This window comes from Cibotium barometz, chromosome 25 (genome assembly GCF_041138505.1).
Source record: "Cibotium barometz isolate CiBa-2024 chromosome 25, ASM4113850v1, whole genome shotgun sequence".
Lineage (NCBI taxonomy): Eukaryota > Viridiplantae > Streptophyta > Polypodiopsida > Cyatheales > Cibotiaceae > Cibotium > Cibotium barometz.
Window position 1 is genome coordinate 47,511,072 of NC_141070.1, and position 72,089 is coordinate 47,583,160.

Consider the following 72,089-nt stretch of genomic DNA (forward strand, 5'->3'; position numbering starts at 1 on the left):
AGTATGGCTCATCGAGTCTCCTTAAAGTATCCAAAGTTCAACGGTAAGAAAAAAGAAGATCTAGATACCCATGTCGCCAATTTTGAAAATATGTGGCGCACTAATAGTATGCCACCCATTGTTCCCATAGTTACCAAGTGGAATGCTTTCAGCGACACTTTTGATGGGCAAAGCCACCAATTGACATGCTCAATATGGTCCCAATAATTTTTTTAACCTTTGAGGCCTTTCCGGATGTTAAAATATATGGATCTAGGGCAGCTCATAGTAGCAAGTGATCAAGGCCATGATAAAAGACTGTGAAAATGCTAATACGAGACTAAGATAGATATTAATCAATGACACAATGATTAAGACACAAACTCAATAATCTCATTCAAATAATCAAGTTCCATACACCACATTTATAGCCTTAGGAAGGGCACCAATTCATGCTTTGTGTGCACCCAACCATGCTTTGTGTGCATCCAACCATGTGTCCATAAATGTTCACATTACATGTGCAACCAGTGTCACCTTTTGACCATTGACTTCACCTTTTACAAAAGTGACCATACAAATCAACCTTTAATATTAAACCCTTAGTCTATTCCTTTTTCTAATGTGCATGCTTCTTTTCTTGTTCATGTGACTCACTCCCTACCTTTCTTGTGCTCCATTGTACCACATTTCTCAACACCCCCCCTTGGTGCCAAATCTTTAGGCTACTCAAGGTGGTTGGATGCGAGGTTTTATAACATATATTTTTTTCACCCCCCCTTGATGGTGACTTGACCTATCTTTGAGGCCTAGAGGTCATCTCTAAGAGTGAGGTTCCCCCCTTGATAAAGACTTGACCTATCTTTGAGGTCTAGAGATCTCGTCTAAGAGTAGGGTTACAAATTTTGACTATTTCTTCTACCTTGGCTACATCATCGGTGCCAAAGGGTGGGACAAACACTTTTTAATGGCTTTTACTATGTTGGCTTAGGTAGTGAGGAATTTTTTGCGTGCTCATTTGGCCGCGTAAAAGAGTTACATATAGAAAATGTCAATGATCATAATAATGATTGTTATCTTACGGAAGCCCATTTTGGTAAAATCCATGCTTAGCCTAGTGGATCCCGTAAAGACATATTTTTCAAATTCCATGTGAACTGCCACTTAAGGAGGGCTCTTTTACACCAAGAAAAAGAGATAACCTTATCTCTTTAATTTTTTTAAAAATAAATTTTATTTTTAAGAAAAAAAACCTTATCTCCTTTTATTCGTGCTACTGTTGGCTAGCTCAACTTAGCATCAAAAAGGGCGATGTGATTGCTGTTAAGTAAGCATAAGTTGTGGTGAGTCGTCAAAGGTCATTAATACCATTGTAATGATTATGTATTTGAAGGGGAGTGGTGACTGCAAATGCACATTTAGCTGGATTGAGACTCAGACGGGCGGTCTGACACCTTTCTAAACAATGTTAAAAACAGAAGATGCTCCACCATTTTGCTGAAGACACTAAAATCATTGAAGAATGCTTTCATAAATGTGACCAAGTAATCATAGAAAATTTCTTGAACCATTCATTGAAATGTTGTTGGAGCATTCTTCAGACCAAATGTCATCACATTGGAAGCAAATTCTCCCCATTTTGTAACAAAAGCTACCTTTTCTCGATCATCTAGAGCCATCACGACTTGATTCTATCCACTAAAGCCATTCAAGAAAGAATACATTTCATGGCCTGCGAGGACGACAACATCTAACACTGAATCTGTGAACTGAAGTAGAAAAGGATTTGTCTATGTTGTAGCATTGAGCTTTCGATAATCCACATAGACGTGGAGCTTTCCATTCTTTTTTGGTATAATCACTATTGGTGACAGCCAACAAGTCACCTTATCCACTGGATATATGAACCTTACTTTCAAGAGTTTATCGATTTCCTCCTTAACCTGCTTTGCATAAATTCGGGTTCATCCGGTACCGTTGTTGCTTGACGGGAGCGGCATCCTCCTTAAGATTGATATGATGTTGATAAAATTGAGGATCAACTCCCATCATATCTTTATAACTCTAAGAAAATACATCCACATATGATGTTAATAATTTCTAGAGTTTTTGTTTAAATTCCACATATGATGTTAATAATTTCTAGAGTTTTTGTTTAAATTCTACATCAAGCTTACATCTTTGGATCCTCTGCATCACCGAGATTCATATCTTCCAACTCATTTGCTGTGACCCTACTATTGTGCTTCATCTCTCTCTCTCATGATTTTCTTCTACCTGGATGAGATCTTGAACTTCATCTAATACACTCGCATCATCAAAGATAGTGCTCTAGGATGTTGAAGACTAGACCATATCCGAAGCTGGACTATAATGGAAAACAATTTTATGCACATCCACTTCAAACATCGATAACAAATCTAGATTCTAGTAAAGGATTGCTTCCTCTTCATCTGCATCAAATTCTTCTAGCTAGTTCAATCCTTTAGCACAAACTGGGTGCACGGATTGTTGTAACATATCACGGGATGCCACTTGTACACACAGACTTTCTTCTTTCGGTTCTAGATTGTAATTTGATCAGTTGCCCAATATTGTTTAATCTTTGCTTGCCTCAACCATGACGTACCCAACATCATGGGGTAAGATCTGGTAACTCCTTCCATCTTCAACACAATGAAAGCTACTAGGAAGTCACATCCTGCTATCTAGATTTCAGAGTTTTGGATTAACCCAAGCGGCTTCACTCTTCGCTGATTTGCCATTTAGATAAGAAATGGATCCGGTCCCAATTCTTGCTCTAGGTGCCCAGTTCTTGGCAGGTTTTACCCGTAATAATATTTACTCCAGATCCACCATTCCAGATCCGCCATCAAGAACCACATCTTTGATGGTCTTCCCTTATACATGAACTGTCACTTTTGGAACTGCCTCGTCCCAATCCATAGCTGGCTAAAATTTGAAAGCAGATTGATCCTCTTTGTCTTTTGGAGTACGGACTACTGTGGTGGTTGGAACCTCAACAAGACAATATTCTCCCACAAGCTTCTAGACTAACTGTGTTCGGTAATTGGATACCAGAGGTAGCAATTGATCCACTGTTATATCTAGCTTCATACTCTTCAGATCTTCTCGGAGATCATACTAAAAAATGGCCATCCGAATTGTTTCTTCTTTTTCTAGACTACTAGATAGTATCATTTTGCTTTGACAGACTTATCATCTTTGGGGTTTGCTCCCCCATTCAGCTAAAGCTTTCCGCTTCCTTTGACTCCTCTTCAGTGGAGTATCGTCAAACTTGACAATTGTCCCACACCATCCTATGCAAAATGGCACTTTTCGACCTCCTTTGTCCAACTGGACTTCTTTCATGCTTCTGGTGCATACTAGCACTTTTTGGCCTTCTTCGTCCTTCGTTAGTTCCTTTCTCTCGGAGATCGGATTCTTCCCATGCCATCCGCAATTGCTTCTTACTTTGACCTTCATTAGGCTTTCCAAAAGAAGGAATTACAATCGTACTTGCCTTACTGTGCTTCAGTGAGACGGCAAAGTTGGACTTGCCACAACACTGACGGAACCTGTTGATCGTTCTGAACTGCCCCTTGTGCTTCTTACACTTTTGGTTACCTATTCTCGAACATGCTTTTGGTCCGCCCGATCCGCGGATTTGTCCTTTGCCCTTAGCAAAGCATTCTTTTCTTTTGTCTCACTGACTCTTGTGAACATGTCATCGCCAATATAGCCATTTGTGGACTATCTTCCATCAGAATAGGCCCAATCAGGACCATATTAATTACCAGAGCTTGAGACGTAGACCCCTTCGCTTGATTTTGTTATAACTCCCTGTGTGATGGCTCTTCTAGACTTGACATTTAGGCTTACGGGGCGGTGACCTAGGGCTTTACAATTGTAATAATGAAAATTACCTCCGAGTACTCCTTCGAATCTACTATGCCCATAGGAACAATATAGTGGTGTAATAGCATTTGCTGGATTGATGGGCGCCACTTGCTGGATGGAAACAATGGGTTTCTCTGGACCTGTGGCTCATGGTGGGGATGATAAACACGACTATTGTATTAGAAAGCTTCTGTGCTATGTGTGTTGGTTGTGCATATTGCACAATATGGGTCATCTTGCACTCCTCTTCCTTAGTATGCCCTTCATTGGATCACTTAGTACACCAAACTCTAGGATAAAATTTGGATCCAGTCCCACCCGCACTTCTAGTGAACTTTGCTAATACCACGAATAGTCGTTCATTAAATTTCTTATCTGGCTTCTGGGGCTCCGCTGCTTTCGGTTCTAGTGCTTGGAATCTGCATCCAAATCCGAATCCGAGTCCGCATTCCAAGTGTCCTCCATGTCTTGGTCATCATCCGCCCGAGGAGTTTGAGTTGTGCTTATGCTTTCCCTTCTTTAGAAGTACAACTTGTCAAACTAGGCTCAGCACGTCGGGCGGCTTCCACCAATGCATCAAAACCCCCAACCATAAGATCTATTGAAGCGATAGTTGGCATTAGCTTCTTGCGCAATCCTTAAATAAACCATTCCCCCATCAAAGCTTCAGTAAGCCGATCCCTAGGGTCCACCCAACTCCGAAGAGTATAGAAATGGGCCGCATAATCCTTCATGGGCAATCGCTTCTGTTCCAACCAATAGAGCTTATCCAACACCTAAGAAGAGGTCTTATCTTTCCAAAAATGATGAAGGAAATCATCCCGTGTTGAGAAATGTGGTGCCATGGAGCACAAGAAAGGTAGGGAGTGAGTCACATGAACAAGAAAAGAAGCATGCACATTAGAAAAAAGAATAGACTAAGGGTCTAATATCAAAGGTTGATTTGTATGGTCACTTGTAAAAGGTGAAATCAATTGTCAGAAGGTGACACATGGAAAGCACAAGGTTGCACATGTAGTGCGAGCATTTATGGACACATGGTTGGGTGCACAAAAAGCATGGATTGAAGCCCTTCCTAAGGCTATAAATATGGGTGTATGGAACTTGATTATGTGAGTGAGATTATTGAGTTTGTGTCTTAATCATTTTATCATTAATTAATCTCTATCTTAATCTTGTATTAGCATAAGGCCGGCCCAAGCATGTAATGTAGCCCCAATTGTAATAGCAACAAGTGTAGCATCACAAGAAATTACCACCATCTCCAACTTGCAAGAAGAAGCGATAGCGCAAACTGGAGGAAAAGCTACTGTTGTTAAGCCAATTCATGAAATTAAAGTTTGAGGAAATACATGCAAGCGCTATGTAATGATCGCCATTACTAGTTCATGTCTTCCTCCTTCACGCTTATTCATGGCTTTAAGTGTCCCTCTCTGTAGTTTATTGAATCCATGTCACATGAGACCAAAACGTTTAAATTCCAAGAAGGTGGAAGTAATTAAAGCTTTATTGGCACCCCACAATATCAAGGAATTACAAAGATTTCTGGGTCATATTAAATGGCATAACATATTCTTATGGTTTCTGGCAGATGTGGCTACTCTATCTTCTCACAAAGAAAGTTGTTTCGTAGTCCTGTTAGCAAGCTTTTCGGTATTTACAATTGATGTTGGCAGTGGCACTAATTGTTCAACCACCCATTCCATATCTTTGTTCATGTCTCTGATGTAGCAATTGGAAGTGTACTTATGCAAGAATCTAAGGATGGATGGTTTCGACCAGTTTATTATGCTAGCCAGATGTTATCTAGAGTTGAAAAGAGTTATTCTACTACAGATCAAGAAGCACTTGGAATAATTTATTCAATGAAGAAGTTTCGGCATTTGCTTTTGGGAAATAATTTAATTTTCATGTAGATCATCAAGCTTTGGTGTTTTTGGTCAATAAGCCCAATTTATCATGGAAAGTAGCAAGGTGGATGCTAATATTGCAAGAATTTGAATTTCCTATTCGTCCTACACCAGGAAATCAACACGCGTAGCCAATTTTCTATCCTGCATTAACATTGGGGAAGCTTTGGAAGGTGCATCCGATCAGTCACATCGAATTCAGATTTGTTCCGGATTATTGTGGTATAATGAAATGCTTATGTTCTTAATATAAGGAAAATTTTCAGAAAATATGTCGAGATCTTTGGAAGCATTTAGCTCTCCGAAGTACAACCTTTTTGGTAATGGCGAGTTAATTGTACAAAACGGGCATTGATCAAATAATCCGCCGGTGTATACAAGCATATGAGCAACAAGCTGTATTGATGGAAGCACACCAAGATGTAAGTGGCGGCCATTTTTTTGGAGAAGTAACAGGCCAAAAAATATTTCAAGATGGATTATAGTGGCCTACAATGATTAAAGATACATGGAAATTTGCTTGAGATTGTGATGTTTGTCAACGATTGGGCCAGCCGAGTGCATTGGACTAGATGCCCCACAATCCAATGCTCCTGATGGAACCTTTTCAGAAATGGAGTCTGGATTTTGTCGGACCATTTAAACCACCAGCTCAGCAAACCGGCAATAAATATATTTTGGTAGCCACAGATTATTGTACCAAATGAGTGGAAACCAAAGCATTAAGAGATAATAAAGTTAGTTCTATAGAAAAAATTATTTATGAAATGATTATGACGAGATTTAGGTGCCCAATTGAATTAGTCAATGATTAGGGTGAACACTTTCTGAATGAAGCAATGAAAAGATTAACTCAACAACATATAATTATTCATAAGAAGTCCACATCATATTATCTATAAGCTAATGGTCAAGCTGAATCTTCCAATAAAATCTTATTGAGAATCTTGAAGAAAGTGGTCAATGAAAACCAGATAGATTGGGATCAAAAGCTATATTTTGTACTTTGGGCATTTCAGACAATTGACGAGTTAGTAAACAAGACAAACGCCATTTTCCATGGTCTACGGAATGGAGGTGGTAGTTCCAATGGAGTTTGTGGTACCCAGCTTAAGAGTGGCAGTGTTTGCTAGATTATCTTCTAAAGAAACTAAAGCAAACTCATTGGAACGTTTATTGGCTTTGGAAGAAAAGCAGTTTGCATAGTGTTTGGACATCTAATGTCATCCAGCTAAAGGAAGCTGTGGATCGATCGAAATACAAAATTCTAATTTTTTGATGTTAATGATCTGGTTTTATTGTTTAATTCCAAGATGGATCTACATCTGGGTAAATTAAAGTTGTGGTGGACGAGCCCATACCGAATATTTTCCAAACTCGGCACTGACACATTCGAATTAGTGATATTGGATGGTGTGAAACTTTCAAAGCCTGTAAATGGTTTCCAGTTAAAGCCCTATTTTGAACGATTACCTGAATTGGTGTCTGTCCCAGTGTACATTGTTTCTATCATACATGCATCTACCACATGTCGCAGTCCACGTTGCAGTCATGCATTGGTTTGTGCATTACCAAATTGGGCCATTATTACCATAAAATAGGGTGACCTTTCTTTAACCATTCTTAACTCACGTCGTTGCCTAGTTCTTTCGAATAGTGTGCAACTTCATAATTGTCATTATCATGAAATCGTGAGAGTAAATCCTTTTTCCATTTGGATTATCATTACCATGTTTTAACATTCTTATTGTCTACTTTTCATCCTTCGATTACAAGCTTATTGCAATTCTTAATGTCATACTGAACTACAAATAGAGCTTGGCTAGAGAAGGTGCGACTACTAGAGTATGCGTCTTTACCATGGAACCAGCAACACTCGGTCCTGAACTATTAAAGAAGATGTTGGAATTGTAGAAGAATGCTTTAATTAAAACTACAAAGGGAAACATAGCATTTACCATTGAATATGTCTCCCAGGTATTCGCTCTGCCATTGGAAGGGGTAGTCGGGTTTACATATGTTTTAGGCTATGTGTGTGTGTGTGTGGCCTAAAATATACATATATATATAATGCAATATATAAATATTGACATGTAATAAAAAGTCTTCTTCTTAGTGGGAGAGGTCAGTTGATACAATCACTTAAGTATTGTGGTTCCATCATAGGAGCCACCTTGGCGCATACAACTAGGGAATACTTAATGGGAATATGGACGCAAGTCCATAGATTGAGAGTGCCTACTGGAAAAATTGTAAGAGAGGATATGGAAACTTCTTCCAAGGCTATTATTTCTAGTAATGCTCGAATTCAACATGATGTAAGAGATATATATGGTCCTCTATGTGGGTAAATGCAAAGAGATCTAGTATGTGTAGTAAAGATTGCAAAGAATAGGTCAATGCATTGAAAGAGCGGGTCTCTATTTTACGTGATGAAGTGACAAATCTCAAAGTCAACTTGAGTAGGATGAAAGCAATTATGAATAGAATAACTAATACATTGGACCACTTTATGCCTCCTCGTTGTTGACTTGCTGTATATACCACTTTTGGGGGGATTTTAGGTTACCTAAGTATAATAATCAAGGCCACAATGAGACACTACGAACTTCTAAACAACAGAGAGTAGTAGTTAATCAAGATCAAAATAGTAATCAAATATCTAGGTTTACATAGGAAAGGATGTCATGTATTAGAAGAGGAGTAAGTGCACGCAAGGATCATGTATCAATCAGGCCTAGAATGTGACACTATGTAGTTCTATAGAGAGAGTAGTAATAGTTGATCCACATCAAAGTAATTTCACTCATTTGGAAGGAAATAGAGATTCTCATTGCTTAATTTGTAGGGAGCACGATTCATAGGTCAGAGGTGATGTGCCAGGGTCAAGAGTCCCGTGTCTTTCTATTGCTCATCAATATCTTACAAGAGATAACATAAAGCCAGCAACATATCCATTATTTTTTGGTGCATGTAGTGTTCACTCATTTGGAGGTTTGGATTATATTTATAGTTTTTGCCATGCTTAGTTATGGAAAGAAGAGATAAAGATACACCATCAACAAGTTGTTGGGGAAGCATTGTTGTGGAGCTGAGAAGGTATCTTTGTTGGCCTTAGAGAATCCCCCCCTGAGGCTATAAAAGCTCTTTTGCTTGATAATGATGCCAAAAGCAGGTTATTTAAAAAAAGTATATATGAGCTTACAATAATGCATTAGCTTCTATTTTGTTCGGTGCTCATGTTGATAAAGATTTGGTAGAAATATAGGTGTATATAATTTTTGAATCCATAGTAGTTTGTATCATCGTGTTAGAACATTGTTTCCCAACTAAACACGAGAAGACAATCCACGGTATGCACAACTATATATATGTGCATGACACAGAACATGCATTACATGGTATACCTGGATTGGATCCTAATGTGTTGCAAGAAATGATGCATGAATGTAATCCATATGCTAATGTGTTTTGGTCTATGGGGGAATTTTGGCAAAGTAATCCACATGTAGAGTTAAGGATAGTAATCTGTCTAAACATTGTACTTTAAGGCAATATTTGATGCTAACTGCTATAGCGAGGTCATCGCTGGCTATTATGCCAGGGCAAGGGGATGATTTTGATCTTGGGTTTTGAGATATATAAATATGTTCCTGTAATGGAGCGGTGAAAAAAATAAGTAGCTTGCATTGGTCATATATGCCACTCATGTATGTTCTCCTATTTCCATGAGGAGAGGATGGGTGGTAATGCTGATTTACGCATGTATGCAACAACTAAACTCATAAATATGTCACTTAGAGGCAATATTATGCATATCAAATACAAATTACACTTGATACCATTGCATGCCTTTTGCGCAGGGAAGACTATTACAGTATTACATTGTCTCCACGATTTTCGCCTATGAAATATCTATATCTTGATAGAGCAACGTAAGGATGGATGATCGCAGTGATGTAGTGGATGAAGCTTGTAAATACTTGGATGCACGTTATGTATCAACATCAGAGGCATGCTAGAGAATCTATGAATATGATCCACATGAGGAGAAGCCAAATATCCAGAGATTGCAAGTTCATCTACCATTGTAAAATAACGTGATGTTTCGAGACAATGATGACTTGCAAGATGTAGTTGAGGAGGATAACAATAAGAAAACTACTCTTATAGAGTGGTTTCATGTTAATGCAAACAATCTAATGTGTAGTGACTTCCCTTGCAATTAGGTTTGGAACAAATGCACAAAGAAGTGGACTATGAGAAAGGCAGGTAATACCATTGGTCGCATGTACAATGTTTCTCCATCTGCTATAGTTAAGAAGTATTTTTTACGTATCTTGCTTACTATAAGTCTTTTGATGACTTGCATACTGTTGACGATCGACTTTATTTGACTTTCGAGGCTGCTTGCATAGCTAGAGGTCTATTGTAAAGTGATGAAGTGTGGTTTACATGTATGTAAGAGGCCACATTTCATCAAAGTGCCAGACAATCGAGACAATTTTTTGCAACAATTTTGGTCTTTTGTGAGCCTGTATTTCTCGAGCATTTATGGGAAACATTCTCATCAGATCTTTCAGCAGATATATTCCATGATTTACAAGGTACAATGCAAATTATTAATGTCTATTAAACTATGGCAAAAAACAAGGCTTTTCTACAAGTAGAGTGCATTCTTCAGTAGCATGGGCGAAGGTTGTCCGAGTTTAAAGGAATGCCTTTGATTGATAAATCAGGTAAGGCAAGAGTTATGAATGGGTTGTTGCAAGAAGAGATAATGTTTGATTAAATGCAACAAGTAGAAATGGCTAATGAGATGCAAACGACTCTCAACAATTGTTCAATGGGCTGCCTTTAAATCAGATTCTTGATGCAATTGAGAGGAATGTTGGTGATGTGTTCTTTCTTGATGGTCATGGAGGATCTAGAAAGACCTTCCTCTAAAATTTCTTGCTTTGTAGAGTACATGCAGATGGCCATGTTGCTCTTGCATATTCTTCATCTGGTATAGTTACCTTGTTGTTAGCTAATGGGCGTACAACTCACTCTCGATTCAAGATACCATTAGACCTAAATGCCACTAGCACTTGCAATATAAAGGTCAACAGTAAACTTTTAAAGGTCTTGAGATTGGCTAGATTGATAATTTGGGATGAGGCACTGATGACACATTGATATGCCTTCAAAGCATTAGATAGAATGCTACAAGACATAATGTCTAATGACAAGACAAGAGAGGAAATTGTCAATTCAACATTGTGTCATTCAAAAATATGGAGAGAGACCAAAGTGTTAAAGCTTATGGAGAACATGCATGTTCTTCAGAACACAAAGTGACTCAAGAGAGTGAGAATTTGCAAGATGGATCCTATACATTGGTAATGGGACTGTACATAGCAAAATCGAAGAAGGTGTTGTGTCAATCCCTCCTAGAATGCTTCTTCAAATAGGGTCTACATCTCATTGAATGGGTGTACATGCGGCTTTTGAGAACTGGAGACTATGCAAGTTTTTTTAAAGAGTGTGCTATCCTTGCACCTCAAAATGTTGACATTGATACTATTAATGACATTGCTCTAAGTGCAATGCCTACAGAGAATAAGGAATACTTGAGTGTAGATTCTTTGTCGTATGTAACAGAACATCTTAATGGCTTGAATCTAGGCGGTGGTTATCTTGCTCATCGATTGGTTTTGATGAAAAATGCTCTTATTATTTTGTTACGAAATTTGGATCCAAGAAAAGGATTATGCAATGGGATGAGATTAATATGTAAGCACTTCCATTCTACGGTTATAGAAGCAAAAATAATTATAGGTACAAATATTGGGGACAAGGTTTTCATCCCTAGAATGACTTTCATACCAAGTACTTTGCAGCTTCCTTTTGATATGAGATGAAGGCAATTTCCCGTAAAGCTTGCATTTGCCATGACCTTCAATAAATCACATGGACAAACATTAGTAGTTCTAGGGTTATACTTGGTGACACCTGTATTCAGCCATGGACAATTATATGTGGCTTTCTCACGAGTGAGATCGGTAGATGCTGTGAAAGTATTTATTTCGAACACTGCATTTAAAACTAACATGAGTACTTCGGCATTGTTTGCACCACGAATGTGGTGTTCAAGGAGGTCTTGCAATTGGCTTCGAGATGAATGTAGAGGTGATTTGGCAAGTTTTTTTTCTTTAATGAAAGGTAAATTTTTAGGTCATTTACTTAACTGTTTATGTGATTCAAAATAATTTTGGTATTTCCTTTATGCTTACAATTTTTAAGATTTTTTGGCTCTACATAGACATTGATACATGTGTGCTTCATATAGGATTAGAATGAGGAGTTGTTTTGTGTTGACTCCTCTGACTTCTTTTATGTTTCTCGCTGAGACCTGTGCTCAGGTGGAAAAAACATAATTGAAAAGTGCTAAGGGTGTTGCTTATGTGTCTTCAATAACAACACTAAAATCCTTTACCTAAGAAATTATGCAAATCCCTTTCTACGGAGAGCTCTTGTCCCTACTCATTTATTGGTTGAGCTCTTAGACATTGTAAAATTTGTGAGTTAATATTCTAAGCTTTTTTTGCTGATTATTCTTTGTGAAGGAGATCGTGTTCTTTGGTACACACATGAGTATAAGGGATAGTGTTATGATAATAAGTATATTCTTGATGTATCTATGTTTATTTTGACTTTTTGGAAGCGATGCTTACCCGTCTTGAGTGAGTGTTTTGTTTTAGCTTGATGGGGTTGTAGGCTTTAAGAGTCCATTTTCTATTGATGTGTTCTTTTTGGCTACTCAAATCGTGTTAACTAGGAGCCTATGGTTGTACTAAGAACTATTTATATAGCTTTTTTGAGGTCAATCTGTACTCCTATTGAAGAAGATGTAGCATATATTGACCAAGGTTAGTTGAATATCGTGATTGTATGATTGTAAAGCTCTTTGTGTTTCAAAATCCAAAGTTCTTATGGGTTGTATATATTAACTAGGTACATGTTAAGTCCAGAGTACACGCAATCTATTTTGTTGGCTATCTATGTGATGCAGATTAAGTTTGAGAAAATTTATGTGCTTATAATGCTTTTTATTTTAGCCTCTATATACACATTGGCACGTATGTACTTTAAATATGATTAGGAAGACATGATCCTTTACGTTTGTCACTGACTCTGCTGCTCAAGTTGAAGGTTGAATGTGCTTAGCATTTAGCTTATGTGTTTTTAATAATAACACGAGTTATTTACCTAAGAAAATATGCAGGTCCTTTTCGATGGAGAGCTCCTATCTGTGCTCAGTTATTGGTTGACCTCCTTGAGATGGCAAGTCTTTACGGGTATATATTCTAATCTTTTGTTGCTAATTATTCTTTGTGAAGAAGAGGGTGTTGTTTGGTTCATGCACAAGTGAGTATAAGGAATCTTCTTTTTGTAACATGTTCATTGCTGATTGGATTTATTTATATTGAAACTCTCTGTACGTGATTTGTTTTTTGATAGAGAATACATTCTGCTTGGGTTTTATGAGGTAGATCTTCATTGGGTTGCAGGCACTTGTAGCTCAAGTGGCATCAATGTGTCTTAGGCTATCGAGAGCCTACTGATTGGCAAGCTATTAGGCATGGTCATAATGATGACTATATATAACTTATAGTGTCATTTTATATGAGTTTTTTTAGTGGTCCTTACGTAGGTTATGATGACCTTCGTATGTGAAACATTTTGGTTACCACATTTTCGTATAGTCTCTTATATTTATGAGATTTTTTGGTGACCACTATATGGCTTATAGGGACTTTTGTATGTAAAACATTTTGGGTAGCACATTTTCGCATAGTTTTCAAATATATTGTTTTTTGTGTATAATGTTCATTCATGATTCTAATTATTGTTTTGGTCATTTACAAATATTTCAAGTTGAGAGAGAGAGAGAGAGAGAGAGAGAGAGAGAGAGAGAGAGAGAGAGAGAGAGAGAGAGAGAGAGATGATGATGATGAAATCTACCAGAGAGATTGGATTACTTATTAAATTGGAGTGGATTTGTGCCTATGTCTAACCTATCGTCTTGGGATGAACCCAACAAGTTAGTAGTTTTGCTACACTAGAGTGAAGACATTGCATAATTTGTTTACGACTTGGTGATGAAGTCAAGTTGCGATCATTGATGTTATGATACCTATCATTTGTGTCCCAAAGTGTAAGCTTTGTGGCGGGACATTGGCATTGGATGGTAAGGTTATTATGAGATTGATGAGAAGACGGTAGGGAGATGCGTGGCCTAATATGAAAAGGGAAAATATTCACATTCCAATTCGTGGATGATGGAGGAGCTCTATTTAAGCATTTGAGTAAAATTGTCCTCAAACCGAACCCGTCGAAGACGGGTGCGGCTAGTCATTTGAGCATCTGAGTAAAATTGTCCTCAACCCCTACACGTCAAAGACGGATGAGGCTACTCATTTGCATAATGATTGGATGCAATACAAGGAGGTGCTGTAAATAATGGTTGGTTGTCACATTGCCCGAGGCTCTTCTAGGCAACGTTGTTGATCTCTATGGTGTTGCATTTTCACTCACCAAAAAAAGAAGCTTGGTTTGTAAAGTGTGGTTATCAACCCTGACGATTGAACACTGGAGAGGCAATTCAGGTGTGAAAAGACCATGAGTCGATAGTAGCTAGTGCCCCAAGGTAGGAATCCTTAGGGCCTTTACACACTAATGGAAGCTGAAAAGGTCCTCGAATCTTGATTTTTTTAGGAAGATCTCCTCCGCCCATACTGCAGTCTCCCAAAGGAAGGCCCTTTGTGAAAATGTTTCATGGACAAGCAGCTAAGGGGGAGTGTGGCCTAAGACTCTTTACACACGTCTTAGGGTCGTTACACACAAGGGCGGCGGCCCTTGGCCGTACAGAATAGCCTGTAAACGAGAAGAAGACGCACAGAACTGGGATGAGCCATTGATCCAATTTGCACGACGATGGGATGCTCTCGACGGATCGTCTCCTACCTCAGAGCTCGCCCGCCCAACTCTACCCCTACCACCAACAACGAGTCTCTCCTCTCGCAGTGGTACTGTCGATTGGCCCTCAATTCTGCATTGGGGCACAAGAAAGGGCAGCGTCGATCCGCACGGAAGAACGATGATCATGTCCAGCAGCCTCTTCTCCGACGCCCTTCTTTTCTCGCACCCATCGATGCACGCGGTTTTACCACTGTTGCAGCAGGTGCCGGAGGCTCTACTCGCCTTTTGCCACTGCGCCAAGCGCCATCGCGTAGGGTTTCGACAGATTCCGGCCCCAAACAGGCGAGCTCTGCAACGGCTGCCGTTGGCGGTGCCGTCCTGGACATCCCTAACCCTAGCGACTGCATTGAGGTCTTCGTCGATGGACACCCCGTGCAAATCCCCAAGGGCATGACCGTTTTTCAGGCCTGCGAGGTTGCCGGCATCGACATCCCCAGGTTTTGCTACCATCCTCGCCTCTCCATCGCTGGAAATTGCCGAATGTGCCTCGTTGAAGTGGAGAAAACGCCCAAACCTGTTGCATCATGCGCCATGCCTGCAATGCCAGGTAACAATTTCCTGTAGTTCGCATGTAATCTATTTTTTGTTTGAAAAGGAGGAATTTGTTTTCATTTACAGCTGAGTAAGCGATTCCCAAGCCTGAAGGTGCATGTATTCAAGTTTCTATGTTCGTACAAGGGCTGATACTGCCATCTAAAAGGCGGCGGGGATGGGAGGATCCAGTAACAAGGCAGGAGGCATCGTTTATGAAGATAACGGTTTAAAATATATTGTTCCTAAAATCCACATGTACATTTAAATTCATATGTACATGTACATGATGTTCCTAGAATGCCTATGTATATGATAATTTATATTCACATGATGATTCTAAGATGCATATGTACATGCTGGTCCCCTATATTCATATGCACATGATGATCCTAGAATGCTTATATACATGATGGTCCTGATGATCCTAAACTCATATGTACATGATGATTGTTAAATGCATATGCACAAACTTTATATGTACCTGACGATCCTAGTTCTAATCTATCTTTGTACAGAGAAGGAACAGCTAAGAAGACGAAAGGGAAAGAGGGGGTGGGTTCTGAGTCGAAATGGGAGGTTGGGATGAGGCTACCATGTGCTTGGACAGCCTCGTCAACCCCCTAATGTTGTAGAGGGGCCTGTCCTAACAGGCAGTTATTCAAATTTACAAGCCAGCATCTGGAGAAAATAGGACAGGAGAGTGTGGTGTCATAAGATCAGTTCTAAACCAAGCATTTTCTGCTTGAGGGTCTTCAGTCAAATAGATGAAGCGTGGGACAGTTGCTGGCAATAGTTTGTTTTTGGACTTTGCTGGATTTTCTTTTTCATTTTCCAAGGAAACATTTTGTTACAGGTATGAAAATAAAAACAAATACCCCCATGGTGCTGAAGGCGAGAGAAGGAGTGATGGAATTCCTTCTAGCCAATCATCCGTTGGATTGTCCAATTTGCGATCAGGGAGGAGAATGCGATTTGCAAGATCAGTCGATGGAGTTTGGCGCTGATAGAGGAAGGTTCATTGAGACGAAGCGCACTGTTCTGGACAAAAATTTGGGGCCTCTTGTGAAAACAGTAATGACACGTTGTATACAGTGCACGAGGTCAGTGCCTCAGTTTTGTGACTTGTCAGGTGAAACTTTTGTTGGGTGTTCCTTCATTTTTATCCTCGTTAGAGGCACTAATGCCTCCAGTGAAATTTCTGCAGGTGTGTAAGGTTTGCCACAGAAATAGCTGGAATTCAAGATTTGGGTGTACTTGGCCGTGGTGGCAGTGAAGAAATTGGTACCTATGTTGAAAGGGCAATGTCAAGTGAGCTGTCTGGCAACGTGATTGATATTTGTCCAGTTGGGGCCCTTACATCCAAGCCATTTGCATTCACAGCCCGGAGCTGGGAGTTGAAGAGCACAGAAAGTATAGATGTGTCTGATGCAGTTGGTTCTAACATTAGAATAAATAGCAGAGGCCCGGAAGTCATGCGTATCATTCCACGCCTGAATGAGGTTTGCTCCTTATGTTATAATTTTGGACGTTGGTTGTTCACACACCAGTAAGAGGGCAAAACACACTAGGGGTAATCTTTTACAAAGTAAAGGTGGCTTTGTATTTTGATCTCAGGATCATGCAATTCCATGCAATTGCTGTATATATAAATGCGAAGCCTTATGAATATACATTGAGTCTTAGACATCATTTGTGATTATGGTTGAGTATGCCCTACATCTCCGGAGGTTTGACAGAAACTCAGTACGAAAGGCTGTGTGTGAATATATGCTCTTATGTGTGTGTGTGTGTGTGTGTGTGTGGAGTGCGTGTGGGAGAGCATATCTTGATACAGTGTTCTACACCCACTATTGGGCACTGATGACGTTAGTGGGGATGTCGTAGTATCTAGTCCATACTATGCATAATGGAGTTGATAGTTATATAGTCTTGTGGGTTGACTATCATGAGAATATAACATGCACGTTCATAAAAGGTGAATTCGGGCATGATCCTGGATTCATCTAGGTATATAATTTAGCTTGATTAGTGGACATGCAGATTTCACATTGTGAAGTTTTTGTCCGAGTTACGGCCAGTTGATATTGTGCTAATTCTTTCTATCTTTAGCGGTGCATTTGCCCTATCAACTACTTATTTGCTATACTGATTCTTTCTATTTGCTACTTCCCTTAGTGCTAGGCTTCATTATGGCTGAGTCTGCCCTGCATCTCCGGAGGTTTGAAAGAAACTCAGTTTGAAAGGATTTGTGTGAATATATGCTCTTATGTGTGTGTGTGTGTGTGTGTGTGTGCACTATTGGGCATTGATGACGTTAGTGGGGATGTCGTAGTATCTAGTCCATACTATGCATAATGGAGTTGATAGTTATATAGTCTTGTGGGTTGACTACCATGAGAATATAACATGCACGTGCCTAAAAGGTGAATTTGGGCATGTTCCTGGATTCATCTAGGTATATATATATGTCATTCAAAATTGAACTTTTAAGACTTAGAAGCTCTTCAATGTCTCTCTACTCTAGTGAAGAGTCTCCACTCTCATCAACACATTGGTAGAGGAAAAGGATTGTGTTATGTCTCTCTCTTCCACATTCTTGTGTTCATGAGCTTTATACTCTCTCATGTTTGAAACTTCCTCATTCTTGAGCCCTGTCTCTAGTTTCTTAGTCACCTTTACCTTGGCAGGATCCTCCATTTCTTTCACCTCCTCAAAGGTCATCCTCTGAGTAGGTCTACTAATATCCCGAGAATAGTTGCATATTTTTGTGGACTTGCAATTTTTGTATGTTTTTTTTGATATCAGCAGTTCAAAGTTATGTAAGTCAAGTTCTTATTTCAATTGTACAGGATGTGAATGAAGAGTGGTTGTCAGACAAGGCACGCTTTTGCTATGACGGACTAAAACGTCAGCGGTTAAGTGAGCCAATGATTCGACATGCAAATGGGCGTTTGGAGCCTGCATCGTGGTACAATGCTCTACAAGCAGTGGCAGGTGCTGTATCCAAGACATGTCCAGAGAAAATGGCTGGAATTGCTGGAAAGCTTGCAGATGCAGAATCTATGATGGCCTTGAAAGATTTTCTGAACAAACTAGGGTGTGAAAACTTACGCTGTGAAGGAGATGGACTACGACCTAATGCTGATATTCGAAGTGATTACCTGCTGAACACCACTATCTCGGGCCTTGAGAAAGCGGATGCATGCCTTTTGATTGGCACACAGGTAGGCACTAAACTAATGACTAATCTTTGAGAATCTATGATGTTTTTGCTTCATAATATGCATAGCAATATTTTTACTTTATGATCTGTCCAAAAAGAGCTTTGGACACTTGTGGGAACGACAAGAGATACATAATCAAGGATCGGATTTTGGGTCATTAGGGCACCGGGCAGCTTTATTTGGGTGATGGACAGTTGTGGACATGTGGCGAGATCGTCAAGCAGCCAGGCTGGCAGGTCAGGTAACTGGCCCGCCGAGCAGAGGCTGACCAGATGATCAGCACTTTAGCAGGCAGAAGGGGCTAGAAATACCACACCCCCCTCCTCTTTTCATCATCAATCTTCCTTCCTCCTCCATCAGAGCAGTCAAGCAGCCTCTAAAAGGTATGAGGAATATGCTTGCAGGGCGGGTAGCAGCAGGTCTACGGCTAGCATTTGGTGGAACAGCAGCATTCTTCATCAACTTGGGTGTTAACTACGTTTGGTTTAGTTAGTAGGATATTGGGACTGCTTGTGTTTGTATGCCTTGGTTTTCTGCTGCCATACTTACCTTGTCAACAAACAATTGCATTTAGCCCAATAATCTTACATTGGTACAAGAGCCTAGAGCTGTGTTAGCTAGATTTCCGCAACAGTAGTTCAGGGTATACTGTAACTTCGAGCTCACGTGCTGACCAGTGGGATATGTGGATCCTCTTCTAAAGTTGGGAACGACTACCTGGTTGTCCTCCTTTTCAGCCTAGAGCATGGTTGGGGCTTGGGAAAAGTCCTCTTTTCCCTTTGTTCATTTCCTTGTCCTTGCCATCAATGATGCTCTCAGCACATTGCTGAACAACACACATCTTACCAAAGGCAGCCATGCGAGGATGCGAAGTGGAGTCCCCTCATCCTGATTCCATGACTTCTCTGGGGCAAACTGACGTTGGAGAAGAGCAGCAGCATGATAACAATTCAGAGTCCGAGGTGGAAGATCCCCCTGCATTCTGACTATCGATCTCATTAGAGTCGCGAGGAGGGCTGCTGCAGTGGAGCCATGTTTTTTTTTGTGTGTCACCTACTCCTCATCTATGGTGCCAGGTGGCATCCCATGAACAGGTTGGCCAGCAGAGATGCATGCACAGGACAGGCAGCAGAGGTTGTCCAGCGGAGTTGTGCGCAGGCAAGGCAGGCTGCAGTATGGTCAGCTGGGCAGGGCTTGGGCAAGGTGGGCAGCTCTCCCCCCCCAATGTGAAAACATAATATATTATTATTTGTTGTGAGCATTATAACAGACTGGCATGATTAGAAGTGGCTGACCAGCTCTATGGTGCGTATATATACGTGCACAACCAAATTGTCAAATTCATCTGCATTTCTCAAGTGCAGTCTTCTACATAGCATTTCTCTACAAGTGGGCTGGATAGAAGATTTTCAGTAGTGCTTTTTGAGTCATTTTTGTACTAGAGATTCAGTTGTATTACTTTTTTCTTGCGCATAATACAGAGAATAGTTCAGTACTCTAGTGTGTGCTGGGTGTGTTGATTCTGCATAACTCTTCTCTTATCTCTTCTGCACTTAGGTCAAGTGTTCTACAGTTGGTATCAGAGCAAATTTTTTACCTTTTATCACCCATGTGCGTAAGTTTCCTGGTTAGGGTAGAGCCTTAGTCTCAAGGAGTGCACAAGTCGGGGCTGAGAAAAGTCACTATTTGGGTGTTCTTATCATCTGTGTGCATTGGCTTCTTGGTTAGGGTATAGCCTCTGCATCCCTACCCAACCCACCCCTCCTCGCCATCCCTTGTTAGTAGTTGTTCACATGGACACAAAAAGTTGACACCAAATTTGCCATGATCGTCGGCACGAGGGATGTTTGCAAGATTCCCATGTCCATTGTTGTGAGGATTCTATTGTTGTGCAAGTAGACATCTTTCTGACGACAATCCAGAGAGAGGTTACAAGAGCAGGCATTGTCATAATTATAGCCCAAAGAGGCATCATCACCATGGCTACAACAAGAAAGAGGGTCGGGAGAGCAGGCATCGAAGCTCTTGAGATTGTCGTCATTAGCAAAGAGAGGAATGAGGTTGTCAGCAGAGATGTTCGCCTTTGATGAGCATGTTCCAGCTTCCACTGTTGAGGAGCCACCACTTCCAACAAGAAAAGAGGGTCGGGAGAGCAGGCATCGAAGCTCTTGAGATTGTCGTCATTAGCAAAGAGAGGAATGAGGTTGTTGTCAGCAGAGATGTTTGCCTTTGATGAGCATGTTCCAGCTTCCACTGTTGAGGAGCCACCACTTCTTGGAGAACCAGATAACACAACTCTACAGTAGACATAAGCCAGTGGAAAGAAAGGAAGATTGACTAGTTCAGAGCTTACCAATTCAATGCGTGGATCTGCACTAGAGGGACTGAATGTACCAGTCTGGACTTGCAAAAGACCATCTGTACTTTTTTCCTGCAACCGCCTGACTGATGCACCAGCTTGACTATGATAAAGTGCCGCCTACCACTGTTCAGGACGGAACAGGTCTGTAGCCGCTTGCACCTGTCCGTACAGGTCCGCAGCACTTGACTGTACTTGTCCGTATAGGACTGTACGGACTGTACTTGCAGTTGCCTGAACCTGCCCGCCTGCTGTCTGTACCCTAGTCGCATGCGTCACCTGAACCAGTTGATGCACAGCAGTCTGTACCTGTTGTCGTACAGCAGCGCCTACAACCAGTTACGTACAGCTGCCAACAGTACGGACTGTACTTGTTCGTACCTGCCTGCGCTGCCTGAACCTGCAGCAGCGGACTGTACGTGCTGTCAATAGCTCTGTACGGGCAGCCTCCACCAGTGCTGTACGGCCTGCAACCACGTGGACTGTACGGCCTGTTCAGTATGTAGCAAAAACCAGCAGCCAGTCCACAGGGTTTCTCCCCTCCTCCACGCACGTAGCTTGCACGCCTTCCCAAAAGCAAGAGAGAGAGAGATGAGAGAGGCGTGTAACTCCCAAAGTGGAGTTACCCCTTTCTCCAAAAATATCTTAGGCCCCTTTCTCAAGTTTATTAAACTTCTAAGGGTCACTTATGCCTAGGGACCACCCATGGTTAGAACATTAAAAATATTAATGTTCTTGGTCCCCCTTCACACTTGAAGATGTCCATCATATTTTTATTTGTCCAGGCATCCCAGATATGAATCATTTAATATTTATCTTGCTCACCAACCACCATGCCCACACTTGTGCTGTTCCATTTTCACAGGGTCATGAGAGAGAGAGAGAGAGAGAGAGAGAGAGAGAGAGAGAGACTTGCGGGAGAGAGAGAAAGAAAGAAAGAAAGAAGAAAGAAAGTTTTATTAACGTCTGCAAAAGTCCAAAATGACCTATGAGACCAAAAGGTTACATCATATCCATGAGGTACATAATCCTGGGTACAAAATAATAATAAAGAAAGATAACAAAAATCTAGAACTTTAAAATTTGATCTAGGTACATGAGCAGAGAGCTCTCATATCACCCTAATACATCCCTCCTGGGCCGTTGTGACATGGTGCTCAAGGTGGTAAAACTGAGCTGGCGCGAGAAGGTCCTATGATTATGGGAGATGATGGCCCGGATCTTCCTGTGGTGGCGTGGCCGTGGGCAAGGGCCATGGGGTCTGGGGCGTCGAGCTCTGCATAACTTAGTGGCTCTGTCGAGTGTCACAACTCTCGGCCGAGCTCCTACACTAGCCTGTGGTTTGGGTATGATGGGTGGATCGGCCCCCGGGGTATGGAAGAAGTTAGTGAGAGTTCTCTGTGCTGGTCCTCGAGCAAGTACAGCTGATCTGGATCTCACTAAGGACTCCCTGTGTCTACGGAGCTCTAGAAGAAAAAGTCCTAGGCATCTCTGATCCGGGAAGTCCATGATCCTGGAAAGTGGGCCGAACCCAGCTCAGAAGAGGCAGTGGAACCTCCCCTGAATCTCATAGTACACGGGGCATCGCCATATGTAATGGTCCTCTGTCTCGGGCTCTCTGTGTGACAGAGCTGGCATATCATGTCCTCTGGTGCGGCCGCCCTTGGCCCATATCTGGCAGTCTCCACTCTCAGCTGGTGGGACGAGGTGCGGATCTGGCCGATCGCAAATCTCACCCCAAAGGATAGGTGGATGTCCATGTAGCGTGGACGGATGATGAACCCATCCTTAGGAGGTGATCTCTGTAGAAGGCCATCTTTGTCCCTAGTGAATGACTAGGTGAACTCCATGTCCTCTGAGTATCCAGTCTGACAAAGAGAGAGAGAAATGAAATGAAATGAAATGTTATATTAACGTCTTCAAAATGCCAAAGTGACCCATGAGACCAAAGTTACAACCATGTGACATCTGATACACTGTCTGGAAAAGAAAAGAAAGAACTAAGTATCTAGCCCCACAATACATCAGTAGGGGGGGCATTCGGAGCAACAACTAGGGAGAGTGGGAAGCTAATGCTACTAGTCAAAATGGGGAGCATGAGTACATGGATACATGAATACATGAATATGGGGGAGGAGAGAGAGAGAGAGAGAGAGAGAGAGAGAGAGAGAGAGAGAGAGAGAGAGAGAGTACAAAAGTGAGAGAGAGAGAGAGAGAGAGAGAGAGAGAGAGAGGGGGGGGGAGAGAGTTTAGCGGCCAGCCGCGAGCGTGTGCGAGAGAGAGAGAGAGAGAGAGAGAGAGAGAGAGAGAGAGAGAGGCAATGAGCGCGGGCTGCAGCACGACCAGAGAAGACCAGCACGTCGGCACTCTGAGTGACTTGGGGCCTTGGACAATACATTGAAGGGAGAGAGTTAGGGTTTCATGTGGGAGACACACACAGAGAAGAAGAGAGAGAGAGAGAGAGACATGTGGGGATAAGTCAACTCACAGTAATATGAGTGTGTGACTCCCCTATCACACATGTATATTTGCTCTAGTACACATAGTGCACTTAGTACATTAAAAGTACTAAGTGTACTATGTACTATAAAACTTATGGGCTTGTACACACTACAAGGGTGGGCATAATGCCTTTACCCCAACAACCTCCCACTTAAAGGCAAAGTGCCCTTAAATGAAGGAAAAGAAAAATCAGCATGTACATGATAATATACAAGGCCATATCAAGGCCGAAACTGGCCTCATCCAATGCCCATCAAGTGTCTGCAATCAGCAAACTGCTCTGAAGGCAAACTCTTTGTCAACATATCAGCCGGGTTGTCATCCGTATGAATCTTGACAAGCTGAATTTGCTTGTTCTCTATCACCTCTCTGATGAAGTGATACTTCACATCCACATGCTTCGTCTTTGCATGAAAAACAGGGTTCTTTGCCAACTGGATGGCACTCTGACTGTCACAATGCAACAATGGAATATCCCCTGTATAACCCAAATCAACCACTAACCGAGATAGCCATAATGCCTCCTTGCAAGCCTTTGTGGCTGCAATATACTCGCCTCTGTAGTAGATAAGGCAGTGCACTTCTGCATCCTGGATATCCATGACACAGCACCTCCTGTGAATGTAAACACATAACCGGTAGTAGACTTCCGGTTATCTGGATGACCGGCATAATTCGAATCCGTGTAACCATGCACTAATGCATCCTGTTTGCCAAAGCAAATGCACATATCCTGTCTGCCCTTGGGGTATCTCATGACACCTTTCACTGCTTCCCAATGCTTCTTGCCAGGGTTGGCCATGTATCTAGAAACCACTCCCATTGCAAATGCAATGTCCGGCTTGGTTGCAACCATGGCATACATGAGACTGCCACAAGCTGAAGCATACGGAATCTTGGCCATATCAGCCCTGCCACTATCTGACTGTGGGCTGTCCATAGCACTGAGTTTCACACATGGAGGCAAAGGAGTACTAGTCTTCTTTCCCCCGTCCATATTGAACCTCTGCAAAACTTTGCCAATGTATTCCTTCTGAGACAAATACAACACATGCTGATTTCTGTCCCGAAGTATCTGCATACCCAAAATGTGATTTGCATCACCCAAATCCTTCATATCAAAGGTCTGATGCAGCCTCTTCTTCAAGGCATCCATCTCTTTACGAGATTTCCCGGCAATCAACATATCATCAACATACAAGATGAGGATCAATAGACTGCCATCCAAAGCTTTCTTGGTGTATAAGCAGAGATCTATGTCACTCCTCCTGAAATCCTGGGATTTCATGAATGTATCAAATTTATGATACCATTCCCTTGGTGCCTGTTTAAGCCCATAAAGACTCTTTTTCAGCTTGCATACAAGCTTCTCCTTTCCATTCGCTGCATAACCCTCTGGCTGTTGCATATATATCTCCTCATGGAGATCACCGTGAAGAAAAGCAGTCTTCACATCCATTTGAATCAAATCCAGATCATCATGAGCAACCAAAGCTAATACAGCTCTAAGTGTGGTCATTTTGACCACTGGAGAGAAGATCTCATCAAAGTCCACACCATATTCCTGCTTGAAGCCCTTAGCCACTAACCTGGCTTTGTATCTTGGCTTTGCATCAAGTGCAGCTTTGAGCCTGTAAACCCACTTGCATGGCAAAACCTTCTTGCCTGTAGGCAAATGCACCAACTTCCATGTTCCATTTTTGTGCAGAGAATCCATCTCTGACTTCATAGCACGCTCCCAAAGAGCCTTGTCTGCCCTCTGTAAAGCCTCCTTATAACATGAGGGCTCCCCACAGTCAGTGAGCATCAAGTAGTCAACCCCTGGAACAAACCTGTCAGGGATTCTGGAGGGTCTTGTGGACCTCCGTACCCAATGACTATCATTTGCAGGTTGCTGTCCAGCCTGCATATCACCAATTGGTGGCTCCTGTTCCATGCCATAAGGTTGAAAGATCATGCCCGGTATCTCCTCTAACTGTGGGATATCCATAGGGATATCTTCTGCCATCTCTGGCTGTCCATTTGGACCATTTTCAACACCATTTAAGGGCTAGTTTTGTTGCTGTAATGGCTGATTTACAGCCCTTGGTTGTTGTCCATGATGTCCATCATCATCAAAGATGACTCTGCCAGGCTCCTGTTGCCTTGCAGGCTCCTTATACATGCATGTTTCATCAAAAATGACATCATTGCTGCGTATAATCTTTCTATTCACGGGATCCCAAAGTCTATACCCCATTTCACCTCTGTCACCATATCCTAGGAATATGCATTTGTGAGATTTAGGATCAAGTTTGGTGCGTATTTCCCTGCGTATGTGCACGTACGCAACGCAACCAAACACTCTCAAGTGCTTGTAGGACGGAGGCTTCCCTGTCCATACTTCCTCTGGCACTTTCCCACCAAGCCTCGTGTTAGGTGACCTGTTTATAAGATGAATGGCTGTCATAACAGCTTCAGCCCAAAAACCATGAGGTAACGCAGCATGTGACAACATAGAACGGACCTTCTCCTGAATGGTCCTGTTCATCCTCTCTGCTGTCCTGTTTTGTGGAGGATCATAAGGAGTAGAGAGCTCCCTCTTGATGCCTTTAGCATCACAAAAGTCCTGAAACTGTTTGGACATATACTCTCCACCATTGTCGGAATGCAAAGCCTTCAGTGTTTTGCCAGTTTGATTCTCAACATGAGCAACGCTCGCAGTAGGTGAGGCACCTATAGCGAAACGCCGCCAGCTTGCAGTTCCCTCCGTCGACGTACCAGCTTCAACCATACTTCCGCCTGAGGAGCTCTCCATTGGCTCAGTCTTCTGCAGCTCGCTTGAGGATACTCACGCCTGAGGAGCACAATCTTTCTGCAATCATCAGCACGACCCCCCCTTTTCTGCAACAGAAATCAGCTGATTTCAGAGGTATTTGCCTTCAATTTTGGGATTTGCTTGTTCATTTTCATCAATTGAGCAAGTAAAGGTCCAAATGGCTCAGATTTTGAGCAAAATTGGCAAAATTGGGTGACATTGGTCACAATCCGGGTCAGTTTGCAGGAAATGTGGATGTGTTTGACGGCAAGTTGAAGGGAGCTAACTTCTTGGGCGCCATCATCTGCACGCTTGCCTCGCCAGCACCAACCTTGCGGGCGAGCTCATTGACGGGCTTCAGCTGTTGGCCGCTGAAGGTCGCAGGGGAGAGGTCGGAGTGGGCGCTGTTTGGGCAGGCGAGGGACCAGACGGCATTGCTAAACGCCTACGCCTCCTACGCTCCTTGCGCGTGTTGGCCCGCAGCGCTGTTTGGGCAGGCGAGGGACCAGACGGCATTGCTAAACGCCTACGCCTCCTACTGTCCTTGCGCGTGTTGGCCCGCAGCACATCCCTCCACAGCACATGCCTCACCTGCTGTGAGCGCTTCCCCAGCGAGTCGGGAAGAAGGTGACAGGCTTGAGGGTGGCTCGCCAAGTGGAGTCGTCTTTAGTGATCTTCACAACGCGCTCCACCTCCTTCTTGTGGCCAGGCGTCTGACGCCCAACGCCTTGCTGCAACGCACTGCTGCCACTCCCTCTCACTGTCTTGCAGCGCACGTGCTCCTTGCTGAGCACCAAAAAGCTCCAAGCAATCTCCTCTGCTCGTGCCAAGCTCAAGGCTCCATAGCCGAGCTTCTTCTTCGCGATGAAGACGACTCAGCACACCCGCACACACACGGACACAACCGTGGCTCTGATACCAGTTGAAGGGAGAGAGTTAGGGTTTCATGTGGACAGTGGGAGAGACACACACAAAGAAGAGAGAGAGAGAGAGAGAGAGAGAGAGAGAGAGAGAGAGAGACATGTGGGGATAAGTCAACTCACAGTAATATGAGTGTGTGACTCCCCTATCACACATGTATATTTGCTCTAGTATACATAGTGCACTTAGTACATTAAAAGTACTAAGTGTACTATGTACTATAAAACTTATGGGCTTGTACACACTACAAGGGTGGGCATAATGCCTTTACCCCAACATACGTCAGTAGGGGGGGCATTCGGAAGCAGCAACTAGGGAGAGTGGGAAGCTAATGCTACTAGTCAAAATGGGGTGCATGAGTACATGGATACATGAATACATGAATATGGGGGAGTACAAAAGTGAGAGAGACATGGATACATGAATACATGAATATGGGGGAGTACAAAAGTGAGAGAGAGAGAGAGAGAGAGAGAGAGAGAGAGACTCGACCTATGAGACAAATCAATGTACAACTGTCAATGTCTTGAAAAAAAAGGACAAAATGAACATGAAATAAAGTATGAAAGTACTGAGCTAGTTGATGGATGGAGCACTACTGCTAGAGGCTCAGTATGCAACCTGTATGCGTAGGGTATACAAGAATGTAATGTAGATCTGTCTAGCTCCAACCAATACCATAATGGGGGTGTAATATGTGATACATAGGCGATGGCGAGGCAAAAATACCTCGGAGCATGATCTCCGGGTGTGAGTGTAAGTGAGCTAGCCGCTCCTGAATATGGTGCTGATGTCGAGCCCGTATCTCTGTGATCTCCCTCTGATGTAGTCTGGGAGTCTGGTAGCCTGGTGCTCTCGGTCTCCGTCTAGCTCAGAGGTCCGCAGCGCGCTGAAGTGTAACCCCCTCCCGTGTCAGGGTAGGCACTGGGATAGATCTCTGGAAGAAATCAGTGAGCTGGAGCTGTCGCCCACCTCTTCCTGTGGTAGGAGTCCGTATCAGTGTCTCTCTGTGGCGTTGTGTCTCTAACACTGGCCAAATCTGCGATGGTCTGCGGACTCCATGATCTGGCGGAGTGAGGGATGTCCACTGAAGATGGTGGTGTATCTATCTCTAATGACACTATATATGCTCGGCATCTGCATACATAATGTTCCTCACTCTCAACTGGCATAGTCTGCATATCGTCTCTGCTCTGGGGATCCGTGTTGCCCTACCTGCCTCAATCTCAAGCTGGTGTGATGACACTCTAAGTTGGCCAATCGCCACTCGGGCACTGTGAGGCATGTACACATCCATGTATCCAGGTCTCTGTATGAATCCATCCGCTAAGATACGCATAAACTGATCTCTGTAGTATAGCATCTTCGGCGGTAGAGGCTGACTGGGTGTAATCCAAGTCTCTTGAGTGTATCGCTGCCATAAATCCTGTCGAAGGACTCTGTTCCTCTCACTGTGAGAGAGTTGGATGTGTGGTGCATGTATATCATACTGGAAAGGTGGCAGGTGATCTATGTCGAGACCATGTTGAGTGAGCCACCGTATCATCTATGAATACCATGATCTCCTATCTCCACTCTTTGCGAGCTGCCTGGACGCCTCAAAAGCTCTATGTGAGAGTTGATCTGATGGCATATCTTTGATCCTGTGTATGAAGCAGATCGTTTGGAAGAGGGCCTCTACTAGCATAGGAGGTGCAGCAAACTCCGTCCGGACAATGTCATGTGGGACGGAGGGTTTGTTGCAGATCATCCGTGAGAGCTTGAGAATCTGAGCCTCTCTATCTGAGACCATGTGGAGGTGGCGAGCCCAGGTGCCCATACTGCTGCAGCATACATCAAAGCAAGGGTGGCTAGTGTGTCAAATACCACCCCTTCGTGCGGGGATCTTGGAAGTGTGCTTGGTGACACTGTCTCTCTAGCATGGCCAGAGCTGCATACCCTCGTGTGAGTCCCTGGCTGCTTGTGCCATAGTAAATCTTCCTGGTGGAGTCATAAATGTAATCCCTAGGTACACATATGAGTCTACCACCTCTACCTGTCCTCTTGCTAGTGTGAAGATGGCCTGTCGTCGAACCGGCCTTGAGGTGTGGAAAATCATGGCCTTGGTTTTCCCAAGGTTCACTCTAACCCCCCTCTGTGTGTGCAGAAGTCATCGAGTGCATGGAGATGGTGCTGTAGTCCCATCCGCGACTCAGAGACCAGAATAATATCATCTACATATAGCATAATGTGGATTGTGGTACCTGAGATGTCCACCTTGTCCCCACCACCGTGACCAATGAAGTGAGCCACCTCATAGATGTATAGCAAAATAGTGAAGGAGAGAGTGTGCATCCTTGCTTCACACCTATGGTGCTAGCAATAACATCAGATAGCCCCCCGGGGCATCGTATGCGCTCGAGGACTTGCTCATATAAAGCATAGATGCCCCAAACCATCTCTGATGGGATCCCCAATGACTGTAGGCGTTGGAAGAGTCTCTCTCGTGGCACCGTGTTTGCGGAAATCCATAAAGCAGTAGTATAATATATTCTCCCGCGCCCTAGCCTGGTCAATCAGACATCTTAGAGTGAATATATGGTCAATAGTGGAGAAAGCTCGTCGGAATCCAGCCTGCCCTGGTGCTCGTAGTCTCTCCTTCTCTGCATATGAGCCCAACTCTGCCTCGAGCACTGTGCCATAAAGTTTGGCCAATGTATGACCAATCATGATAGTCCTGTAGTTGCTGGGGTCTAGCATGTCTCCCGCTTTGTGGAGAGGCACGATGGCGTGAGCTGGTAGGCCCTCCACTAGTGCCCTTTTTAAGAGGTGAGCAACAAAGGGTCCCCGTGTGTCAGCTGCATAAATAAGATGCTCACTCTGTATACGTGTGTGGTCAGCCGATCTCCCATGTTGTAGCCGGCGGATAGCTCTCTCTACCATTGAGGCGGTAAAGAAAGTAGAGGTGGTAGGGCAGGACTCCTGTGGCTGTGGTATGGGCGACTGCTGAGGGATATGGTAGAGGCTCTTTGCATATGTGTGCCATGTGTGTGGATCCTCAATCGGGGTACGAGGGCGAGGCTCTCTTATCCTGTGCCATGCAGTGGTTGCATCTTTGCTCATGAGTACGTGGTATATATCCCAGTACTGTGCCGCCTCATATGCACGCCTCTTACGGCGTGTGAGGGTCCTCATCTGTCGGCTTGCCTGTCTTTGTGTAATGGTCCCCAGCGCTCTCTGGGCACACGGAGGTGTCTATATAGCTCTTTGCACTCATCATCATACCACCGATTATGGGGCATGCTCCCAGATCTATGTGTGTGCAATGTGTATGATGGGGGAAGTTGCGGGTGGCGGCCGTATGTAGTAGAGATGACAGTTGGGTGTGGTGAGTGTGTTTAGAGGTGACATGGGATCCATCTAGAATAGCCCGTCATATACATGATGCTCATATATGTTTGCCAAGTCATATACATGATGCTCATATATGTTTGCCAAGTCATGGGTGAAGTAGAAAGTTGTATGCAATGCCTGTGGGGGCTGTGTGGGTGCTGGTGTGGAGCTCGCCAGTGACAGTAAGAGGTACGTGTGATCCGCACCAATAGGACAGGGGGGGATGGTGAAAGATGTCACTGCCTGTGTGGTCTCCATGGACCCCATGATGTAGTCCACCGTGCTAGCCCCCCTTGATCGTGGAAAGCATGTCAGTGTTCCTGAATCCTGCCACTGTCTCATCCCGTTATAAATAACAAGATGGTGTCGCGCTCTCAGCTCAAGTAAGTGATGACCATATTTGGTGTTATCCGGCCCCATGTCCTCTGACACCCTGCAAGCTCCCGTGTCCACCTGTAGTGTGTGCATCACATCGGAGTGCTCGAAATCATAAATGTCGCACTGTCGGCTCTGTGTCTATGCATTGAAGTCCCCCATAAGGAGGACTTTCCCTTGGAGCAGTGTATGATCTCATCTGAAAGGGCTGCATATGGTGACTCTCCTAGAGGATCGAGATATGCCATGACAGCAGAGGAGGAGAGTAGAGGGAGTAGTGTGCATCACATCGGGGTGCTCGAAATCATAAATGTCGCACTGTCGGCTCTGTGTCCGTGCATTGAAGTCCCCCATAAGGAGGACTTCCCCCAGGTTGGAGTAGTGTATGATCTCATCTGAAAGGGCTGCATATGGTGACTCTCCCAATGGCCCTGTGTCCTCCTCCTCCCTCTACTCTCCTCCTCTGCTGTCATGGCATATCTCGATCCTCTAGGAGAGAAGTAGCATAGAGCAATGTTTAACACCCTGTCTGCTGAGAGCTGCAGTCTAATCCACATGTATCTAGCCTCCTGGTCACGTGCTACCACCTGTAGGCGCTCCTGTAGCTCTCGCTTGAAGAGTACCGCTATACCTCCAGATCCTCTCGATGTGCTCTGCCGTGTGGTCCCCCTTATGTAAACTCCCACTGATAGCCCTCTACTTTGGGTAGCCCCCTCTCTGGGCTCTGGTGCGTCTCTGTAAGTAGTATGATGTCCCGTCCCTCCATGACCTCCTCCATCCTCCCAGGAAGTGTCCAAAGTGCTCCATTGTAGTTCCAAACTGCTGTGTACGTGTGAATCTAAATCCTCCATAGCCGATGTCCCATAGGCCGCCTGGCGCTAATCGGTGGCCTTGCCATCGATGATGACACGACCATCGCGATAGAATGCTCTCTTGCCCTCTTTCCGGGCTTGTAGGACTCTCGGCATGCATGTTTTCTTGTGTTCTATGTGCATCCTTGTAAGGTCGTCATCCAAATAGATGGGATCTCCCTGTAATCCTTGTAGAATCACCCTCTTCCTCATGAAGGTGACCCTCTCCATCTCTCCTGCAAACCGTAGGATGAGGGCTCGCTTGCGTGTTGAGTCTTTTCCGGCTCTCCATGCTTTGGTGAAGGGGAGAGGGTCCTCTTCCTTGTAGCCGTGCTTCATGCATAGAAGCTGTCCATCTTTCTCGGGAGTGGAGTCGGGTGTCTCGGCTATACCTGTGACTCGAATGTTGAGGCGGCGGGCATGCCTCATCTTCTCTTCCTCAATGGTGGTGTGAATGATTTGGTGTTCTTCCCTTTGAGTCTCCTCCCTCACTTTGCCTTCATTGCCGTCTCGAGGGCCTCGAGCTTCTCTTGGAGACTCGGAGCCATTCCTCGAGATTACTTTGCAGCGCTTTCCACAGGCAGGGAGTAGAGAGAGAGAGAGTTATGTTGCTGCCTTGGGGGCCTGAAGAAGGGTGGGTGGGATTATCGAGGCGAAGGGACTAGCGCACAGGCGGGCGGACAGGGAGACGGGCTGGGTGCGCAAGAGAGAGAGAGAGAGAGGGGCTGCACACACGAATGCAGGCGAATAGGGGCGAAGGGTGGCGAACAGAGAAGACGGGAGAATGCAGGCGAACATGGGTGAATGCAGGTGAACAAGGGAGAACAGAGGAGATGGCGAACAGATGCGAGAGAGAGAGAGAGAGAGGATTTTATTAACGTCAGGCGGGCGGACAGGGAGACGGGCAGGGTGCGCAAGAGAGAGAGAGAGAGAGGGGCTGCACACACAGAGGGGGCGAATGCAGGCGAATAGGGGCGAAGGGTGGCGAACAGAGAAGACGGGCGAATGCAGGCGAACATGGGTGAATGCAGGCGAACAAGGGAGAACAGAGGAGATGGCGAACAGGTGCGATGGGGAGAGAGAGAGAGAGAGACAGAGAGAGAGAGAGAGAGAGGGAGAGAGAGAGAGAGATTTTATTAACGTCTTCCAAAAGACCGAACTCGACCTATGAGACAAATCGGAGTACCTGTATGGGGTATCCTCTGTCATCTCAACAAAATGAAAAAGTACTGACCTAAGAAGCTGAATCCTGGTGTGCAATAAGTACAATGAGTGGTGAAGGGGATGGAGCTCTACTACTAGGAGAATGCAAAGCTATATGCATGGAGTATACAATCATGATATGCAACCTAGCTAGCTCCATCCTGTACCATACTGGGGGTATAAAATGGTATACATCAATGAAGGGGGTGTCCACAGCTCCTTGAAGAACATGCTTGGGTGTGCTCTGAAGCGAGCCAGTCGCTTTGCACCCTCTTTGTGAAACTGAGCTCTGATCTCTGTCATCTCTCTCTGGTATAGGCGTGGTGTCCGAAAGCCAGGTATCCTCTGTCTCCTGCGGGCTCTAAGTGTCTCTGCTCTCTGGAGAGTAATTCCCTGCCGTGTAGGGGCTGGGAGGGGGACGGATCTCTGAAAAAATGTAGTAATCTGTGTCTGTCGTCCCCCCTCTGGAGCTGTCGGAGCCTGTAATGATGTCTCTCTGTGGCGCTGTATGTCTAGAATGAATCTCCCCAGTATGCGCTAGTCTGCTGCCTCAAAGATCTGGCGTAGGGAATGTGGCTCTCTGAATAAAATGGGATATCTCTCTCTGATGGCTGTATGCTCTGCATCTGCATACATAATGCTCCTCACTCTCCACCTCCTCTCTGCACAATCTGCATACCCTCTCCTCTCGGGGGATCCGTGCTGCTCTGCCAGTCTCAACTCCAATCGGTGTGATGAAACTCTAAGCTGACCAATAGCCACTCGGGAGCTGTGGGGTAAAAAGCCCTCCATGTATCTAGGCCTCTCTATAAATCCATCATCAGTGATACTCATGAAGTGATCTCTGTGGTATAGCATCTTCGGTGGAAGAGGCTGTGTAGGCGATATCCATGTCTCTCGTGTATAGAGCTGCCATAGATCCTGTCTCAATAATTTGTTCCTCTCACTATGAGAGAGACGGATATGTGGTGCATCCCTGTCATACTGGAATGGTGGTAGATGATCCATGTCTAGGCCATGCTGTGAGAACCAATGTGTGACCTGTGCATACCATGATCCTCTGTCTCCTGCCTCAGCCAGCTATCTAGATGCCTCAAAAGCTCTGTATGACAATTTGTCCTGTGGCATCTCTTTGAATCTGTCTAGCAGGCATATAGTCTGAAATATGGCCTCTACCATCATAGGAGGCGCATCAAACTCTGCTCGGATAATGTCATGAGGTATTGACGGTTTGTTGCGTATCATGCGTGCCATCATGAGGGCATGTGGTCTCTCTATCTGTGTCCACCAATGGGTAGCAAGGCCTGGCGCCCATACCGCTGCTCCATACATCAATGCCGGTGTGACTAATGTGTGAAATAGCCACTAGCAAGCCCTCATCTATCCTTTGGCGTTCATAACGCTGCCAAAACATCAACGCCTAGCCTAGCCATAGCTAGCTGTGACGTCAAGTCTGCCACGCTTGATGTCTTCAGGCCACCATTTCGCTTCGAGACCATGTGGTGTGCGCACTCAGCTGCAGCCACCCTGTGTTGCGTGAAGACGCCGAGGAGATAAGCGCATCTATGCTCGTCTGCTGGTGCGATTGAAGAGAAAAAGTCGCCACCAGATAAGGTCTACTTTTTGGCTGAAAGCTCTTCTAATGGTCTTCTTCGCCTAGACAGAGCCACTGACTCTACTTCAGCTATTCCATCGACTAGCAACACCTCTCCCAACTGCTGTTGTTGGCAGTCACAAACCCCACCGACACGCCCAGATTTTGCCATATGTGCTTGTCTCTACTCCCGCCTATAGCTCAACCATGACTCTGACGTTCTCTGCATGCGCCTAACGACCTGCCTTCGACGCGGCCCAACGCTGTCCATGCATGCGAGCCCTGAAAAGGATAACATTTTATTGCTTTAAGGGGGTTTTAAATTTTTGGCCTAAATTCAGCACATTGAATGCCTAACAATTACGGCTTTCTTGATTTTTGGGTAAAATCAACTCATTGGAGCTTCCAGCAATGAAAATCCTCTCCAAAAAAAAGAAAAAAAGAAAAAAGAAAAAGAAAAAAAAGGAAAAAAAAGATTTGGGGATTTTCAAAATCAGCCTCTACAAACCCTTCAACAACATTATGGCTCTCAACATTATGGCTCTATCAACCACTACAATCGACAGGTTCTCTGGTGTTGGGTTTCCTACCTGGTAGACCAAGATGTAGCTTCTCTTAACGAGGGAGGGTGTCTGGAGCATAATCTCTGGAGATGACGATTACCCAGCAGCCAACGCAACGACAGAGCTATTGCACTAATCGGTCTCAGTTTGGCAAACACTCTTGTTCATCACATAGACTTCATGCAAACGGCCAAGCAAATTTGGGACAAACTGGAGACTCTTTTTGGTAACAAAATCACTAATTCTAAGGTTTTCTTGAAGTTGAAGTTTGATGATGTTGCAGAGATCGCGCCTAAGGAGGCAATAATCAGAGTAGAGTTCTTGTATGATAAATTGATGAAGAATTTTCCAGAGTGAAGGAAGATGATTTGCAAGATTTAAATTTGGGATCTGTGGAGAATCCGAAGGTTGTCAAAGTGAGTGTCAACATGGATGATGATTTCAAGGACAATTTAAAGGTGTTGTTGCAGGAATTCATGGATGTGTTTGCTTGGGATTATTCTGATTTGAAGGGTATGGATCCCCAGGTGTATAGGCATCAGATAAATTTAAAGGAGGATGCGGTGCCTGTGATTCAGCAAAGGTACCGAATGAATCCGAACTACGCCAAACAGGTGAAGGAAGAGTTGGATAAACTTCTCAATGTTGGATTTATCATCCCAGTGGATAAAGGAGAGTGGTTGTCCCCCCAATTGTGGTGGTGCCAAAGAAGTCAGGGAAAATGCTAGATAATGAAGAATTAAGTGATCACCTTGCCAAGTTCTACTCACTAGTTCAATAGCTCACTAGCCTTAAGTGTGAGCTTGATGATGAGGACAAGGTAGCAGTGGTAGCAGTTCTTACCAAAAGTATGCAAGATGTTACCCGGTTTCAACAAACCATCGAAGTCATGCACATAGCTTCAACATGATTTGAAGATATGATAGCCTTGCTGCTTGAAAAAGACAGAAGAAACAAGGAAAGTCAAGCAAGCAGCAATGTAAACTATGACAAAGCTTTTGTGGGAGAACAGAAGTGGAGGACCAACAAGAAGATTCAGTGTAGGTACTGCAAGAGAATGGGGCATAAGGAGGCCAACTGCTTCAAAAAGCTAGAGAAAGAGCAAGAGAAACACCATGCAAATCTTGTTACTGCTGAAGGTGAAGAGGAATCTATTGAAGAGGAGAACATATTTGCAGTAACGGCGCAAGTCTCCCTTGATGAGGTAGACGATGAATGGGTATTCTAGCTGCCTTTATTAATGTGTGTATCAAATAAGGGTTCTCTGCCTTGGGGAGTCTCCCTAAAGTTAATTGTATCTATGTGTGTTTGCCTTTAGTTTTATAAAAGGCTTCCTTTTTCTCTATATCCAGTTAGGAACAAGGGGGGTGACTAAGTGCTAGTCTTGCTATCTCGGTCTACCTTGACTACCATGGCACGAGAGGTGTAGATGGTGAGGTAGGGTGGATGGGGTAGGTGGTAGCAACTTCTTTTGCTTTCGGGTCTCATTGGTGCCTTAGTGTGTGTGAATAGCCCCTCAAAAGGCTTAGATGTGTGTAAGTGTGTCATAGTGTGTGAACCCACCCTTATATGGATAAGGGTGCATTAAATAGCATATTGAAAGGCAAGCCTTGTACTTCATTTGATATAATCAATCCATCAAATCCTTGTCGTGCAACCTCTCTCACTTTAGCATCTGTTTCACTCTCTTTCTCTTCCCTTCCATCATAGTGTAAACCGGCCTTCAGAAAGCAAAGGGCGGTGGAACAAACATTTGCACATAAAACACTTCAACACCATTGAGGACCTAGAAAAGGAAAACAAACAAGGGGAGCTAGAGTGCTCCTGCAAAACAGTACACGGACACCGATTGGCCCCAAAACGCAGTGGCGCCCCTTGCGGTATTTCTTTAATTGATTATAAGAGCTTTGATTACAATATAAGGCTGGTAACTTAGCCGTCCCAGTAGAACTCCTGAAGCCTGCAAAGAACCTGCATCTGGCTTCTAGTCCACACGGCATCCACAAACAAGTCCAGCCATTGTTCACATCGAAAGACTCTCTCACAATGAGTCTGCATACAAAAGCTTTCTCCCATGATCAGGGCTGCCACAACCATCCATAGCCTCTCACACTATGAACAGCATCACACCCTGACACATCCAGTGCTTCTGCATCACAACACAGACTCCCAAACTGTCTCTCAAAAGAGAACTCGTATCACAGCACAGCATACCATACAGTTGACACACCTGTACAAACCCTCTCTACCTTCCAAGGGTACTATCCATCTCTGTCATGGATTCCCTGTCCCCTGTCCTATCAGTAGCAAGGCTGTACCAAACATGTGTCCACTCCTGTACCTTCTGCCTGCATGTGACCTATCTCCTGGAGAAACCCAAAAACATGTCTCTTCGAGAAAACCTACGACCTGTTTCCACATGAAACCCTTAGGCCTGTTTCCCTTTGAAGCTTCTGTCCTGTTTCCATACATCTAGTTACCTGTTCCCTCATGAAACATCTGGCAACATAGAGATACCCATAGCTGTAGGTCCCTCTGTTCCTTTCTAGCAAGAAGAAAGCAATCTGCTCCATGAGCACGCAGCCATGCGAGCTTGCATCACTCCCATGCCAAGAAACATATTCAAGTGACCTGTACTTGCAGCCAAAAACCCAAGCACATAGCTGAATTTGCAACCAAACAAAAACAGCCCATAGACTGTTCCAAAACAGTCCCGAATCCAAAGCAAAGAGAAACTGAAAGTTCCATCAGATGAACGCCATCAACATGATGTCTATGTTCATGGAAATCCAGTCTCTGTCCACCTTTGTATCAAGAGAAACCAACCCTTGTCTACTCTTCAGCAGAGGGAGAGAGAGAGAGAGAGAAAGAGAGAGAAAGCAATACTGGCTGTCCTCACATGTACGCCCCTGTTTCTCCTGCAATCCCCCTCTTTCCAAGAGAAACTCTCATGCCCTGTACAGTCCAGCACCTCTGCAGTCCATCCACGTGGAGTCCATGCAGACAGTCTCTTTGCGCCAGCTTTTCACCGGGAAAGGGAAGAGATCTACGCTCTTTTCAGCCCCTGCCCGACTGTCTTCTCCTCCACGCAGCCCACCTGAACCTGCAGTCCAGCCCACAAGCAGTCTATTGTACCAGCAGTCATACAGTATGGTACCTGCTGTCGTACTTGCCTGCGCTGCTTGTACTAGCAACCTGTACATGCCTGTACCTGCACAACCAGATCTGCCACGTTGACTGTACCTGCACAGCAGCTGTACGCTGCCACGTGGACTGTACCTGCACAGCAGTCGTACACTGTACCTGCACAGGCCCTTCCATGCGCAGCCAACATGCATCTTCAGGCGACCAGCCCTCCTCAGCGAAAAAGCACACACTTCCTCCAGAGAGATAGGCGCCTCCTTCTTTTTCTGCCCAACAGCCCCTCTTTTACCAAAAAGCTCACACGTGGCCCCAAAATAGCTTATGGGCCACGTTTTCTTTAATGAAGGGCTTTATAATGACTTAAAGGTTTTTAAACCTTTTAAGCTAAAATCTCTTTGCCCCCTTTCACACATGGGGTTATCCACACATGGGCTCCCTTTTTGACTCCAACCTGATGCCATTCACACTGTCCGCCATGTCCTCGTGCACATCTGCATCTTGTCCCGAGAAAAACACAGGGTCGTGACACATAGCCATGGCTACCTCCTTCGAACCACCATAGTTAGCAAGCTGTACCAACAATTCTGACTCTACTTGGCAAAGTGATGAAGACTTACAGGAATATCTAGAACTTCTTTGGGAATTCTTTCAAAGACAACCATCTCTTCTTTAGTTGGAGTCTTATTTTAAGTAGGAGGGAATGTCATGATTGTGACTAACTCTCTTAATCTCTTCCTAATTACTCCTTAATCTCTCATTAATTGTAAAGACGCCTGTGAAGGGTCACACCCTTGCATACGGGTCACTGTCAAAGGACATCCCTATTCATTAAAGACACACCCCTAAGTCCTAAGGACATAACTATTGATTCAAGAGCCACACTCCTTCACATGGATGTGCCTCTTCATTTGTTACTTTTCGGCCTCTATTTAAGAAAGGCCCCTATCTCAATGCAACCATTCAGTCTTTTCCTGCAGTGTTTGTCATATGTTCATTAATTAAGTCTTTAATCATGTTAGTAAAGCTATAAAAGCTTTACACAGCGAAGAGACGGGTGACGTTTTTTTTTTCCTTCGCTGTTATTCTCAAGTGCCGGCAGCCGACAAGTGGCCCATGCTTTTCTTAGCCATGTTTTTTTTTGTCCGTAGGTTGCTTTCCGTTTCTTTTACGCAAACCTTTTGTAAAAAAAAAAACGTAGCATATTAATCAAACACAAAAAGCTACGTTTTGTTTTTACAAAAAACAAACGTAAAGTGTTTTTTTTTCTGAAAACACCAATGAGGGTAGCATCGTTTTTCATAAAAAGCCTTATGTGTGGCTTTTCCAAAAGTCATCTCACATGGTTTTTTTTGACAAAAACAAAAAACACAAAAGCAATTAAAAAAACACTTTTCGAGGCCTTATAAAATACCCATAGAGTGGGCTTCTAGCCACACATCTCCTCGAGATCTCTAGCATCAGCTTTTGCTTACCGCCAAGACTTTCCAAAATTTTCCACTTCGCGATATCTACCCAAAAATCGAAGATGGAACCTGGTCCCGAACGTGAAGACCTATTGGCTATTGAGGTCGTCGATGGCAATCTTTTCGAAGATTTCGTGACTAAATCTAATTTCCAGAAGTTTAAAGTTACTTTCGAAGCTTCTTTCACGGAGCGTCAGGCACATGTCACCACACAGATGCAGGCTTTACAAAATTCCATCTCTTTATTGACCACTACTCTGTATACTCTCTCCAGTATGGATACCTTGGCGTTTTCTTTAGGCCCCAATATTACTCCGGAGCAGTTTGGGGGCGAGCAAAAGCAGCGTACCAAGGAGATTGTGGACGTGGCTACATAAGTGGCAGATCCACTTCCAATTTCATCCATATGGTGATGCCAAGAAGATTCAGTTGGCAGCAGGTTTCCTCTCGGGCAAAGAACTCAAATCTAAATCAACACCGTCAGCACAGTTTGAAGAAGTCTTCAAGAAAGAATTTCTCAAGAAGAAGGATGAATACGATATAGTTGCTTAGTTTGCTAGTTTGACCATGACCTCATAGAACCTCACTTATGAGGTCTACCTCTAGAAATTTAGAGACTTGCAGATGAAAGCTACGAAGATGGATTCTACTACTCTTTTGGGTTTCTTTGTGGCAGGTTTACCCGACTCATACCGTTTACAGGTCAAGAATAAGAAGTGCAAAACTTTGGACGAGGCCATTCATTCTGCTCGTATTTATGATGATACGATGGTCTCTTTCAAAACCAAGTTCGTAATCGAGTAGGGCAACAAGCACAAAAGGAAGTTCTCCGCGTTGATGGCTAGCACGATAGGGAAGTCTTCAGGCCAACCTTCAAAGAATTCTACTTCAACTCCAGCAAAGAAAAACCGTCTTCTCAAGGCTTTGAAGCTCAAGAAGGAGGGATGTTACTTCATCTGCGAAGAAAAAGGACACATGCGTAATGAGTGCTCGAAGAAGAAGGGTGCTAAGACCAACATAGGACCCAAGACGAAGGCAACCAACCAATTGTCTTTGACAAGTACTTCAGTCACTGTACTCTCTTCCTAGTTCATGTTCTGATTGTCTGTTCAACTCTAAGGTTTTTGGCTTGCACGTTCTTCTTCGAGTTTATGGAGAAGTGAATGGCCATAGAATCCACATTCTTCTGGATCTCGGAAGCTCACACAACTTTATTAATTACAAACTTTTTTGAGAAGTTGGAAACAACTTTGAATTTGAGTTTCTCAGATCATCCTCAATTTGATGGCCAGACTGAAAGGGTGAATCAGACTTTGGAGGACATACTTCGTGCATGTCTCCAAAAGACAAGATTCATGGAAAGACTATCTTTCTATGTTAGAATTTGCATATAACAATACTAAGCCTGTGTGAGAGAGAGAGAGAGAGAGAGAGAGAGAGAGAGAGAGAGACTGACTTGGGCGATGAGCACAGCACGACCAGCCCACAAGCGCCCACCGCCGAAGAGAGAGAGAGCCACATGCACGTAAGAAACAGAAGAAAAAAAACATGATGTCGACGTGCGTCGTTTTTTAAACCTTTCAATCGTTCCAAACGTTTGGATCAAAGCCAAACGGCGTTTGGATGCAACCTTGTTGATAAGCCTTTGTTTATATGCTTAAAACCTTGAATGTCCTCAAAGGCCCATGGGGTGTCTCTCCTTGTGGACAAAGTTCCTAGTCTTGGCCCCCAGACCCCATGGGGTGCCTGTCACAACTTAAAGGCACACAGGGTGTCTCTCCTTTTGGACAAAGTTCGTAGTCGTGGTCCCCAAACACCATGGGGTGCTTGCTACAACTTATATTGGATACTCTCTCATTCCCAAAGCTTGTACGCAAATTTACGGAGCGTATCTCACATGTACCCTGTCTTCTGAAAACAGTTGTCCTCAATTGAGAAACCACCCTATATACACATTCCAATATATGAGATAGACAAAGGCCGAATTCGACCAATGTAGAATCAATATATCTAATCATATCTCTTTGCAGAGATTCAGAAGTCAATATTCCAATAAGGAAATCCAAATCAGCCTTACTCCCATTGTCCTCAATTGGGAAACCACCATATATACACATTCCAATATGTGAGATAGACAAAGGCCAGATTCAGATTCGACCAATCCAGAATCAATATATATAATCGTATCTCTTCATAGAGATTCAGAAGTCAATTTCTTATAAGGAAATCCAAATCAGCCATACTCCCATTCCGGGAATCTCTTTGCAGAGATTCAAAAGTCAATATTCCAATAAGGAAATCCAAATCAGCCTTACTCCCATTGTCCTCAATTGGGAAACCACCATATATACACATTCCAGTATGTGAGATAGACAAAGGCCAGATTCAGATTCGACCAATCCAGAATCAATATATATAATCGTATCTCTTCATAGAGATTCAGAAGTCAATTTCTTATAAGGAAATCCAAATCAGCCATACTCCCATTCCGGGAATCCAGAAATCCATGTGAGACACAGGCGCAAGAGCTAGCTCTCCAAGGAGCAGTCCCTCGTTTCCCAATCCCTAGTGTCATGTCAAATGCATGCTACTCTCTGCTGGCTTCCATGCATACACATGCGAATACCAGGCCGAGAAATAGAAGACCGACCGATTGACCATGCATGCAGATGCAGAACATCCATTGGATCTGAGCGCATATATCAAGTCCCCAGCATATTAGATTCTAGTCTACTGACACTTGGCATAGACATAAGTTCCATGCCAACAAGTTGCCAGTCCAGGTGACCCTCGGCGTAGACATATGACCCTTGCCAACTAGGTGCCATGTCCAACGTCATGACAATCACCTATAGGCTCAAAATAGTTTTACAGGTAGTTCAGGCCTCGGCAGCCAATGGATATCCATATAAAAATCCTCAATCATGCGCTTCATAAATCCAATACATCCCAGTGAAGGGAGTCATAAGCATAACTCATCCCAAACATATAGCCATAAAGGCATAAAGCCTGAGAATTCCAATGATAACCATATATATGTATGTGTGCCAAACTGTCATATATATAGATCCTTGTGAATAATTTGTTCCATAAACATAGTCCATAATCCTTGAACAAAATCATATATTCCAGGCTTCTCAGCTTTTCCCTGAAACAATCTCAAGGCAAACAACAGCACACTACTCTCCTTGTACGAGCATATAGAAAACATCTGTATTTTAACATATGAAGAGTCATGGTTGCTCAACCTTTTTTTAACCTCTCTTTGAGCATGTTTGCTAGCATCATTTCAGACTTGCAAATATATGTCTGTAATTGTAGAAAGCCTCCAGCGTTTAGATCTGCTAATAAGTATCTGCACGTAGTACAGGGCCGATGCCCTTTTGGCTATTACCATGTGAGTTTTTACTGCCAATCCAAACTCAGGGTGATTGCTCTTGGTAATGTGCAAAAATAGGGCACCTTTTTCTCTTGGCTACAGCGAGTGTTGCACTTGTTTGTTAATTCAAGATGCTTCTGGTGTTGTGAATTTACTGGATCACTGCACAAATCCACTCCATAAGTCTAGTAGAATCTTTTAGAAAGTCTAACGTACAATGGGAACATGACTTGACATTTTTTTGAAGAGTGGAACAAGCAGGTCAATGATTTTGTTTCTAAATAATGAAGCTCCTTTTTTATTTTGCATTACAGCTGAGGAACGAGGCACCTTTGGTGAACGCAAGATTGAGGAAAGCTGTTAGAAGTGGCGGTGCTAAAGTGGCTTCAATTGGTCCAGCTGTGGATTTAACATACAATCATAATCATTTGGGCACGGGGACAGAAACTTTGTTACAGGTAGCAGAAGGTAAACATCCTTTTTCCACAGTACTGGCTAAAGCTAAGTACCCAGTTGTTATTGTTGGTGCTGGGATATTTGAAAGGAAGGATAGAGAAGCAGTGATGGCAGCTGTGCAGAAGATTGTGGAGAATGCCAACGTGGTTAAAGAAGGCTGGAATGGTTTCAATGTGCTTCTTCTGAATGCTTCTCATGCTGCTGGACTGGACCTTGGCTTGGTGCCAGGAGCAGGAACTCCCACAGATTGGAAAAAGTCTGTAAAATTTTTATATCTACTAGGGGTAGATGATATTCCATTGGATGACATTCCTGAGGATGCCTTTGTTGTTTATCAAGGGCATCATGGAGATCGTAGTGTATACCGTGCAAATGTCATTCTTCCTGGTGCAACTTACACCGAGAAGGAAGGAACCTATGCAAATATGGAGGGACGGGTTCAGCAAACCAGTCCTGCAGTACCAATCATAGGTGATGCCCGGGATGATTGGAAGATACTGCGGGCAGTCTCTGAGGTGGCTAAAGTTAAGCTGCCTTATGATACTCTGAGTGCCCTCAGAGCCAGAATGCTAGCGGTTTCTCCAAATTTGTTCCGTGTTGATGAACTAGAGCCTTCATCTACATGGTTGCAGAAGGTGAAGCCAGCAGTTGAAGGAGAGGTAGAGTTATCACCCTTTGAAAGTGTAGTGGAAAATTTCTACATGACAAATTCTATTTGCCGGGCTTCGAAAATAATGGCACAATGTACTGCTACCTTTTCTGGTTCGAAGGGCTGAAGGATTTAGACCGAGTTATCAAGCCTGCATGAGTGCTTTCACATAATAGGGTCAAGTGTTTCTCTACTTGATTCACTTGCCGTATGTACTTATTGAACATGAGAGTTCTGAGGTTGCAAGGGCTACAGCCAAAACAGATGCAGTTAACTCTCTTTGCTGTAGGTTAGCAGCAATAAAGTGAGCCATGGATTTGCTTAATGGCTTGGAAAGGAATCTTTGAACGGTTTTGGTATGCAGTTTTAATTGAGGCAGTTTCTTGGTGGTTTTGCTAGTCTCTTTGTTTTGTATTGTTTTTCTTTGTTTAATATGAGAAGGTTGGCTTGTTTTCAAACGAGACTGCAGGTTAGCTGTCTTTGCTTCCAAGTCCAGATGACTACTTTGCTGCTGGAAGTTGTGATACACATTTCTAGGTTCTGTTTTTTTTTTTTTTTTTTGGGGGGGGGGGGGGGGGTGTTTGTTTTGTTTTGTTTTTTTTGTTTGGGTTTGGTTGAAACCTGCATTTCAGTGTGCATGTCTTAGAACCCATTTTTAAAGATTACAAGACTTCACTCTGGAATATGGCATTTTGTGTGACCATGCTATTTTTGCACGTTGCATTTTTTTGGGGGGTTTTTTTGTGTTTTTGTTCTTTGTTTTGTTTTTTCTTTCTATGTAATGGCTCTTAAAGCTTTAGGATAGTAATGGTGGGGTAAATCTAGTCGTTAAGCATTGTTGAATGTCATTATGACTGGAGATACTCAGGATGCTTTGCTGTATCAATCAATTGAAATTTAAACTCATAAGTCCATCATAATTAATAATCACAAAACTTTAGGAGCAAGTGGCTGAAATTTAGACAGAAGAAGATGATTGGATGCTTTTAATTGTTATATTCGTGAGTGAGTGCCATGCTTTGAAAGATTTTGTTATATTTATTTGAGCACACCACTATGGGTTTTTTAAAAGCCCCATTGCCATTGCTTATCTTGACTTTTGTGGAATTTGGAATCAAATTTGCTGGTTCCTTCCTTTCTCGGAAGCTCAGCCAAAGTCTGATTGTGTACGGACAGTCTGATAGTGTATGGACAAATAAGAGATGTAATGACTTGAGGTAAACTTACAGAGCAGTCGTGTATGGTAGCTTCCATGGTTCAAAATTGGTGAATGGCATTTTAGAGCTGTACTTAAGGAAAATTTCTCCAGAAAGGGCTTGTCTTTGTTTGGGGAGAGAGAGAGATTTACCTTCTCAGGTTGATAATGGCATATAAAACCCAATGTCAACAATGGGACCTGTCCATACAAGGCATAAAGAACAAGATCAACTCTGTTCCTTTCTATGTGATGGAGTACCTTGCTAATGAAGGTAGTGAGGACAATGATCTTCCCCTTGAGCGAGAGAAGATATGGATGTCATGGCATCCCTAAAATATGAGAATGTGTAGGGATAGCATCGACGGTCGGGCGAGAGTGCATTGCTTTGTTTTCTGCACTCCAAGCATTAAGTGTACGTGACCCATGTACGAGCTCCACTTTGACATCCCGTATCTCACACGGGAGCCTAGTAAATGGGAGCAAGTTAGCATGGATATTATATTGTGGCAGGTGTTAAGAGGTGTCGTGCAATTTCTTTTAAAATGAACTTATGATGGGTGGGGCTAATCTGTGATGGTAGCCACACTTACTTTCGCAGCTAACAAAACCACACAACCATCGAAGAAATGCATGTCGATCCTTTGACATAGGTGAGGAGGTGTGAAGCACCCCATGAAGCTGACTATGTTTGTTGTCCTCTTCCATCCACTCAAAGCTAAATAGCTTGCTGCTATTTAGCTCCTGTGTGATTTTTGCACTTTACAGCTTGTTTCTCATGCTATAGATTTGGGAGATTGAGTCTGCACTCTACAAGCCTTTGCTTCTCGCATCCAAAGGAGAGAGAGAGAGAGAGAGAGAGAGAGAGAGAGAGAAAAGTAAAATTTGTACGTGAGACTCCTTCCTTATGAAGAGTAGGGAAAGGAAAGAGAGTATAATAAATAAGAATAGAGCTAGGAAGAGGAAGATTAGTTGCACCGAGTTACTATATGTTCATCTTACCACCTAGCAACTGTTCAGGCTACAACTTGTTCCTTAAACCACACAAGTGCCAGTTTACTCCTAAATTTAACGTGGAAACAATAACTAGTGGCAGAAAGGTGACTTGAAATTGAAATCAAGAATATTATTAAATTCTCTCTCTCTCTCTCTCTCTCTCTCTATGCATGAGTACATAACATACCGAGTGTATAGTAGCATGTAAGCATAAAAAATACGCGGAATTTAGGCATAAGTGTGACTATGCTTGGGCGCGCTATCTTTTAGCGGGTGTTTTCATGGTGTCGGGTGACGGCCTTCCATGCTTACCGCACCAAAAATAAGAGGAATTTAGAGAAACAAGGATTTCACACGATCGAGTTCTTGAAAGCTTGGCAAGAGAGTGGAAAGAATGGCAAGGCATCGATTATCTCTAAGAATTGACAAAATATCAAAAATCCATGATGGATACAAAGTTGCTTATTGGATAAAAGGGTTCCCATATTTCTTGCAAAAGGATTGGCATCAACTACCCTCGACAATCAAGGGATTGGGAATTGCTAGTCAAAGGTATTCTATTTCCTTTTGGGATGTGCCCATGGTTAAAAGATCAATTCAAAGTATTGAAACCATGTAACGACAAAGAAAGAGAAACATAAACATGAAGTTCCAGGTAATGAGTTTGTGGAAACCGAGAGTATGGAGTCCATGTGTTGCAAACAAGTCGTCCCCAAGGTTGAGCTTGAGTGGGACGTTTACATATGGAGGGAGCTTACTTGAGGTAACCATAGCACCGGCTTTAGTTACATTGGTCATCATTGATGACTTGGAAGCATGTGGACCTTCTTCTTTGTAGGTGCTTGAGGAACTTGATGTGGTTAACATACACAAGCATGCACTCATAATAGTTGTCTTTGGTCTATGTTGATGAAGATGATGCATTCGATGGTTTGCCTTCTTTATTTGCTATGATTGAGACATCTACATGTGACAAATACACAAAAAGATGAGTGCTTATGATACTGATGAGGTTGATGCATTGATGGTTTGTCTTTGTCATTTGTTTTCTTTATTGAGACATCTACATGTGACAATTTGTTGGTGCATACACATGAAGATAAGTGGTTATCTTTGCCACATGATGTTCATGAGGTTGATGACTTTAATGGTTTGTCATTGCCATAGAGGACTTTGAGATGCCTGTGATTCATGGAGAGTGATGGCAATTGTTGATGATGGATTCGAGCACAAAGGATCTTGTTTGCAACATGTTGGTGATCACACCATAGAATGGATTACAAACACTTGAAGATGGTTGATTGGCCATATGATGAGTTTCTTTATAATCACATGAAATGTGTAGGAGGAAAATTTAGTTTTAGAGGGATGCAAACTTATAACATGTGAAATGGCAAGGGGTGGAGGAAACATTTAGTTTTTTAATTCTCTTTCTCACCATAGGTGATCTTCATTAGTTTTTGCAATGGCACAAATCGGTGGCTGTGGGCACCAGCATCAACTTGGCACCATAAAGAAGGATTGGCGTTTGCTAGTCAAAAGTATTCTATGTGCTTCTTGCCCAAATTTGGTATGATATGTGATATGCTCGTGGGGATAGATCAATTCGGAAGATACACATGCACATGAGGTTCAAGGTGATGAGTGTGTGGAGTCCATGTGTTGCAAAACAAGTCCCCAAGGTTGAGCTCCAGTAGGATACTTACAAGTTGCAACATCAAGAAGGGAGCCTACTTGAGGTAACCATGGAATTGGCTTTAGTTACATCAGTCTCTCGTCGATGTCTTGGAAGCATGTGAACCTTCTTCTTTGGAGGTTCTTGAGGAGCTTGATGTAGTTGACGTACATGAGCATGCACTCATGAAATATGAGGAGGATGATATTCTTCCTTTGGTTGCAGATCCATTTGAAGATACATTGGACATCGAGAAGGATGGAGAGCATGACACTCCCAAGCAATTTTGTAGTTCAACTTTTAAGGTAAATAATTCCATGTTGACACATTGTGATGATTTAGTTGTGGTTGATGCACATGATGTGGTTTTGCTTGATCGTTATTTTGAGGATAAACAGGTCATTGAAGAATTCTTTAGTAATCTAGATGCACACGATGATGAATTCTTTAGTATAATCTAGATGCACACAATGACTTTAGTCTATATTGATGAAGATGATGCATCCGATCGTTTGGCTTCTTTATTTGCTATGATTGAGACATCTACATGTGACAATTTGTTGGTGGATGCACATGAAGATAAGTGGTTATATCTTTGCCACATGTTGATAGGTCGATGGCTCCGATGGTTTGTGTTCTCTATTTTCCATTAACAAGTTTGGAGTGCATGTGATAATGGAGATCTTCTTGAGAGTGTTGTACATGATACGCTAATAGTTGATGATGGATTTGAGTAAGAAGGGTCTTATTTGTCCATGTTGGTGATCATATAGATATGGATTGCAAACACTTAAAGGTGGTTGATCAGCCATGTGATGAGTTTCTTTATGATCGCATGAAGTGGATGTTTTTTGTCTGATAATGGATGAAGTTTTGCGCTCCACAGAGAGGAGATGATCTTCATCAACACATTGGGGGCTTGGGTGTCACCACTAGTGATGATGCAAGGTATATTTTCTTGTAGGCATGGTTTCGACACACCAGCCCCATCAAATCCTTTGTTTCTGCTAATACTGTTGAATGCTCTTCTAATCTTTTCTGCAATGCCTCTTTATCCAAAGGAAGTTCTTAAGGCTCTTAGGAGTGGCTCTCTAGCAAGGGAATTCCAACACCGTGGCTAAGCACCTTTGTGGGGATGTATGGGTTAACCACCTTGCTTGCTTAGGTGGGGATGTATGGGTTGACCACCTTGTTTCCATGCTTGCTTAGGTAATGGGTGAAGTCCCTATGTAGCATATGGTAGCCCAATCATCTTTCTCTCCTTTGTCAACCTGTAAACCTTGTGTATATCCACCTTGTTCAAACTCTCTGCTCTCAACTAGAGAAAGCATGTCTAGTGGCATCTATGATTATGCAGCCACCATCAGGCAGATACAACTTTTTTGGTTGTGGGCAAATGTCCAAAGAAATCCAGCTTCTTTGAGAAGGGTGTGGACTTGGTTCCAAAAGGTAGGTGCAGGGTTTCTCGGATGAGCTTATCTGTACATGAGGATTGTATTCTTTGACCCATCCATGCCGTTAATGAATGTTCCTCTCTTGGATCCCTATTGGTAAGAGGTTAAGAATTTGGCACAGAGCTTGGTGTTCACTTTGAATTGTACTACCTTTGCCAAACTCCTTTAGTGAAGCTTTTCGTTTACTATAGTATCATTCACCACTTGCATACACTTGGGAGAGTGATACTCAAAGTACGCCTTTTTGTTCTTCAGTGTCTCGATATGGTTGAGTATTGTGCAATGGCATTGGTCCAGGTTTGGCTTCCTTTCCCTTGGTCTTCTTCGTTAGGGTTTTGTCATCTCCCCCTAAGGACAGTGGGGTGACCTTGGGTCTTCATAAAAGGGGTTAGGGTTCTCATCTTTACTTGCCATGATACTGAAAAATAGAACGCTTTATCAGTCCACTGACTATAAGGAGCACCTTCTTCCTTTGTTAGAGTTCTTTATTATTAGCTTCAGACTGCTGGTGTTAGGCTACGATTTAAATGCTAGCACATAGCTGTTTTAGGGTACTGGAGGATAAATTGTAGCTCTTTGGAATGATGGTCATCAAGGACATGATTTAGTAGAGTACATAATTGTGGTCTGATATACCTCATGGTTTTCACATTCCTAGGCAGTAAAACACTAGAGAAGTCTCAAGGATTAAGAATTCAAACTATGCATGATGGGTATTCCTTCGTGATTGTGTAAAAATGATTGGCAACGTGATTTTATAGAGATGATGTGGCAGCATGAATGACATGGCAACAATCACGGCATGTTTTATAGTTGTCATTTGTGATTGGTGATGTGGCATTGTGATTGGTGATGATGTGGCAATCACAATCATCATTCCGTGTAGATTGTAGAATCATGGCAAAAGTATTGTGGATATTTTTCTTGAAAAAGGCTCCCTGGACAATTCGTGGACACTTGGAGTAGTTATTTGATGTTATGGAGAGGAGGTTTGCCTTTGTGGCTGGTGAGGATGTGGCATTCCCTGTTGTGATTTTATAGAGATGACATGGCAGCGTGATAGATGACATGGTAAATCACGGCATGTTTTGGTGATGTGGCAAAATCACGATGTGTTTTGTAATTGTGATTATGGTGATGTGACACCATGATTGGTGATGTGGCAATCACAGTCATGATTCTATAGGCTACATAATCATGGTGACAATTGAAATTCATTGGGTTTTAACGATTGGTGATGTGGCAATCACAGTCATGATTCTATAGGCTACATAATCATGGTGACAATTGAAATTCATTGGGTTTTAATGATTGGTGATGTGGCAATCACAATCATGATTCTATAGGCTACATAATCATGGTGACAATTGAAATTCATTGGGTTTTAACGAAGGCCATTGGCACCTCGAATGGCAATCTAGCAAGGTCAACTTTCGACTAGGCTTGGTTTTGGGGCGAGTGACCATGATTATGCAGTCATCCACGGTGATGGTGGAGAACCGTGATTTTATAGACTATAAAATCATGGTTTTTCATATGAGATTATCTTGATGTGGAGGGTGGAGGGGGCTCGAAAGAGCTTACCTAGGCTTGCACTTACCAAGTGATTGTGCCTTTAGGTACAGGGATGAAGGGAAGAACTTTTAGAGAAATTTTCCCCTTTTGGACACCAACACATACTTATGAGGTGTTCATTAATCACACATGAGATTGAGATAGAAATTAAGAACACTTCAAAAAGATGCAGGGAACATGATGCTCCTACCTAGATATAGCTACTCCTACTTGGATATAGCCATGGGCGGTGGTGATGAGTGTCTGTGAAGCAGGCACACGTGCAATTGCTTGAAGGATTCATGATTCTTGAAAACTTGAAAATGAGAAAGTTGATGAAAAAAAGAAAGACAACTCACCTCACCGGTGGGATCACGAGACGGATGGGCGATAAATGCATGTGACATGTGGTAGCATCTTATTAGCCTTGGAATGATGCCATGATCACACCTACTGTTGCTGTGATTACGTCAACTATGGCCAAGATCATGTAAGTGATTCACGATGCCAATCACGTCAAGTGAGATGCATCAAAATAGTGTAATTCAAGCATAATTAATCACAACACATAGTGGGGGCTATATATATATATACTAGTTTTGGTTGATTTTCCGTGGCATGATTCTGTAGGGTTTAGAATCATGGCCATGATTCATGCAAAATCACGGCAATGATTGACAAGAATTTGAGTTTATGAACATGTGAGGTTCCAGAGTGGTTGATGATGATTGTAGGAATCATTTATAGCTTCCAAGATAGATTTGTGCAAATGTGGTGTGACATGATTTTGGGGACCAAGAATCACGGGCATGATTATGCAAAATCACGGATGTGATTTTGGGGACCACGAATCATGGGCGTGATTTTACAGAATTACGAGTGATGAATCTCATTGGATTGTGAGTGGAATGGCTTCCAAAGGTTGTTAGTAGTGTTAGAACTAAGTTAGCAAGTTACTTCTCCAAAGATGTTTCTATAGGTTCTTCATTACATTTATTGGCATGATCCTCCATTGGTTAAACCCAAGTATATCTAGATGTTTCTATAGGTTCTTCATTACATTTATTGGCATGATCCTCCATTGGTTAAACCCAAGTATATCTAGATGAAGCTCTTGATGTAGAAGAGGTTTGTTGATATAACACTTATGATTCTTCCATCATAGGACACATCAACTCTTGCTCCATCCATTGAATCAACTAGTCCATAGAATCTATAGCAAGTTCTTGTGTAAAAATATCTTGTTTGGATATGTGTTCGTGTGTGTCTACTAACGATAGCTTTGCCCTTGGGGCAGGGAAGTGTGTGTCTATATGATAGCTTTACCCTTGGGGCAGGGAATTGTACAATTCACCAATTTTACCCCAAGTTTATTGGCATCTTATATGACGTCAGGTTGGAAAGGTTCTTGTGACTTTTGTTTAGGTTCTTGTGACTTCTGAGTCGCCTCTTCAATGGGAACTAGCTTACGATGCCATTCTCCCACCTAATCTCAATCTTCCAACCAGGATTAGTGAGATCCCATTTTCGACTTGGTGTTTTTTGGGCACCCACACCTTCTTTGTTACTTGGATTGGGATGTTCTCTTTATAGTATCCCTCTGCCCTTATTAGTAGTGGTTTGGGAACTCAATATTTTCTTTTAAAGGTGTGCTGTGAGGTGGGACTCTTGCCTCTGCTTAACACACTAGCTTCCTTTCTTTGGGGCACTTGTGGTGTTTCTAGAGAAGGAAGACATAAGAATGTCCTAGGTGGCTTTCGCTATTCGGTTTTTAGATTAGTGCTTGAGTCTAGGGAACTTCGTAATGGCAATATATATCTCAATCCTCTGGATGATAAGCATGCCGTGCTTTGCACCCAATTCACTTCATAACCCATAGGTGAAATCCAACTTTGTCCAAGTAGCATTTTCTCTTCCAAGGCACCTGCAAGCATTCCAAAAACCTTACATAATCAAGGGTTATTTCTGGTGTGGAAATAATAAATTTTAAACTTCCCAAGGCCCCTATTGTTCGTGCATACACACTTCTAACTTTGGCTATTATTGACTCTAACTCTGGTTTGTTTAGCTTCACCCATGTTTCATACGAGAGTAAGTTGTGACTTGCTCCTGAGTCAATCATCGCAAAGCAGATTTGTTGTTTTTCCTATAATAGAGAGCCCAACTTTGAGGTGAGCATGCTCTATCTCAAGGACTTCTTCTTTGATCAAGGTTATCTACTCTTAATGTTAGCCTATTTTGTTAATGTTAGCCTATTTTGTTTGCTTTAGCTTTAGACAACCCTTGCCTTCGCCTCCTCTTGTGCCTCTTTCTTGAGTCTCTCTTGTTTTAGCTTCTCTTGTTTCTTTTTGTATGACTGTTCCATCATATGGTGGGTTAAGTGTCCATAGTACTGTTTTAGCTTGCTACCATTTATGTGGCCTTGCATCTCGACTCCATTAATGGTTTTGATGCAAGCCGTACCTTGGGAGGTGAGCTCTGCAACTCTAAATGGCCCTAGCCCTCGAAAGAACCGACTCCGTGAATAAGTACCAAGTCTCCTTTTCCTGATGTAGCTCTTTTGATCTCAGGTTTTGTTCAAGCCATCGTTTGCGCCTGAGCTTCTCCACTAACATCACAACCACTCTAGCCTCATCGATCTTTTCTAACTCAATCAACCTCTTGGCTAGAGCGTTCTCCCTAAGACATTCTTTCACTGCTATCCTCAAGCTGGGCGGCACTAAATATTCCATAGGTATCACTTCCTCAATCCCGTAGTAGGCGAGCCGAAAAGGAGTTTGTCCTGTAGCTACCTTAAAGGAAGTCCTATAGGCCCACATTGGTATTGTTAACTTATGCTCCCAATCAATTAGATTGTATAGTCTCGGTCAGGATACCAAAAAGGACTTTATTAATACTTTCTGTGCTAGCCCATTGGCTTGAGGATAGTGATGATGACTTTCGGTGCACCTCCAAAAATCCAGGTAATATATGTTCAATGCCCTCAAAGATAACATGGGAACCCTCATCGCAAACCAGCTCTAGGGGACACTCAAATCTTGATATGATATTCTTGTATAAGAATTTGAAAGTTGTACGATCATTCGCTTTCTCTTTCGCTAGTAAAATAATATATGTGGCAAAAATATTGGGCTTGCGTTTGGCTAGGCTAACATGTCCAATTAACTTTATTCCCCATTTTTCAAAAGGTTTTTGCGCAGTGACCAAAACCAAAGGCATTTTGTCTTGTCCATGAGGAATGTGAAAGCATTGACATTCATCACAATGCTTGACGAATTCCATGGCATCATTAAACATAGTTGGCTACCATAACCCTGTTTGTAAGATCTTTCAAGCAGTTACTTTGCCTACAAAATGTCCACTAGCAATCCTACTATGAGCATGCTTCAAAACGGTCAAGAACTTATCCTCCCAGACACACTATCTAAGCACGTGATCTATACCTAGCTTATACAGTTGACCTGTTGTATCAATTATTAGTAAGGTGCTGCGAACTTAAGAAGTCTTCACATCTTATCCTTGTTCAATAGCTTGTTCTATGGAAACCTAGAGGCAAGATATTCGGAGATCTCTTCACTCCAATCTAGTACCAGATCTAACTTGCATAGCATAGCGCTCCATGGCACCGCATTTCTCAACACCCCCCCTTGGTGCCAAATCTTTGGGCTACTCAAGGTGGTTGGATCTCAATTACAAAATGTTTTTTGACTTTTACTTTCTACATTCCCTTGTGGGCTGTGAGCAACTTTGGCTCATGTGATACTTTAGCATTTCTCCCTCTTGATGGGGACTTGGCCTATCTTTGAGACCTAGAGGTCATATCTAAGAGTGAGGTCCCCACCTTGATAAATACTTGACCTACTCTTTGAGGTCTAGAGGTGTCTTCTAAGAGTAGGGTTATAGTAATCATTACACCCTTGGGTGCTCAGCTCGCTACTCTCAGGTGGTTGGGTAGATTCTCACTCTCCCAGGAGGGTGCTACTTTGGCTACTCTCTCGTGGTCGAGTGTTACAACATTTTAAATAATTTTTGGCCTACTCATTTGGTAGCCATTACAATGTTGGCTTGGGTAGTGAGGGCATTTTTGCTTGCTCATTTGGCTGCGTTTCACATCCACTTTTGACTTATGGTCACATATACACTTGCCCATTTGGTGAGCGAAAACAAGGGTTACATGAAAATAATTGCGGATGATAATAATATTGTTGTTTGCGACTCGTGTCGATGTCGTTGTAGCTCCTGGTGGAGCCTGTGTTGCCCAAGGTGTGCAAATGACATTCTCATTAAAAGCCATATGTGATTTCTCTTTACCTAGGGCATGGGAACACCTCTTAGATAAGGCATTTTACACCACAACGTAGAGAGGCTAGGGATAACCCTTAGGGTTACAAAAGAACCTTTTTTATATAAAAAAAAATGTGATGGCCATCTCTGCAGCGTCCCGATACTGCGAGCTTCACGATTGCTGGGTCTGGTCATCGTTGTTCTTTGATGACTACGGCTCTCGACTGCATCTTCTCGTTTATTATTGCTGTTGTTGCCTGCTGCAAGTTGATGAAGGCGCTATTCTGATGGCCGCAACTACTTTTTGTTCATGCTTGCCCCAATGGGAAATCTACACTTTCCACCAACTTAGATGGGATATTATTATCACGTACATTGCCTTCTCACCCCACCATTTCCTAATTAGTAAAATTTAGCTTCTTGCTACCTCCTTGGTTTTACATAATCTCCAATTTTCACACGTGGCAATGTGTTCATTTCTTAGATTTGCATTCACAAAAGCTTTGCTCTCAATGGAATAGACATGAATGCTCTCATTCCTCCATGTGATTCTTTGGGCCCCCATTGAAGACCATTCTCACTGCAAGCCAATGTACACTAGCTTCATCAGCCATGAATCGTGGAACTCTACCGTGGGTAACCACATTGTTGCATAGTGGCATTCAACATTTCCCAAAAGAGAACTTGGGTTTGTGTATCCTCTTCTTTCATTTCACATGTTGCTATGGTCATAAGCTCCTGCACACTAGCATATTAAAACAAAGTTCCAACATTATAGTAGGAACTGTGTTAGTTCTTTATGGAGAAGGTTAATCAAAGTGTATGCATCTACCTAGGATCATATACGTGGCACACCATTGTATTCTAATTCATGACTCAGTCGATGTGAACAAATTGCACCCAAAGTTGCACAAATCTCCATTCCCACCTTGTCTCATACAATTTACTAGATCCAGATGCTGGACCCTTAGTTGACATTTTAAAATGAAACATCTTTCATCCAGTAGTCCTTGCCCCATAAAATGACTACCACGAAAGAAATAATACATGGAACTTTTTTTCAACACAATAGTAGGCCATCAAAACCTTCACCATAAGTAGCCTAGCCTTCCTTTCTTGAGCAACAATCCATCTAAACTTACACATTATTGGCACACACATTATAAATGATACGTATTTTTGTCACAAAACCTTCACCATAAGTAGCCTAGCCTTCCTTTCTTGAGCAACAATCCATCTAAACTTACACATTATTGGCACACACATTATAAATGATACGTATTTTTGTCACAAAGAACAAAGCAACATTTTATTCATTAAACCACTATACCTCTATTCTCCATAAGGGGCACTAACTCTTCAAGAGTTGGTCAGTTCGGCATATCCTAGTACACCAGATCCTTCCATAGTGTCTTCTCTCATTAAAGACGTCATGAGCTCCTTTACCACATGCATTTGAATCTTTTGGGGCCTAGCATTATTATTCAATTTGATGACATTAGCAACAAGCTTCTTTGTTTTTTCAATCATGGACTCAGATATCCCGGGTTGAACACAATGTTTATGCTCACCCATATGAACCATCAACCTTATCATGTTATCATCACATGACATTACATAGTATACCACACAATTGCATGTATCTATGTAATAAGCAAGGTTGTGTGGTAGAAATGACATATTATTTTGTTACTTCCATCCTGAGTAAGAAGACTAAGGGTGGTTTTTTGTAGATATCCTCTAAAGAATGTCATGTTGTACTTCTTATTGAAATGGAAAGGAAAAGATTTCCTATGACATTCTAATGAGCCAATAAAATAGATCACTATTATGGTGCACTTGATGTGGACATGTTGGTGGCCGTTAATCTTATCCAAATGTGGGCATGGTCCATGCCATTCATTACATTGAACTTTCCAAATGTTGGAGGGAATTCCATGATGATTACCATTATATTCCCTAGGGACTTTTGTCACATTGATTTGTTTCTTGATTCTATCAATATGGGCTCTTAGAACATTACATCTAGGGCTCTCCACCAAGAGCCACTGAATGCAATCGATATTCTTCTCTTCGTTGGATTGATCATTGTTTCTCTCCTCAAGATCAACATAGTCTATGCCATATCCTCGATAACACCTAACTCATCGGCATGTTTTTTATGTGTACTTGGGGGTTAAGATTTGGGCAAGAAGGTTTTGGTTCATCCAAATCAACATATTGCCCATTAATCTTGAGCATCAATTGTTGATGCATGGATATTCTTCACCTTGTGTGCACATTGTAGTTCATACTAAAATTTAGATGAAAACCCAGCTTCATCTAGATCAACATAGTTTCCACCATCAAAAGGGTCCACCTTATGTGCACTCTATTGAATAGGACTATGAGGATGGCCTTGCTTCTTTGAGATCAACATAGGGCTCATTGTTAGTGGTAGTGGAGGCATGGGTATTCTTCACCTTATGTGCACTCTTTACACCGGACACACACACATCCAAAGATTTTAAATCTACACAATATTGGGAGCTTGACCTTTCTACATATTTTTGATTTTCTTTAATCACACAATGATTAGACTCATTATGGGGTATTGTATCTTTAAGTGATTTATGGGCTATCATGTACCTCTTGGACAAAACTCTTGGACAAAGAGGACTCTAGTATATAGCCAAATTTAACATCCCATTGTGATAAAGCTTGCACCAATGAATCTCCCATCCCTTAAGTGGACATCTCAAAATAGAGTGGTTCAAGCAACCTACCACTCAATACTTGCAGCCCATTAACCCTTTGTCACTAGTATCCATTACAAAGCTAGAAGAGATAGGTGGATAAAGGTAACCATGAAAGTCAGAAAGAGAAGGGTGTAAAATCAAGCATATAGATGGTTTGTGATAAAAAAAAGTTCGTTGGTGGGAGAAAGGTTGAAATTAGCTAGAGGCTCCAAATTCTAGAGACATCATAACCATTTTTACATGCCTCTATTCATGGCATAAACCTTTCAAAGATAATAAAGGAATGTGGCCATAAAGGTGTGTGACAATGGTGGCAGGGCACTTTTCGCGTATAGGTCAAAATTAGTTAGAGGCTCCAAATTCTGTAATCATAACCATCTTTAAATGAGAAAAAGGAGATAGATATGTAATCATTTTCACATGACTCTATTCATGACATGCACCTTTAAAGATAATTAATGATAGTTAATGAGCTTTCTGGCCCATAAAATTTTGGCATTAAAACACTTTTCGTATAGGTTTATAGTTTTATAGTTTATAAATAACGACCTATTTATGTAGGTTCTGACATTAAAGAACTTTTCATATAGGTTTTATAGTTCTATATATATTTATAAATAAATACCTATCTATATATTTATATATACCTATTTATATATTTATATGTATATATGCCCATATATATATAGTTATAAATATATAAAGGTATACCTATATGCATAAATATATGTATAGGTATACATATATATGTATAGGCACATATATACATATACATATAAATATATGTATAGGTATGTTTAAATATGTTAAAGTATATATATGTATAAATATACATATACATATATATATATATATAAATATACCTATAAATATATGTATAGGTATATATATAAATATGTATATAACTACTACCTCCTCTATCTTCTGGCCTCCTCTCTTATGCTTCTCTCTCTCTCTAAAACTAGTGATGCGTTTTGCATTTCATCTGTGTTACACCACTAACAAAATGTGTTATGAGCGATGTAAGTCCACCAAAGCCCTCCCACCAGCACATGGGAGGTTGAGCGTTAACGACGATATCCCACGTGCTCATGGAAGAGCTTCATCAATATTTTTAAGCTTGCCTATTTGATCATATTATTGCTTGTGCTTTGAAAGTATTTCCCTTGTTTTTTTCCCTATTGTTGAGTGTAACCAAGACTAGCTCGTGAGTGAGAATCCCTCCCATGACAAGCTTGAGAAGTCCTCCCATAAGCACATAGCAGGTTGGTGTCATCACCCACCTCCCATGTGCTCATGGGAGGGCTTTATTAGTATCAAAGGGGTAGGGAGAAGTCCTCTTATTTGTTGCCTATTCTTTTTCATTTGATGTTAGAATGATTTGCCCATTTGAATAAAGGGGCAAAGAGGTCCTCCCATAATCTTGAGAAGCCCTCCCATGAGCACATGGGAGGTTGTGTGTCACGCCGACCTCACATGTTCTCATGGCATGGCTCCTAGGAGCAATAGAGCTACAAAATATACATGACATTGATACATCTTTTAATTTGTTACATGGACTATCATGAGCTTTCACAAGAATTTGCCTTCTAAGTCTTATACTATCTTGTACACATAATCTTTTATTGGAATTAGATTCTCTTCTTTTACTAATGTTTATGAATAATAGGGCTAAAAAATGTTGAGATATCAAGCTCAACTAGTGCTACTATGGACACTGATGACCTGCTTGGGTGACAGCTTTCACACTTATGTCGCTGGCACGCTTGGTGCAATTATGGTTGATATGCCGCCAGTGGATGACAGGCTGTGTCAAAGCCACTTTGGAGTACTAGAGTTATGGCATAGTTATAGCGCCAACTCATATAGTCGGGTTCACACTAAGGAGGAAAGCTAGAGTTATGCTATCAGAGTTCCAATTTGTGTGAGAGCTAAGGAGGTAAGCAAGAGGCAAGAATAAGCAAGCAAGGAAGCGGTACATAGGTAAGAGCATCATCATCTCTTTCCCTTCTTGGTTTAGATACAATACCTGTCTCGGTAGCTGTGAGAGATACACATCTCTGATTGAGGAGCTGTCTTTGCACAGGCTTGGAGGTGCCTATGTGGTACAGTACTTTATACTACATGTTTTTTGCCAGAATCGTATTTCGAGCACATCTCAGTCTCCATTCTATCATTGTAAGGTATTTTGAACAGTTTCAAGAAGTTCCAGTAGTTGAGAATTATCTCTAGTCAAAATCTGGTTATTACAATGCATTAGTGCATTTTGCGAGTATAGACAGTGTTTGCACATGTATTATTGACATTGGGTGTATGTACACGTACTTTGGTCAGATCTGGTGACCTATAGGTTGTGCTGAAGTACCGCTACAGTGTAGTCACAGAAGATACTGTTATGTTACAAATTGCACACAAAAATTGTCTGTTTGTAGTTTTTTTATTATTGTAGGAAAAAATGTCTGGTGTGACAGAATCAATCAGATTGTCAGTGAGAAACTGGACAAGAACAACTTTCATGATGCTTGGAAGTTCAGAATGACTAATTTCCTTATGGTTGGGTAAAGGATTTTGGGACTATGTCAAAGGAGACAATGAGGAGCCTCCTGAGTTATCTGAAGAGAATGCCACTCCAACAGACATAAAGGCATTTAAGGATTGGAACCAGGGTGCAAGAAAAGTCATGTATTGGATTTCCATTAGTGTCACAGACACGATGATAGGACACATATAGGATGCCAACACTCCAGCAATTGCGTGGCAAAATCTGGAGTAGATGTTCTAGACCAACACAAAGGTAAGAAAATTGCAGCTAAAGCAAGAGCTACATAGTGTGGAAAAGAAAAGCATGTTAATCAATGAGTATGCTTTGAAGATCAAGGGCATTGTTGAATCCCTTGGGTCTATCAATGTATCAGTGGAACATGATGACTTAGTAAGTGTCTATTTGAATGGGCTTGGCAAAGAGTACAAGCCATTCAAGACCTCCATTGCAGTCAGGGAGAATATTCCCAACTTTCAGGACTTGGTGTCTGTGCTGATCATAGAAGAAAAGGCTTTAGGTAAGGACTCTCCTTCACAAAGTAAAAACACATCAGAACAGGCCTTCTACTCCAATTCAGGTAGAGGCAGAGGTAGAGGTCATAGTCAAGGCCAAGGTGGTGGGGCTGACAAGGAAATCAAAATTTTAGACAAGGTGAAAAAGGCCAGTCTAGAGGTAGGGGGAGACAAAGAGGCCGAGGTGGTTGGCAAAGAAATCAGAATGCAAATAGCGTAGAGTGCTATTATTGTGGCAAACTAGGGCACATGGTAAAGGACTGCTATAAAAAGTAGAATGACATTAAAAGTGGAAAGTTGCAGCAAGGCAACTATACATCATTTAGTACATAGGGAAGTGACGACAGAAGTGAGCAGTTGTTTGTGATGTAGCACATGCTCAGTTCCATAACAAGAGATGTGTCAAGATCTCAAGATACATGGTATGTGGATTTTGGCACCTCTAACCATATGACTGGTCATGCTGAGTAGTTTAGAGACATGCAAAAAATGGAAAAACTAGGTTATGTAGAAACAGGTGATGATACTGTGTATCCCATTGCGCATGTTGGTAAAGTGTCATTGTCTATGCAGGATGGCAAAATGAAGTACTTGGCAGATGTACCTCATGTTACAAATATTACAAAGAAAGTGGTTTCTATTGGACAGATGGTTGAGCAGGGTCTACAAGTGAGGTTTAATCCTCAAGTATGTTTTATGGAAGACTTCAAAAATCAGTATCGCTTAGTTGCAAAGGGTAACAGAAATGGGAGGATGTTTACTTTGGATGTGAATATGCCTAAAGTAAAGACAGCGATGTTTGCGCATGAAATAGGTGTCATTGCAGATATTGACATATGGCACATGCGCATTGGTCATGTGAATATATAGCCCAAAATATTGTTGCAGGTTTGTCAAAGTTTAAGGTTGATGGTATGCACAAAGTATGCAAAGCATGCTAGCTTGGTAAGTAGGCCAAACATGCTTTCCCACATGAAAAGCATGTTAGTGCAAGGCCATTAGATGTCATACATTCAGATATATAAGGACCCCGACCAAGACTGTATAACAATTGCAGGTTGCAAGTATTATGTTACATTCATTGATGACCACACTAGGAAAGTGTGGGTTTACTTCATGAAGGAGAAAAGTGAGGTGTTTGCTCACATTCCGAGATTTAAAGCCTTGGTCAAGAAGGAAAAAGACATGCAAATAAAATGCCTGAGATCAAATGGTGGGAGAGAATATTTCTCCAATGAGAGTTCAATGATTTCCTGAGGAAGCAAGGAATCAAGAGACAATTTACATGCAAGTACACTCCGTAATAGAATGGTGTTGCAGAAAGAAAAAACGGGCACATTGTAGAAGTGGCACGTGCCTTGATGGTTGAAAGGAATATGCCACATTATTTTTGGGTAGAAGAAGTAGTAACTGTTGTGTGTACATTATGAATAGGACACCCACTGCAAGTTGTTCATGGTATGATGCCTAAACAGAAGTTTACGAGCATAAGACCAGATGTGTTTCACTTAAAAGTGTTTGGGTGTATTGCATATGTGCATGTTCCTAATGAATTGAGAACAAAGTTGGATCTAAAGGCAAAGAAATGCATCTTTATTGGTTATGCTATGGAGCAAAAAGGTTATAGATTGTAGCACCTGACACTGCAGTAGTAGCGATGGAAGGACCAATGGCAGCAGGCGGAGCAGAACCCACGACGTATGATGTGAGCACCACCTTGATTGCAAACGTGTGAAGGTGGTGAACTGTAACCACCGTGGAGCCATTGCCAACATCAAGAAGGTACTGTTTAAAAAGGGTGACCAACTACTGTAGAGAAGATGATGTTGAGAGTAGAGGAATGTTGAGAGAAGTGTGTGCCGATTTATTGTTGGTGTGATGAAGTATAGCTTTATAAAACCTTCATTGTTAGTTGATGTTTATTTCATGCAGCTTGTAGCGTGTAGATTCTAGCAAGTGTTCACCTATGCTAAGTACCAATTCTGTGTCACTCTGTAATTTTCCTGAAATGAAATCAAGAATACTCTTGCCATTGCTTCTCTCATGTGTGTCGCATGTTATTCTGGGATGTCTATGTGTGTTATGTTTCTACTTAAAGGTACATGTTGTGTAAGAGAGAGAGAGTGAGTGTAATGTAGAATAAGACTTGGGAAACACTATGCGTGAGCCTATCCAATTGAGCAGAGTCTGTAATGTTTCTCATGACCATGTAAGGGATGGTGTTTTGAATCCATAATTTCTGGCGGGAGTCTACGTGTCTCCCATGACATTGTCTGACTAGTGTGATACACCAAACTAATGTCCTGCCATTCTGCTATTAGGAAAACAGTGAGAAACATCTGGCAATCCTGCTAGGGAACAAAACCTCTGGTAGGGACCAAAATCTCTACTGGGAACAAGGTCTGCTAGAGGTAGCATTCTACACTAGTAAGCAAGGGAGAGTGAAAATCCATTTCAAGCAAAACCATGGTGAAACCGCAGCATAAAAGGAATTTTTTGAAAAAGTCAACATGAAGAGATTTTCACCACACAACCTGACCAGATTTAAGCATGTTTCACATGTGTTTATGAATCTAAAGAGGGCAAAAAGTAATGCCTACCAAGAGACCCTCTAGGAAGATCGCAGCAAGGATTACTTCGCACCGTCATAACCAAGAAGATAGTGCAGAAACATCTACTAACCCGCATGAGCAAGAGGTAGCATCAAAACTTAGGTACAACTTGGACCAAGAGGAGGAGTGCCAAGAGTGAGAAGTAGTGCACAATCCAAGTCCAAAAGATTTAGAAAGGGTGGAGCAACCAAACCAAGAAGAATAACCACAAGGAAACCCCCGAAAATGGTTCAAGGGAGCCATGGCATCACTGGCCAAAAATTTCCCAGTGTTCTCAAGTGATAAAGGGGATAAAGGGGAAGATGTAGATCTCCATGTGAGGAGGTTTGAGCAATACTGGAAGGTGACCAGACCTCGGGATTTAGAAGAACCAGAGCTGAGTGAAATCCGCAGAGATGCCTTCATGAATACCTTCAAGGACAAAGCCACGGAGTGGGTGCCAAGATATCTAGACAACCATTTCTAGACCTATGAAGAAGTCATGATTGCCTTCCTCATCAGGAGATTCTGTAAGATAAAGTCTGCAACTCAACTCTATGATCAAATGAGAGAGCTCCTACAAGAGGACGACATGGATGTGGTGAAAGCTTATGCAACAAAACTGTTAAGCTTGAGGCAGAGAGTGGCGAAACAAACCTGACCCCCTTGATACAAATAGTTACCGATTGGTTTCAAGGGCTTGAGCCGGACATCCACGCAACAGTTAGTACAAAAAGCAAGTGGAAACTGATGAAGAATTCGCGAAATTGGTGGAGTTGGTCAAAAGGGCAAAAAAAAAAGTCGGGAAAGGAGGAAAAAGGAAGCCTAGGAAGTGTGTCACCACACTGAAGAAGACGACTCGAGAGCGACTCTTTGCAGCACACTCCAGTGGCAAAAAATAAAGACAAAAAGAAGAAATCTAGGAAGGTACCAAGAAGTTCCAAAGAAGAAATCTAGGAAGGTACCAAGAAGTTCCAAAGAACTGATGCAATAGATAAAGCAGCTGGTGCAAGAAATGAAAAAGGAAAAAGGCATAGATTTTCGGAAGAATGTGTTATGTTCCCAATGCAAGCATGAAGGTCACCTCAAGGAGGAATGCATTGTGCCTCCAACTTGCTCTATTTGTAACATGTACAACCACAGTACATGGAACTATAGATACAACATGAAGAATAGATCTCCTATCATGAACAACATAGATAGAGGGAGCGGAAAGAAGACCTCCTAGAATGGGAGGTATGGGAATAGAGGTCACGTAAATTTTTCAGGGGGAGAAGAGGCCAAGGACGTTTCGGAGGAACCACCAACTTCACATGCTACTATTGTCAAACAGCCTAGACATACCAAAGTAGAATGTGCCATGAAGAAAAAACATGATGAAGAAACAAAAGAAGAATTGATGCAGCTCTAGGAGAATCCGCCAAGTGCCAACATGATGCAAGAAGAGGACATGCAGTTAATAATTTATGACATCCTAGCAGTGACAAGGGCTAAGGCAAGTGAATCCGGTGTGGTGATAACTCCGCTTTGGTGATCAAAGCTCACCCAATAGCAACTGTGGACTGGGAACATCAGGAGAAGCTAAGAATTCAAACTACCAAGAAAATAGAAAGAAGGCAAGGCAAGCAAAAGGAGGATGACTTAAGAGAAGTCACTGAAGATTTTCTAGAGGCAAGTGGAAGCAAGCACACGGAGCACTTCGACAAGGAATGCCTGAAAGAAAACCAGAAAAATGTTGTGACTGGTTACAAACAAATGTGATGTCAATGCTATTGGACACAGACAGGTTCAACTAAAACAAGTATTGGATTTATGTCCAAGGTTCAAAGCCAAAATTCTGATAGCATGCATTGAAGGGCTGAGTAAAGAACTAAAGCACATGATAGAGGAAGGAACCTCGGAATGTTGTAATATGCAAGCAGAAGAACCACCAGTATCTAGAGATGATGAAGTGGCCAAAGTCATAATTCAACTCAACAATGTTCTCATTAATGATGCAGTGCTAGATGGAGGGTCCAGAGTGAATGTTATCACGAAAGAAACCGCATTAGGATTGGGCCTCAAGTGGGAGCCCATCTAGTTCAACATAAGAATGGCTAACAACAGGGTGGTGGTACCAAAAGGAATCATAAAAAATGTCTCAATAAGGATCAAGCAAGTTGACTTCAAGGTCAACTTAGTAGTTATCACCATAGAAAACCACACCGAGTCTTACCAGGTATTATTAGGAAGGCCCTGGCTAAAACATGGAAAGGTAAAACAAGACTGGGGCAAGAACAAAATCACCATCAGAAGGGGAAAGCGGAAGGTACATGTGGATCTCACTGATGCAAAGAAACCAGTGAAACCTGCTCAGAGGACAGTCCATGCCGAAACTTTCAACATGTCAGAAGTCTTGGATGATGATGAAGAGACCAAAATACTCTGCAAACATCCAGATCAAGTGCCCTTGTACATGATAAATGTGGGGAAAGCAATAAGGCATCATGCAGAAACAAAGGGCAGAAACGCAGAAGTGGCAGATGAGCAAATAAAGAATGCAAAAGCTGATTCTGGGAAAATAGAAAAATCAAAACTAAGAAAAACATTACAGGAGAAAGACTTGGAAGAAATTAAATGGGACTAGAATTTAGAGCAAGCAGAAGAGATACAAGAAATCCAAGAATGGGTGCAAAAGCAAAAGGAGAACCAGGAAAACAATGTTGCAAAAGCAAAAGGAGAACCAGGAAAACAATGTTGCAAAAGTCAGCCCGGACAAGTTAGAGGAGGTCAATCTAGGGGAAGAAAAAGATGAAAAGCATGTGAAAATCAATCTCGAGCTGGAAGAAGAATTCAAACAGGAGCTTGTATCCTTGCTGAAGGAATACCAAGACGTCTTTGCATGGTCATATGAGGACATGGAAGGCATTGATCCTAATTTTTTTCCAGCACAGCATCAACCTAAAAGAGGGAGCCATTCCTGTCAGATATCAAAGGTACAGAATGAACCTAAACTATGCAAAGCAAGTCAAAGAGGAAATTGATAGACTATTGAGGGTGGGTTTCATCGTACTAGTATAAAAAGCTGCTTGGATATCTCCCATTGTGGTAGTACCCAAAAAGAATATGAAGTTCAGAATATGTGTGGATTACCGCAAGCTAAATGCAGCAACAAACTCAGATCCCTTTTCGCTTCCATTTACAGACTCCTTGCTAGATGAAGTAGCCGGGAAGGAGATGTACTTGTTTTTGGATGGTTTCAGTGGGTACAACCAAGTCAAGATGGCCTCGGAAGATAGGGAAAAAACAACCTTCATCACAGAGTGGAATGTCTTTGTGGCAACTGTTATGATGTTTGGCTTAAAAAATGCACCTGCCACCTTCCAAAGAATGGTGTAGGAAATCTTCTATGACTACCTAATAGACTTCATGTGAAAGATTTTGTGGATGATTTCAATGTGTCGGGAGATAAAGCTAAACACATCTATCATATGAGGTTATGTTTGCAGAGATGCAGAGATACAAGGCTGAAATTGAATCTAGCCAAATGTGCATTTGTAGTAGTAAAATCCAGAACACTGTTAGGACACATCGTGTCAACCCAAGGATTGGCCATAGATCCAGCTAAGGTGAAGGCCATATTCGAAATGTCTGCTCCCCAGGACATAAAGTAGCTTGAAATATTCCTTGTTGGCAAGGTGAAGTGGCATTCAAAGTTTTTGAAATACTTAGCACATATGGCTTATCCATTATATGCACTAAAAAAAAGGATGCCAAATATAAATGGACCCTAGAATGAAAAGCTATAGTACAAGAGAACAGGAGGCTCTCTCCCATCATCTTTGCTGTAAACAAGTTTCGGCACTATCTTTTGGGAAACAAATTTGTATTCCATGTGGATCACCAAGCTCTCATCTATCTGGTGAACAAAGCCTTCCTGATGGGGAAAATGGCAAGATGGATGCTTCTACTTCAAGAATTTGAGTTTCCATTCAGCACACACCTGGAAAAGAAAATGTGGTGGTAGACTTTTTGTCTAGACTAGATTCCAGAGAACCTGCTTTAGAGGGTGTGGAAGACCAACTCCCAGATGACAACTTGTTCACAGTAGCTTCAATCGGAGTGGAAGAGAACTCGTATTATGACATGATGCAGTTTTTGGAAGATGGGTCTTTTTTAGAAGGATATACTGCAGACAAGAAGAAAAGAATTGCCCTAAGGAGCAAAAATTTAACTGTGATTGTTGGGAAACTCTATAAAAGAAGCATAGACTAGATTCTATGCATATGTGTTCTGGACCATCAGCTAGCAAGCAGTGTTAAGAGAAGCACACTACGGGCATCACTAGTGGACACATGAGCACTGAAATAACAACCCAAAAAATTTTGCAAGTAGGCATGTGGTGAGAGATGCCAACATAGAAGCAAAAAATTGTGATGTTTGTCAACGAATGGGTCAACCCGGAGATTTCGATAGGTTGCCCATTACACCCATATTACTGCTGTCACCATTCATGAAGTGGGGATTGGATTTTGTGGGACCAATCAAGCCACCCACAAAAGGCAGCAGATGTGAATACATCATTGTAGCAATAGATTATTTCACCAAGTGGCTGGAAGCTAAGGCTGTGAGACAAGCAACTCCGTAGAAGAGGTGGTGAAGTTCCTCTTCAAGGACATCATTGCTAGGCATCGATTGCCCTAGTGGAAATAATCAGTGATCAGGGGACACATTTCATGAACAAGGTGATGAAGGGATTAACAGAAAGATACATGATCAATCACAAGAAGTCCTCGCCTTACTACCCGCTGCAGTGTAATGGCCAGGCAGAATCCACCAACAAAATGCTGACCAAGATTCTAAAGAAAATCATAAATGCCAACAAAAATGATTGGGACCAGAAGTTAGATGTTGCTCTATGGGCATTCCAGATATCATTCAAGGTCATGACTGGGAAAACACCATTCAAACTAGTCTTTGGTTTGGAAGTAGTCATGCCAATGGAATATGTGGTTCCCAGTCTAAGAGTTGCCATTCAAGAGAAGTTTCCAATGGAAGAATCCCGGGAGCATAGAGTACAGAACTCCTAGCCTTAGAGGAAGAGAGGCAAATCAGCTCTTTAAAAGCGAAGATAGTGCAACGAAGAAGAAAGACTTGGACTAATAGGCATCTCAAGCGCATAATTTTTGTAAAAGCGGACCTTATGTTAGTCTAAAACGCCAAGTTGGGACCTCATCCCGAAAAATTCAAGATCCGGTGTATAGGACCATTCATAGTAGTGAAAGACTCGGTCAGCCAAAATGCTTTCACCTTAGAAAAGTTGGATGGCACACCCTTTCCAAAAGTAGTCAATGGCTTTAGGATGAGGAAATACAAAGGCCAACTAATGAAATGTCCACCGAAAAAAGAAGAAGCGAAAGACCAAGAGCCGGTCTATGCTGTGGCATAATATTACCAATAGAAGTGGATGTGAAAGATGGAAACCATCACAAAGCCATGGAAGGGTGGCCAGACCACAAGGATATCCAGATTGCTAAAGCAGTGATTGTTGTAACCTATCAAAGCCCGGACAACAAAAAAGCAAATGACCAAGCATGTGCTAGCCCGGGCCATGTCAACAGTAAGCAACCACATGAAGGGCACGAGTCACGACATCATTAAAAATCCACTCACAATGGCAAGAAGGAAAAACAACAAAGATGCTTTAATAGCATTAAACCAAGGCGGTGGGCATGATGTAAATTGAGGGTCACATTAAAATAAAAATGAACACCTCAAAAAAGGAAGCTAAAAGGAGAAAACATCATAAAAGAGAACACAAACGCTCACATTCACATTCTTCTCTCTTGCTCGACACACTCTCACCCATCTACAACCTTTTTTTAGAAAATAGCACCATGCTGAAGATCAACATGATGCTCATGCTCGACAAAAAACTAGAGAAAAGCCTCTACATGCCCATGTTCATCCCGGACATGAGGAAGAAGCAACATCAGGAGTAGGCAAGGAGGTGCGGGTTTGAAAAATTTCTCGAGCGATAGTGGGAGGAGCTACAAGACCCAGAGGATGGGGGAAGATTGATTAATCAATTTTTGGAAACTAATACGGTGCACGTGGAGGGGAAGGAGCCAATAAAGATCTCAAAAAATGCAGTGCACCATGCACTGGTATTACCCTCCTCGCGGAAGGAGCTCTCAACACTAACTTGAAGCCAAGAGTGGATGAAGAAATCTCCAAAACAGGAAACATTAAAAGATGTGGCAGACAAAACCTGACAAGAACAATTTATCTTCTTCCTACAGAACATCATGTTCATGGGGAAGCCGGAGGACATGTCTACCAAGAATTACAAACTGCTCAGAGCAGCAGAGGTAGGAGAGAAGATAAATTGGGCAGCAAATTACAAGGAAAATCTGGCCAAGAGAGCAGCCACCTGGGCTAAAGAGAAACAGCCCACTGTGGTACATACACACTTGAGGGCAATAGCCCAAGCTGCAAGATCAGTGGATCAAAGGATAGGAGACATCTCTAACAAGTAGCAAAATAGAGAAGCTGCAGGATCCTCGAGGGCCGCCAAAGTAACCTTCAGTTCATTTGAGGATGATGTGGATGACAAGGAAGAATGGCAAAAGATTTCCCAGAAATCCAACAAAAAGAGGAAGAATAGGGTGGATGAAGAAACACTGCCCAACATGGAAGAGGCTAAGAAAAAGAGGAGAGAAGAAGAAAGGAAAAGGGAACTAGAAGAGAAAAAGAAATAGGAAGCCGCCACAGGAAAAACTGAGAGGAAAAAGAAATCTGAAGAAGCGGAAAAGAAAAGGAGGAAGAAGAAAAGAAAAGGAAGGAGGAAGAAGAGAAGAAGAGGAGAGAAGGGGAACAACAGAAAAAGAAAGAAGTAGCACAAAAGGGGAAGATGCCCGCAAGAACAGAATTGATCATACCAATAGAATTGCAACCTTGGGTGGCAGCACTGGCACATATGGCACAAGAAGGTCCAAGTTACAAAGACAAGTTACTTGAAAAACTAAAGGCGGAACTTCCCACCCAACACTTGCACATGGACAATGCACTAATAACCACAGCCCAGAAAATTCTCACTCACACTCTTTCTTCAAAGGCCGAGAGTGCAATTAATCAATTGAGTGCACTAAACCATAAACAGTATGGAATGTTGATGAGTACCATAGCAAAAACCAAGGAGTTGGAATGCAAATCATAGTCCATGGCATAGCTAAACGAGGAGTTGCAGAAGAAGGTGGCCATGGCTGAAAGGGCCCTAGTAGACCAAAAAGAGCTAAGTGAGGGATAAATCAGGACTCTCATTAGCGAGAGGCAACTGCTCCAAGCACAGATAAAAAGGCTGCGAGTAGAATTGGAAGAGGCAAGGAAGCCAACAAAAGTATGGGCTAACAAAACCAACGGTTGAAGGATGAAGTGCTAGACAAAACAACCTTGGTAGTCATCCAGTTTGAAATACAAGCCCTGAAAACCCAGGATGACAAGGAAGTCTTATGCCTTTTGATAGATGCAAAAGTAGCGATAATCAACACAGCAAAGGCCAAACTAAGCAAAGTATGGGATTGGGCGCTACAAGATCTGGTAGAAATCCATGAGCAGTTGTCTTGCAAACCCCAACAAGTAATCCATGACTTGGACAACAATGATGATGGAGATGGGGAGCAACCGCTACCATAGTAGTAGAGCAGCAGTAGCAAACAACAACAAAACAACAGCCAATGGGTCATGAATCTTCCAAGACCAACACTTATGGAAGGGAGAAACAAGCAGAAAGTGAAGACCAAGGTTTGACGCAGGCATTAAAGGCCGCCTCGTGGAAAGCATAGCATTGGGAAAAAGAAGCAAGAAACTTATCTCAAAGGAACAAAGTGTTGCAACAGCAGTTGTAGGAAGCCACACACATAAAGGAATATGCAGACATATTAAGAGATGCAATCCATGAGAGAGACAAAGCAAAAGACTAGGCAGAGGAGTACAAGCAAAAATTATAAAGAAGCACAAAGTTTGAAGTGGATGCCATCAATGAGTTAAATGCATTAGAACTAGAGATGCAGAGATGCATAGAAAATGAAAATCAGCTGAGAAAAGAAGGGCCCAGAGATTGGGAAAATTACAAGGCATCCCTACAAGTATAAATAGAAGAAGCACGACAGTTAGCCGAAAAGGTGAAGCAAACCCCGAAAATAAGATTACAATGGAAGTTGGAGCTAAGGGAAGCAAAAGAGGTAATTTCCAAACTCCAAGCAGAACTTTCAAAAGTAAAAATAGATGCGGAGCTAGCCATAGAAAACCCACAGATGTTGATGCTCGGAGTACCCAAAAAAGAACGAGGAGAACTGGTTGAGGTCCAGA

The 72,089-nt window shown here is 42.5% G+C and overlaps 1 protein-coding gene across 1 annotated transcript; it reads left to right on the top strand.

Annotated features, from left to right (window-relative positions):
- Positions 1-14,655: 14,655 nt before the first annotated feature.
- EMB1467 (NADH-ubiquinone dehydrogenase) lies at positions 14,656-44,597 on the top strand. The gene is made up of 5 exons (XM_086819663.1): positions 14,656-15,360; positions 16,201-16,447; positions 16,552-16,846; positions 18,197-18,571; positions 43,409-44,597. Exons 1-5 carry the CDS (start codon positions 14,769-14,771, stop codon positions 44,324-44,326), a joined length of 2,427 nt encoding a protein of 808 aa, XP_086675789.1. The 5' UTR covers positions 14,656-14,768; the 3' UTR covers positions 44,327-44,597.
- The last annotated feature ends 27,492 nt before the right edge of the window (positions 44,598-72,089 follow it).

Bases quoted from the DNA above. Each gene is read 5' to 3' on its own strand.
- EMB1467 (XM_086819663.1), top strand. From the start codon at position 14,769: ATGGGATGCTCTCGACGGATCGTCTCCTACCTCAGAGCTCGCCCGCCC. The intron at 16,448-16,551 runs GTCAGTGCCTCA...AAATTTCTGCAG, and splicing joins CGTTGTATACAGTGCACGAG to GTGTGTAAGGTTTGCCACAG. The intron at 18,572-43,408 runs GTAGGCACTAAA...TTTGCATTACAG, and splicing joins GCCTTTTGATTGGCACACAG to CTGAGGAACGAGGCACCTTT.